The 72,089-nt window shown below is 41.4% G+C and overlaps 1 long non-coding RNA gene and 1 other non-coding gene across 3 annotated transcripts; one reads left to right on the top strand and one right to left on the bottom strand.

The window, feature by feature from the left end:
- Positions 1–33,690: 33,690 nt before the first annotated feature.
- Positions 33,691–37,437, bottom strand: LOC148183067 (uncharacterized). 2 transcript variants are annotated; one of them, XR_015773877.1, is made up of 4 exons: positions 37,232–37,437; positions 37,040–37,120; positions 36,691–36,826; positions 33,691–34,958 (listed from the first exon to the last, which is right to left on the bottom strand). It is a non-coding gene; the product is annotated as an uncharacterized LOC148183067 (long non-coding RNA). The 2 variants fall into 2 exon arrangements; XR_015773878.1 differs by lacking the exon at positions 33,691–34,958 and adding an exon at positions 35,150–35,289.
- A 10,341-nt stretch (positions 37,438–47,778) lies between these two features.
- Positions 47,779–47,851, top strand: TRNAF-GAA (transfer RNA phenylalanine (anticodon GAA)). The gene has a single exon. It is a non-coding gene; the product is annotated as a tRNA-Phe (tRNA).
- The last annotated feature ends 24,238 nt before the right edge of the window (positions 47,852–72,089 follow it).

The raw sequence follows: 72,089 nt of genomic DNA, 5'->3' as shown, positions 1-72,089 counted from the left end.
ACGTCCTAAAAATAAGTTTATTATGCTACGTTCCCTAAAAATAGAAATCATAAGTGCTCTGTTTCTGAAGCTGGTGATTACCTTCTAAACTTTTGCATTTACACAGATTAGAAAATAAAATCTCCTTGCCCAGAAGAGACAGGCTTGAGAGAAACAATGCCTTAGCCTACCATAAATTATCAATATCCAGTTAACAAATAGTATTCAAAAGAATTGTAAAATACATCACACTGTTTAAAATTCAGATATGCTTGAAATTCACATTCTGAAATGAGTTGTGCAAGCATAAACATCACCAGGGAGTTCATGGAGAGTGCACACATTAATGATGCAAATGCGGTCAGAGGGAGCTCTGTGTAGGTTTCACTGTACCTTAAGAAAAGGCAACCATGGGTTGCATGGGTCTAGGGGTGAAGTGGGACTGTCCACCAGAAACCTGCACAACACCAGCTTTAATTTGATAGTTCTCCTGGAACACACTTTTTTCTCCATGGAGAGAACTGAACACGTGTTTCAAATAGAGTTTCAGTGATTTAAACTTTGGAAAGAAAAGACTCAGCTTTCAACTCAAAACAGGTGTACACTCATAAAGACTCATATATTCAAAGTCCCACAGAATGCTGGTCTCCATTTTCCTCAAAAAAAAACCAACATTTTCTTTTGGCAGAAAATACTGATTCACTGGAACTCCATTTATTTTCTGTATCTTTTTCTTTTTCCCCTGAAAAACACATTTGGTGATAATGTTGGCAAAGTTTTTTCCCAGATCCATGAAGGATTTTTACTCAGAATTATTCAAAAGGAAGGAGACTCAAATTCCTTACAGCCGGCACAGATGATGGCTGAAAGTTACAGTGGACACGGGAGGGGAAAGACCCAGCATTAAATCCCTGCTCTACCAATTCAACAACAGCATTTGTCTTCCAGTGGAGAGAGCTGTTATATTTTAACTCTGCAGCAAAAATGTTCTCCAGGCATATTGACAGCAAATGCAAGGTGAAGGCTGGGAATTCAGACAATCTGATCTCTAGTCTTCTATATCCCTGGGCAGAGAAGAGGCCTGGAGCAAGAGAGGGGACTCCTTCTCTATCGAGGAACTGGGGCTGCTATAGATAAGCTACCTTCCACAGGCAGTTCAAGATAAATGTACCAACACTGGCTGTGTTCAGCAGCATTTAAGTATTAAAAATGGTCTAAAGTCCCTTCAAGTTGATTAAAAACTGTGGAACATTTCTGATCAATTGAGTGCTTACACAAGCTTATTGTATGGCAAATCTGACACCCACCCAAATTGTCCTTAAATGAACCAGGACACTTTATCAAGAACATTTCTTAACCACTTTCTGATCTTATTCCCACAGAAAGTAATATCATTTGTAGGGAAAGCCATCATGTATCATTTTGTGCAATTGCAGCTTATAAAAGTTAATGATAAGAGTTCCTTCTACCCCTGGCACAATGAATGCCTTTTAATAAGCAACACTGTAACTGAGTGCAATTGTCCACCACAAACCCATTCCATGCACCCAGAGACAATTATATTACTACTTGAAATACAGAAGGAAACCCAACTATCACATAAACTAAGCTTTAGGACAAAAAGGCTTTTTACAGACTAGTAGTGCTACAAAATAGCAGTAAACATGAAGGTGCTCCCTTCAGAAGCTCACTGTAAGTGCAGATGAGCTACTCACATTTAGAATTTCTTTACTGCTCACTGCTGTAGCATTTAAATATTCACACATTAAATAAAAACACCATATGCATCAAGGATGAGTTGGAGGCTATTTTACGAACATTAAATTGTTTCCTGCCATTTCTTTCCCTCCATTCTAAATGGCAAACATCTCATCTGCTATTATAAGACCAGAGCAGCACTAGGAAATACAAGTTCTTTGAGAACCAGTATAAAGGGCACATCCAGATACCACCCACTGTCCTCAAAGTGAAATTGCTTCATATTTGAGATATAACTATTGATCAAATATAATTTGCATATGTGAGAATATCTACCTCAGCATTTCTCTACAGTTCTGAACGAAACCAGGCAATCTCTACTGATGGGTAGAATGGCACCAAGCCAGCTTTAGAGTTTCCACTCCAGACAACATTCCTTCATCTCCTACCTCAGCAAGCATACAGAAAACTTTTATCTGGAGCTGGATGTTTAAAGAACATATACCATATGTGTCCTCCTTATATGATACAACATAAATAGTGTACAGCCCTGATGAAAACAAATGATGTGAGATTTACTTGTTTTGCCTTGTGAGGAGACCTCCATTTTCTTGATGTTTGATTTTGAAGAAACCTCATATAAACAGCACAACTGTTCAATAACCCAGTTACAAAAGTGTCTTGGTTTAGAAGACAGGTGTCTGCTAAGGAGGGCAGGAACCCCCCTCAGAATGAAAATGTGGACCCCCCTCCCTCCAAATTACTGTAATTTTGAAATCAAGGGGCTCTCAGGCAGAGATCTGGGGATAGGAATAACAGTTCTTTGTTAGTATGTGTAACAGGGCAAACAACCAACAATAACTACAGAGTTAATGAGAGGAATGGTGGGTTTGTCTTTACAAACAAGCTGTGGGTCTGCTGTTAAGATGAAACTATCACTGAGAAGTAACAGAAATTATGGGATGGATTCCACTGAAAGATGAAAGGGACACTGGGGAAACACCATAAAATTCCACAAGGGTTAAGAAGAGGGGGGTTATACATTAGGGGGGAATCTTAGGTATCAGGCATTCTGGGAAGTCTGTACCTCTCAAGTACCCCAGCCAATGGGGAAAGAGAGAAGGGACATGCGGCCGGGAAATTAGGATAAAAGGGAGGCTGCACCCTCCAAAAATTTGTGACCCCAGGGGAATGCCCAACGGCCTCTCCCTTTATTTGAATAAAGTAAAAGGACGCCTCTGTCTTCTTTTTGATGTAAACCTCCAGTGTTTGTGGATTAATTTTTCTGACATTAACAACAAAACAGAACCAGGGACCCCGTGACAGCTTTCTTGGCCGAGACGGGAAGGGATGGAGGAGAGGTTTTGTTTCACAAACCCCCTCGGGCAGTCAGTCCCAGTGCTCCTGCAGGGCTCTGAGGAACACCCAGCTGGAACAGCAGGGATGAGCTGAGATCCTGGGCTGGTGGATGAGGTGTATCAGCAGCTCCGCGGCGGTGGCTGACACTGCCACACGTCCCGGCAGGACAGGGGGTGCGAGGCCACCAACGAAGAGGGAAGAAGGAGAGGAAGAAGCAGCAGCAGCTCTGTCTGGGTGATGGCGAATTCCCTTCTCCGATAGGCAACAGCTCCGAGAGAGTGTCTTGCCCTCAAGCCCAAGAAGCCACCCAGCCCCCAGCTGCCCCTGCCCTTCCCCTCCCCTGCCCCTCTTCCCCCCTGGGCCCAGACAAACTTTGTGTTTCTCAAGCACCCAACAAGTACCAGCCATGAGGTTTTCTCCTCAACTAATGGACAAAAAATTCCATAGGTGAGAAAGAACAAAAGGAAGGACACACAACCCCCAACAAAACGGCAGAGGAAAACATGGTTGCATGATCTTCTGGTTTCAGGTAAAATGACTTGGAACAATATTTACAGTTCTCCACCAGAACAGAAGTGATGTATCATACACAACTAAACAAATGTGGCACATATCAAGAGCTTATCTCCACCATAATTAAACAGAGGTTAGCTTAAGGGCATACATTTAGAAACTGAGATGGTCCGTAGAGTTTTGTTACTACTTACAAGAGAAAAATGGGGAAAAACCCCCAACGCTCCCCTGTCCCCACAAACCCTTTCTCATATTATAAGGCTCTGGGTTTGTTAGGACAACCATTGTGATTTCCCATATTTTAATACCTCAGACTTAGTCAAGCAATTCTATAAATAAAAGTTTACAAAAATTACCCACACTGGTTTTTCAATTCATTACATCATAGGCCCCTAAGTTCAAAGACTGCAATCATTTGCAAGAATGTCCATGTCAAGAGGATTTTAAAGCACCCAAAGTTGCTGAAGAATCTTCTAATTGAAGCCCAAAGAATGCAATAGATTGCAATGCCAAGTTATGGCATAGCTAAGGTAAGAAATTTAATGCAATTAGAAGGATGTGCTTTGCAGAAAATCCAGGAAACCTGCATGACAATACCTAATCTGCAGAACTACAAATGAAATGCTTCATGTTCCCCCAGCATCCCTTCAGAACATTGATACAGTCAGTGAAATGCAGCTTTAGCTTTGACCTTTGCAGTGTTTTATATTTTGAGCAAATGGGCATTCCTTTCCTTTCCAGAGGCTAGTGAGAGTGTACACAGGACAAAACAAGCAATTGCAGCCAGCCTAATTACAGAATATTGAAAAGGTCAAAGAAATGCACCAAGATAGTTTAATTTTCAAAATGAAAGCTATTAAGAGCCCTTTGATGTGAAAAGGAAAAAAAGGTAATAGAAATAAAGCATGCAAACAGTATTGACCCAGTTGTCCAGACAGACAGGGCAGACAGAGGGAAAAACACAGAACATATGTATCAGGAACTGGAAAATGCATACCTGTTTCAATGTTGCATGCTTCAAAGTGCCAAGCAACCATCTGTTTTTGCAAAATTTCCTTCAAGTTGGTTGAAAACTGTTTTCAGTGAAGGTCAATAAAAGTGTGAGGCAAGAGGGTATTATGATTCCCAAAGGCTTCCTCAGACCTTACTTTACTTCATGAATATGAATTTGAGATGCTGCTTTGCTGTTCAACAGCCTCTCTTGGCCTTGCTTTTGCCTATTGTTATAAATATATATTATAATATTGGCTTTTTGCAAGTATTAAGATGAATGTTATATGTATAATGTTACAATAGCTTTGCTGTGTGAATGGAGTTTTTTCTTCTCCTGCTATTAGCAAAACATTAGGAGTAAGTGGTAATAGTTGATATAGTATGCTTGAACTGCCTGCCCAGTTAGGATAACATCCAGTGAACAGATGATGGGGACCTGGCTGCTATCAATAGCCTGTGGAAAGAAGGACCCAAAGTCCAAATTAAAAGATGATAAGAAAAGGATTAAAACCACAAGCCAAGAAATGTGCATGCTCTAAAAAGACAGATCCAAGGAGTGGCCATGCAAAATAGTTCCTGGAAAATGTGAAGTAGTTAATAGAAAAGTTTGAATATGCATAAAGTCTATGAATATGCATCAAGTTGATGCAATAGAAATGGTATATAAAGGGTGTTTCCAAAACACCAGGTGTGTTCTTGGTAGAGTGTCAAGCACACAGCTGCTTTAACCCTTTGCTTTATTGTCTTTGTCTCCTATTGTCTTTTTTATTAAACATTTTAAAATTTACCAGAACACTGAACATCATTTTTCACACTATGAAACACATCTGTCAAACCAAGTAACATCAATGACTTTTTTTGGTTCCACACTGAGCCTCCTGCATTTATGGCATGAACAGAGCTAAGAGCTCTGTGCAGAGCAACTCTACTAACCCACAAAGTGCTCCAGTGCATAACTGGAGCTGTGGTTGATGTGTTATGAGCAATAGTCTTAAGAAATTTACATTTACATCTTGGGACTAGTCCAATTGCTGCTTGTTTTCTGGTTTTGTTTTGCTTTTGTTTGTTTGTTTTTGTTGTTTAATGTATATGAATTTAAAGACAATCAAATAGGACCAAAATTATGAAAAGGGTCTGAAAAAAGGCTGAAGCAGGAACCATCTCAAATTGTAAAGCATGAACAGGAGGAAAAAGAAAAATCTTCAGTCACTCCTAAAAATCCAAATTTTTGGAGTCAAAGGTCATTTCATATCATGATTGTAATACGCAACACCAGGAACAAAAAGCTGTTTTCTTCAGTACTGGTGTTCCCTCCTTATGCAAATCCAGTGTCCCAACTTATTTCTTAAGGTAATGCTTTGGCATGGGGACAATTTTTTCTTGCTCTCCCTGGCCAGGATAGCCCCACCCTAAAGATATTAAGTGATCTGTCAGAAGCACAGCAGCAATCATCAATGCCCCCAAAGATCAACCAGACTAACTTAATGAAGAGGAAGAAATATATTTGCATGTCCTCTCTCAAGTTTTTATTAACATTTTCTTGTTTATCACATCACAGAGCTCATTACCGATGTAATTTAATAGCTCTCTGTCATTAAGGAACCACAGGGAAACTTATTTACTGGTCATATAGGTAAATTATGTAAGGAAAGAGTAAGATAATTGTGCCAGTGAAACCACTTCCAAATAAATTCCTTTGAAAGGAAAACTGGACCAAAATCAAGCAAATGCATGAGGAAGAATGAAGCTCTACAAACCAATACTAATCTCTAAAATAATGGGACACAAATATGTTGCATGTATGTTTGTTTAACGTATTTAAACTGAAATACAAATATTAAAATGAAAACATTAAAATGAAAATAAAGATATAAAACCTATGAAAGGATGAGATGGGATGAGAAAGAGAGAAGAAAAGAACAAAGCCTATATTTCCTTTTGAAGAGAACTGTTCTAGAAAGGCTCTGGAAAGCACAGATCAACCCAAAATGGCTCGCTGCAGACAGGCATGATCTTGAAACATGGAAAGAGATGACTTTACTGGCCAAACTATTGTCCAAGAAGAAGGGGAAGAAGAGACACATGCCTGGCATGATGCACTCTGCTGCTATTCCAGCCCTGTCTCTCATCACAGTTTTGGGGAAGACAGTAGGAATGGGCCCTGCCAGAGCAGGCATGTGAGCAGTTCAAAGCTTTGGGTTACAAGAACCCAACTAGTGTTCTGCACAACCCCACAGAAGGTGGTACATTTTAAGAAATATTCAGCTGATGCTAGAACATGACCTGGACAATTTCTATTAAATAAAGAGATGTCAACTTCAAGGCTGCATTTTACTCCCTTTTGTTCCTAGAAGCATGACAGGTATTTGACAATGCATGTGCTATTTACAGCTGAGCTTCACAAATATGCAAAGAGAACCCCCAAGATTCTGGCAATGACAAGGGAAAGACATGACAAAAGCCCTCTAGTCTCCAGACCAAAATGGTGTTGGCTCCTGTGCCTGACCTCATTTGTTCACTGTCATTGTACAGTATAAGCATGAGAGTTTCAATTCACTGAAAATTACAAAAATGGCAGATCTTACTCTTAGTTTATCCAAACCATTGGGGAATGTGTCCAAGTTATTCCTACTATAGTCATTGCTGTTTTGCTGTTAGTTGCAAACAGGAGGAATTCTTTAGTAAATGTTGCCTAAGATCAGGATCAACCCCTGCCACACACACTGAAAATTTCAGTGAAAAACATGTATTTTACGAGTTACCAATAACTTCAGTCCTGTCCTCTGCTATTTGTCAGTTCTCAAAATATTTGAGATTCAGATCTCAGGAGCTGTAAGAAGAAAACTCATCCATCTTTATTACTTCAAAAGGAATACATTACCATCTAAAGTGTCACCTAATTTTCAACACCAACCATGTATTTTCTGGTGACCATTTTACATGGAAGGTACATCCACATCACACAGACATGACAATTAATGTCCAATCAAACATAAGAGAGTTCCATCCTAATAAATATTTTGTTATCACCAGTCACTATGATTTATTGTGATCTATTAACATTGTGCTCTCTCCCTCTTCCAAAAGAGGGAAGTACTGAAGTTCCCTCCTACACAAATTCAAAGTCACAACTTATTGCTTTGGGGATGAGGATAAATTGCTTTTGCTCTCTTTTTTTAAAATAAATAAATAAGAAAACAACTCAAAACCAAAGATATTATCTTTATAAAATGAATCTGTATTTCCCACAGGAAAATTCAATTTTTTATCATTTTTAAAATAGATGAAAATAGTATTATGAAATGTCACAAATTACTCTTTCTTAATAGAAAGCCTGGTCTGCAGCAGGCTCTTATATGGCCCATGTGAAATGATTCACAGTTATGGTTCCCATTTTTCTCTGCTTCATTTTCAGTGCAGTTGCAATGGAAAATTCTGCTGCAATTAAAAATCCAGGGCCAAACCCTCAGGAAGTGCAAAGCAGCACAGCTCCATTAGCTGGCCCTTTCTCCCCCACAGCATTTCCCTGGGCAGCATTCAGGACATGGAATAGTGGGAGAGCTCCCACACAACAGCAGTGGGCTCAGAGCGGTTTGGTCTCCCCCATTGACAACAGCCCCCAGAAACCAGCAGCGGAATGAATCCTTGGGGCCAAGGATCACGGGGGGGAAAGGGCAACAACAATAACAGTCCCTGCCATGTAAATAAGGTTACACACTTGAAAATCCTGCTGCTCACCCCTTTCCCCAGCTCCTATTCCCCAGGCAATGTTAGGAATGGTCTGTGTCTGAAGTTAAATCACAGACACAGTTCAAGTGCAGCTCCGTCTTTTGGTGGGTGTGAGAGCTCAGTTAAATAGACATGGCCATTGCACACCAGATGCTACAGGGCTGAGAATGGTCCTGGGCATGTCCAAATAGATGTAACAGGTTCTCTATGCTGGCAGTTCACCCCTTGCAAGGAGAGAGGGTTAATTTTTTTCTACTTTATTAAAATGGTTTCAGACCTTGAAGTGAAAATTTCTGTACAGCTGTAAAGCCCTATTAACGAAAACTGTAACATTTTTGCAGTACGTCACCAACAAATTTTGATTTCTAAAGGGACAGCTGACTACTGAATTATTGATTCAGACTTACCAGCTGATAAACCAGCATGAATTGCTCTAGACTCAATGAGAATGCATGGACCACTGGTTCTTCTCAAAGTAAATGAAGCCTAATTTTACTGTCTTTCATTTATTTTAAAACGCAGCAAAAATAAGGGGTATAACTACTAAGCAGTGTTTCAAAACTAAACACAGACAAAAACACAAATTTCAGGTCATTCTGTCTCTGCACAATAGAAGCATATTTTTTTTCTTTATAGAAAAACAAATAAAAATCACATGTAATGATCATGGTTTTAAGTAAGAATTCTAACATAGAGTGCCTATGAATTTTTCAAGGTAATGCAGCACACGCAATATTATAAGAAAAAGCAGCTATCCTGAAAACTTCCTTTCTTGGCCTTAAAAATGTACTCTCTGCAAGAATAACAAAAACTTCCATAAAGAAAAGTAATTTACATTATCTGGCAAAAAATGGCAGGAGGTTGAAGAGCCAAGGCTATATATAAAAGAATAATTAGGTGAAGAGGAGACTAAACACTTTCCATATGGCAAAACAAAACCTACTCCTAACAAAAGGGAAGCCAGCAATACCAGGTACACCATATTTCTTCATTGTGGAGTTTTTTTAAAGGTAATACCAAACTCTTAGAGCAAACTGTGACACATTCACCTGCTGAACAGCTGTGGTGGCCCAAAGCACTGCCAGCCTCCCACTGCCACCTGTCACCTCCACCAGCCCTTCCCAGCCCACAGCTCGCTCCAGCTTGGACACACCAAGGGCAAAGCTGGGCTCAGCTGCCACTGACACATTAAGGCACCACAGCAAGACTGATGAAGGTGAGTCTAAACTCTCACTTTTGAGCAAGGCCATCTTACCTATAGTAATATACACGTTCTCCCCCAAAAAGTGGATCTAATTTGAAAAGACCAATATCTGCTGTTTCGCTGGAGAATTTTTACCAAAACTGCCCAAGACACTGATAATTTGGAGGCACAGATTTGCAGAACTGGCATGAAAGGAAAAGAAGTTACTTTATTCCTATTTTTTGAAGCTTTTAGACTTTCCTGCACACATCCTGAAATCTACAGTTAATGCTTCACTTACCAAGTAGTACTAAGAATGGAGTTAAAATAAACATTTACTTAATTACATGGTTCCCAGGAAAAGACCTTCTGAAGTAAGTTATCTCCAGGATTTAATACCAAAAAATGAAAGCTTTCCTCAGGAATAACTAGGACCTGACAGAAAAACCATTTCCTCCCAGGTCCTGAGGCGGCTACTCGAAGGACAAGCACCAGTATAGCTGTGCACAATGCAGTTGATATTCCAGTTAATGTATGCAATGGCAGAACACTTTCACTTTTCTAGGTTATTATATTTCCTGCATTTTGAATAAAAACTTTCTCACAGTACCATTTTTTAATACAAGAACTCATAGAATTCGCACATTGATCACTGGTAGGGTCTTTGTTCTACCTTTCCTCTTCCCTCCCCAGCTCAGTGGCTGACTCATCCAGACACTTCCCTACCTGGTGCTGGCAGAGACCCAAAAAGTCAGTGGAGGATGCTAAGTTGGTCCAGGAACCGATCATCTGTTCCTGCTAAAATTTGTCAGGAAATCAAAAAGTGTTTAAAATAAAAATTAGACAAAATCAACACAGCTGGAATACCTCCACTAAAAATCTATTTATATACAAGCAGAAAGCTTATTTAACTTGAGATACAGAAAGAAAAAGGAATCTGTCTTACAAGCAAGGGCCAGGATGGGGAGCTGTGGAAGCTGCTGAGCTGATACTCTACAGATACAGGTCTGATGTCAGCACTGCAGCTCCACAGGCAAACCAGGCACCACCTTCCTTTCTCTGAGATTCGTAATCTGTCATGCAAGGCAGATGCTATCAAGTCATTCATTAACTCAGAACTTGTCTTCAAAAAAAGTATCTCAAAAGCCAAGGCTAAAGTTCACAGCCCTGAAGGCACAAACAGCAACAATGAGCAATACTATGAAGAATGCTGTGGTGCAAAAGGGTCTTTTCAAAATTGCTGGACTTTATTTTCACCTCATCATTGGCAGCTTCAACCTCCCACCCACTTTTTCTCTGTGAAACATACAATAATGAATATCCAAAGATTAATGTAACCATGACTACAGGTCTTCAATCAGAGTCTGTTTCTAATGAAATTAAAATTCTATCACCCCTGTAGTTTCTGTTTTCTGACCTAGCCTTTCAGGCAGCAGAGGTCCCATGGATGTTATCTGAGTTATTTTTATTTGCACAGGATAGATCTTGAATTCTAAATGCATTACACAATTTATTCTAAAGTGATTCACCTTCAATGTAGTCTTCCTGGCTCTCTTCATTTTCAAAAACAGTTATTTTGCTGACATGTTAGAATTTCCCTTACCTTACAAGAAACCATCTTGTCTACTGTAGTGTCTAATTCCAACAATACAAGTACAAAATGACCGAGGTGAGATGATCTGTAAAGCTAGTTGTGATTTCTATTTAATTTAATCTAATGAAAGTGGGTTAGATCAGAGTGCCTCGAATGCTTAGTTAATGATCCATGTATGAGCAGTACCCTCTCCAAGAACATTTCTGGACAGAGTGTACTACAGAGCAAGAAACAAGTAATTTCTGTTACAGGATTGTATTTTTCATTTCAGACTATCTAGTTATGATAAATTACAGAGACATCTTAAAAATCCTCTTCTGATAAAGATAAAAGGTAGTGTTTCAAAGTTTTTTCTTCAGAAAGTATTTCTCTCTCCAGAGGAACTATAGTTATTCTGAAAGTGCCAAATTAAAAATCCAGTTTAGGTGCAATCAGTGACTGGCCAACTTGCCACAGCTTCCCCACTTGTAATACAGTTTTCCATAGTTCCTTTTCATCATGTTTCTCTTGGCTTTTTAAATTTTTATTGAGTCTGCACTGCAGCTACACCAGAAAAGCTCTGATCTCTGCTGCACCTCCAAACACTATGTTATCATGTACAAGATGATTCTGAAACAACTCTCCTGTTATTAAAGCACCTCTCTGAAGCACCTGCAAGCTTTACAACCAAGCAGGGATTTTAGTTCCATGATGCTCCAGTTGTGTTTACAGCTATTACCTGCATTCTGCGTTATTTAAGGTCACAAGCCTGATACAAACTTTGAAAGGCAAAGATCTGTCTCACTCCACATTACACTACAGTAGATACACAGATCTTGAAAGATCACTTTTTACACTAGGAAATTACATTCCAGCACAGCAAGAAAGGCTTAAGTAACACCTAACATCAGGTCACAAAGGTCAGTTAGAAGAAAGATATAATAAAGTGATACAGATGGTAAATTACTGTATCTCTGGAGATTTTCTCCTGAAAATAATTAGAGTCATGCTACAAGTGGTAACTCCATACTAAAAACATTTTTTCCATACTTAAAGTTGATTAAAAGACACTTTTTTTCTAAGTACACTAAATTGGCATGCATTGCAGACCAAGTCGCTCTAAAGGAACTGAACTCTGCAAGTAAATTAGTTATATTTCCGCTAAGACTATATAAAATAAGGCCAAAATCCTTTGTGACCAGCAATGTATCTTTCATAAGGCTCCATTCCACTGAAATACACTGCTTTCTAGGCAATGAGCTGAGGAAGGCCAGAGGCTGTAAGAGGGTCTGCTCCAGAATAATGCAGTCCCAGTCATTTACCCAGCAGCCCCCTGCCACCACATATTGGAGTCACCTGATAAGTGAAGAGCTCGTACAAATAATCTTTGCTTTTCTGTTAAGTAACATGCATTTCCAGTTTTTATTTCAGTATCCGCAGCTGTGCAGCCTTAATGCAGGGCACTTAATATATCTGAAGATAACAGTGCTGAGAAAGGTAGTATCACCAGGCAGCCTCTTCCATCTGTTAAATATATGACTCTCTTCTCCCAGCTTTCTTCTTCCTTCTGCAGGGAGGAGGAGCACAAGTAGTTCTATGCTAAATATTTTGGCCATGTATACAATTTTTGCCTTATTCATTTTTAACTGACAATTCAAATTCCCCATATTAGACCAGCACAGTCATTTATACCACTCATTGTTTGCTCACAAAACTATCTATTGAGAATATCATACAATATTGTCAGATCAGAATGACAACTGATGATAATGCAAGTTCCTCTGTAAATTTTATAGTTTAAGTCTTACTGAGGCTTAACACTCAAGGAAAAAGAGATCAGAGCTCTTATTTGAGACTTCATTTAGTTTCAGTTTAGGAAGAACATATCTCAATGACAGTAAGTTAAATAAATTCAAAAGAACAAAGTTTGGAAGAAATTATGAAACAAAAAGATTTATAATACATTCTGAAGATCAATGACTGAAAGTCTCAATATGCACAAGCATCTTTCAAACAACCTGTTATTTTACTGGTACTGATACAGGAAGAAAAACAAATTAGCTCTCTGTGCCATTTCAGAACCCTCAATCAGTCCACAAATGTAGCTCAAATTTGTGGCCATAAGGTAAAAAGGAACAAGATTTATCATTCAACATACAATAGATTCAGACCAATATTATCTCTTCTCAGAAGTAAGTATAGGAGGTCTAGAACCTTCTCAGCTCTTGAATTTACTGCCAGTTGCTTTGTAGGGAAAAAAAGGAGAATCCCAGTAAGTAACACCAGAACAGGACAGTTGGCCCCTGCAGTAGCCCAGCTGTCCCAAAGACTTTGCTCAAAGCTTTCTCTCCCCTTCTCTTCACAGCCTGCACTTTCTCCTCTGGCAACTACAACATGGATAAACAACAAACACTTCTAAAAGCAGGAAGTGTCAACAGTTTCTCCTCCTATCTTCCTTTCCACCCTCTGGTTACAGCCTTTTGACTATGAATGCCCAATCCATCGAAACTTTGGAAGGACGAGCCTCAGAATACCAACTCCCTAAGGACTTCTTCCTGGATACTAAAATTGTTTGATTCTTTAATAGCAGATAGAAGCAGTGTGTTTGGGAGATATTACCACCTGCAGATTGAGGGATTTACAGTAAACTGGAGGAAGAAATATTTGGATTGGAAAAACACTCATAAAATGTGATATTAAGAATTAAGAATAATTCATAGAATCACATAATTACTTGATTGGAAGGGATTTTTAAGATCATCTGATCCCAACACCCCTGCCACGGGGAGGTGCACCTTTCAGCCCATCATCAGGCTGCTCAGGGCCACATCCAATTTGGTCTTGAACGTTTCCAGGGATGGGGCAACCAGAGCTTCTCTGGACAACCTGTTCCAGTGCCTCACCACCTCAGAGTAAAAAAACCTTATCTTTCAGTTTAAAGAAATTACCCCTTGTCCTGTTACTACATATCCCTGTAAGAAATTCCTCCAGATATCTAGTAACTCCTTTACGTACTGGAAGGTGCTCTAAAGTTTCCCTGGAGCCTTCTCTTCTCCAGGCTGAATAACCTCAACTCTCCCAGCCTATCTTCATTGGGTAGGTGCTCCAGCCCTTTCAAAATTACAACATTAAGAACATTATCACCACATTTCAGTGTGTTCTGAGATATTCCAGGAGAATTTAGATGGGGATCCATCTATTGGCAAGAAAAGAATAAAAATAAAATTATATATGTAATATCAATTTCAATTTCATGGGCCATATTCAGTAGTGTGTTTATTTATTCCATTTTTCCATAGGAAATTTCTGTCTTTATCTCCTTACTAACATGACAAAGAGCAAAAATTCTAGGACATAACTCAAAGGTAAATTTTAAAGCATGCAAAATTTTCTTTCTCTCTCTCTGTCTTCTGAGGAAGGCTACTCAGACAAATCAGTCTCTGATACAAAGCGATTAGCTTGGGTGAAGTGCATGGTTATAATGGAAATTTTCTAGTTGTTTTCCACAGTAGGGGGAAAACAGCTTACTCCAAGGAAAATTTTTAGAGGCCGTCCCACTTTGCTGCAATTTTATGCTAACATTTCTTGCTATCAGAAGAGATTCAACACCCACGGGATTAGTTCCCCCTTCTCCATTAGCCCATCTTAAAGATTTGTACAATAAATAAGCAATGAAGTGTGGCATACTATAGCCAAGCCTCTCCATCCCCTTGGTTCGTCCTGGTTTTTCTCTGTTGCAACTCCTGGCAGCACAGTGACTTTCTGGCTGCAGGACCTCTCTGCTGGGAAAGAAGCTCCAAAAGCTCACAACAACATCTGGGTAGCAGCCAAAATGGACCCTGTGGTTTCCCAGCTCCTGTTCCATGCATTCTGTACCACAGGGGTGACTGAAAATGGGAAATATCAAAACCCAGTTCAGTCAGTTTAGAGAGCCCTGTGACAAAAATGCCAACTTTTGTATGCAGCTGTAAATCAGGAACTACTCTCTGAATACAAATTTATGAACTTTGTCTGTGTCTGACAGATGGAATGGGGTTAATTTTTCTCCCTTGGTCGTGTGGGGAGAAGAAAGCATGAAAGACAAATCTCAGAACTAACCCAGAACAATCATTTATGTCCATCAACACATTTTAACTACCAGGAATACCACAAGATTGCAGTCATCCCTCCCTCGAGTTAGAGTTTATAATATGCAATACTCTTAAACATGCAGACACAATTTCTTCTTTGAAAATGAAACAATCCTATTTACATGTATGGTTTCACAGGTTACCTCAGAAGCTTGGGACCAGACAGCCTGGCACAGGCTTTATGCAGTACTTTCCCCTTGCCTCACTATGTCACAGACCATCACCAGGACACAATGCTCCCAGTTACATTCTTTTGCTCTAGAAATGACAGTGCTAATAAATGTTCTCTAATACTACCATGAACGAATCTAACATCAGGCTTTTGATAAGCTACGAAGCGCACACATTGCAAAATTGCTGTCTACAGAAACTCAAGCCAAGTATGATTTTCTGATTAATGAAAAGCTGATGTATCTCAGGGAATCTTTAGCAAGAATCTAAATATGAGGAATGCAACAATATGGTGTGAAGAGTTTAATCAATACTTTTTTTGTTAGCACAAACATTAGCTTGTCTTATTACATGATATTACTAACTTCCAATTGTGGGTAATTTTTATGCCCTAAGCATTCAGCTGTAAGCAGTTTTTCATGTGAATTGTTCAGCTTGACCAGTTATAAAATAGGGGAAAATGTGTATATGAAGGCCAAATTTAGCATGGAATTAATTTCTTTTGCACTAATATGTCTTAATTTTCCTCTGAACATATACATACAGTGAGGTCTGAAAGAAAAGACAGATTTCAGAAACTTGATTTCTTTTTAAGATAATTAGAGCCCATGGGACACAGCTAGTCATACTCCCATCCATGGGTCCCTTTTCATTTACAGTCTTGCCAAATTAATGAGAGCTTTTATGTACCCAAATATCATCAGGAGATAAAACTTTGGGTAGTTTTCTTCATTACTGGATATAGTCACAGTTTCCCACCCCTCATCATCTCTCAACATTTGTGTCTTGATTCACATTTTATGTCCCTTTGTGGCACGCAAAGCAACAGTCACCCGGCTACTGGTGGCTGCATGGGCACCCTTCCACAGCCTTTCCAGAAGCACAGGGAGAAAAGGAGCACAGGACGGATAGTCTCTCATCCCTCAGCAGCAGCCAGGCAGAACCTCTGCTGGGCTGTGTGCTGACCGTCATGGCCCATTGCACTCATACATCATCTACCAGCACATAAACTGCTTCCAGTTAATGGTGCTTCTGACATTTTTCATCTACAATCTTACTGTCTGAGAAGTTCAACATTATAAAAATTTCCCCAATCAGTTTTTCAGAAAATGGAAATATTTCAATACAGCTTTTAGTACTCGTTTTCTTCAGTCTATGGTAATCACTTGATTCTTCTCTGTTATACCCAGAAAGATCTCCTAAAGCATAAGATTTCCAGTGTGCTCTGAACCTCATACAAAATTGATTTCAGCACATACAGTACTACTGGTGTCTCATGCTGATGAATTACCCTGCTAGTGAAGCTCAATTTCTACTAAATCAACAAACAGTTTGGTATAGAGGCCATAAGATTCACTCAGTTTCTACAACAAAAGCTCCCATTTCCTCTTCATTAATCCTTGTAAGGGAGATTCAATAGACAAGAGAAAACTCCTGCTATCTAGCCTTATGGTGTTCTTAAACATTTTGAAGATTAAAGAAAACCCAACTATCAAACCAACAGAAGTTAATTTAAGATTTGAGTGACCCAAGGGAGTCTGAGGCCACTATTCAAAACTCTTGTCTCTTATGATTATGGAAAATTATGTGTTCACTGACTAATCTCCCAACATAGATTACTGAAAAGCAATCTTTTAAGCACTGAGAAGACTGCAGAGTTCCTAAAAATGTCCTTTGGAACAAAAGAGAATTACCAAGTTTGAAGGTAACATTTTAACTGAGTTTTGAATTATATACTATTTTCTCATATTTTAAAACACACAATATTCCAATTTGTAAACTTTTCTCTGCTTTCATAAAAAGCCAAAGCAAATAAATATTTCTAATATATTTATATATATATATTATTTTATATATATTTTTAATATAGATTCAGGATGGGGAAATTATTTTTGATGCATCCATTTTGCTTTGGAGTGAAATGCAGAAGGGAAATGCATTCCTGTGGTATTTCAGCCAATATGGAAAAGCAGTTCTCTATTCTCTCACTGTTTCTGCTAAAAAAACTTTCATTCCTCTGAAAGACCAGGTAAATGTTATTGCAAATCTTAATTTATGGCTGTTATACGAAGCAGAGATAGGAACAGGATCTATCAAAATAAGACAGAAAAAATGCAGACAGTCAGTTTGGGACATTCTTTCAAATTACTCCTCCATTAATAAGTTTAAATTCTTTATCAAATGCTGAATTATATAAGGCCAAATTTGGTGTAGTAGAAAGATGTCTAACTAGCATATTCTGTCTGAATTTTATTCCGCTGCTCTGCACCTCTACACTCATCTCCAACCACCAGGAGTTACTTGCCCAGAATGGATCAAGCCAGGTGAAGTGTGAGCACAACACACACACACATGTACATTGTGCCAGGATGAGGAAGTCCACCAGAGCTCCATACCTCAGTGCACAAAGGTGCTAGAAATCCCACTTCCACAGACTGGAGCCCACCTCAATTTATCCTATAAACCCTATCTCACTGCAGTTGTAGATGGTTGTATGTACTGACAGTGGAAGCCAAAAATCAGCCACTGCTTTTTACCATCTTATATACCCTGTCACAACCAAAACAACCTCCAATCCCTACTAAGAGTATTCTCCCATTTCTGGTATTTTTCCCTCATAGTAGATGGTTTCATGTTCAACAGAACATCAGTCCAGACAGACTTTATTTAGGCTATGTAATCCAGAACCTTGCATCCATTTGCTTAGGTGCTCTCTCATACTTTTAGTGACATACGCTGCAGGATCAAGTCATCTGGAAAACTACTTTCTCCTCTCAGGTTTTGATAATCTGCTCAATGAAACATTTCTTCCTCTATCTCCACATACTGTTGTACTTGAATTGGTAACAAGCAACATTTAAGTCAATATGAAACAGCAGTACAAATGGTATTAGAAACACATTCTATTATCTTCAAAAAAAGGCTGAAGTCTAGATGCACACAGAATGCTGATTAGTAGAAGCCTGTGAATTTCAAGTTCACATTTGTAACATCTGGATCAATAAAGTAGCCTTCCAAATATTAACAAAGACCCATCTATGTCATGTGAAACATCAGATTCTTGCATACCATAAAATAAGGATCCAAACAAAAAGAACAAAAAAAATCCCAACACTACACTGACTTCTGTATTTGACCAGTGGCTTTACAGTACAGGAAAAAAGAAAGCACACCATTGACCATATCTTCTTACACATCAGAAACAGGAAATTCAGTTCATCTACCATGTGCTACAGAGATATTGCACTTCCGACCCAATGCTATGCTGTGCTTTCTACATCACTTGGGTTTTTCCTGTGAAGAATGAGTTATATAACTTTACTGAGTGCCAGTTTTATAAAATAAAGCAAGCAATTACTCATTATGTAGCTGGAGTTGATTTTAATTGGAGCCAAATTCATGAGCCATTCCAACAGCAAGTCCACAGAAAGTCCGATTCCATGAAAAGCCATCAGCAGCCTCCAGCACTGTTCATTCCCCCTCTCAACTCATAGTTATGTAGATAAGGTCAACAAGCAGACGCACATGCTGTAAGCAATATTGTTAGACATAAGCCAACACACGCCAGAAAGCAATTCTAGTTTCTTAATTAAAAAAGGGGTCTTGAACAAAGGTCATACAGTCCCACCGAGTCCCTAAATATGGTTAAATCGCTGGTTCCATGGAGCAGATCACAGGGCCTCTGAAGAGACATGTAAACTCTTTTGCCACTCTGTATTAGGCTGAAATAATTTCTTCACACAAGATTTTATTGTGGCTAATTACAATTTCTATTAGAGTCAGAGATTTGTTATCACCATGGAAAAAGGATAGATATTAAACAAAATAGTGCAGATATCGCCTGCTCCAGAGAAACCATAATCCACATTCTTCAGATGTAAGGTCAATTGTACTTACCCCAGCTACTGCCCCCATTTGCTATCAGCCTTTATGTAATTTCTTTTTGATCCTCTCTGTTGCTCTTTTTTCAGCTGCTGTTAAATACTAGTGAATATTTTCCTCTTAGAGGAATAATTACAACATCATGACGAATGCTGCTCCCAAATGAGTATATTCAAGGGCCACATTCCATTTTGCACTTATAGTCCTTGGCCCTCCTCACATTTGAACATCTTCTGCTTCTCATCTCTTACAGGAGCAAAGTTTCACACTAACCTTAAGAGGGAACAGCTTTCATACTGTTTGATGCAAGTCGTTCTCAACAAGGTACTACAGGGCAAGTCTCATTTCACACTGCAAACAGTATGAACACAGCTCCCCTGCTAACAGGTATCCTTTTGTTTCTTTCTCTCAGGGAATTTGCTCTCATTTTTTGTTGCTAAGAAACAATAACGACCAGTACTTAAGAGATACAAAAGTAGCAACCATAGAGAAAGGGCAGGAGTGCAGCTGGCTTTACTGTCCTAGCTGAGGGGCATTCTCCTGAAAAGAGCAGAGGTATCCTGAGATTTGGGCTGGGGGAAGGGGCTGTGCACAGTTCCTGGCTCTCTTGGTGGAATTGCTGCTTACTGGGGCGGGGAGAATTTGCTGCCACTGCTGGAGCCCAGTCCGGTCCTGCTTCTTCTGCCATAGGTGAGCCTTTGCTCGTGAGAGCAGCCACTGAACTGGAACCTTATTGACACCCTACATCACTAAGAAAGGGACTTTCACCATCTCTTCCGATGCCTCAGGGCACCTGGGATCCTGAGCCCTTTCCCCCTCCCCGGGAGCTTCTCCATGCTGTATTCAGGAGTCCAGCTGCCACTAGCCAGGCCCCTGCAGTTTCTTTACCCCTGCTCTGGGTTTTTTGCTACACTGTAGCTCTGCACCCCTTGCCTGCCCAGATGCCCTGTGGTTCCAACTACAGCTGTGGTATTTCTGATACATCTCCTCTACCACTCCAGGACTTTGCTCATCCCTCTGTTATAAATGCAAAGGCAGATTTGGGTTAAATAAAAACAATTTATTATAAAACAATTTTTATAAAAAAATAAACAATGAGGGAAAACCACAATAAAACAAACAGCGCAGCGCTGGGTGGACAGGGGTCTATACCCAAAGGTATAGGTGTTCCCAAATCCACGAAGGAGGGTAAACTGTCCGGGGTTTTTATAGGGATTTTTAGCCTTGAGGCCAAATTCCAGGCAGGCACCATTCATCAACAGTCCTTGATTGTCGTATGAAATTGATTTCCTGGCATTGGAGAATAGAGTCGAATGGACGTCCGGACCGAGTCTCCTCATAATGTAAAGAAAATTCTGAGTGGCTTTTGTGGTTCAGGCCATCCGGATGGGATGGCTGGATCCGGGTTGGAGCCGATGAATATTTCGGTTGGATTTTTCCTTTTGTTTACTTGATGGGTTTCCCCCAACGGTAGCCCGCAAGGCGAGGTGTTCGGGTCCGGTGATGAATATCTCGTCGGTGCTTCTCCGTTTTGGCTTGATGATGTTTCGTGTCCTGCCTATTCTTCCCCGTTGATGGTCACCGAGCCTGTCCTTGTCAGTTTGAGGAGTTTTTTTTTTCCTGTCAGCTTGATGGGCCGCGTCCTGTCTATTCTTTTGTTGATGGTCGCCGGCTAGGATCGTTATCCTTTGAGTGGGAAATTCGTGGCTAGATCTGGGAAGGGCTTGTGTGTCATACTGTACTTTATATTTTATAGTATTGTTATATACATTTATTTAGATTTTTTACGAATTTTTACAAGTTCATTTCTCACAGTCCCCCGCTTAATAATTCATTACATTAAAAATTCGTGTTATTTCATCCAATTCTGCAGGGGAGGACTATAATTTTTTTTACTCACATTCATCTTCTTCCCAGTCTGTTAACGAATTCTCACTATATGCTTGTGCCAGGTTATATTTATTTTCAAACTTCTTTAAGGCTTTAATCACATTTTCGTTTTCTTTTTCTTCCTCTAATTTCATTAGTTTAGAGAGAGGAGTAGGTCTCCCTTGCGCTTTCTCAGGATCAATTGGAAGTGTGGCAATCTGCATTCCTTGCACAACAGAGTGAATTAGTCTGATGAAGCAAGGAATTAAGCAGGGAAGGAAAATGATTCCGGCAACTGAACAAGTGATGAAAAATACTAGCTTCTTCCACCAAGCCCCTTGCCCGAATATCTGGTCCCACCAGGAGGCTTGTAGGATTGAATTCCATTTTTGGCCCGGCACAGGAGCTACCTTTGTTGATTCAGCAGCTAATCCTACTATTCTTGCTACGTAAGCGTCCATTCCCATACAACACACGGATTCGTTGTATCTGCCACACACTCCCTCCCTCCTCGGCTAGCAAATAATCGAGAGCTAGTCTGTTTTGGTATACAAAAGCTCTCATTTGTGAATGTTGTTTGGCTAGGAGTTCTAGGGCTTCTGAAGTGTGGTTAGAAACTATCTCTACCACCGCTTGTAATCTGATAAGTCTGTTGAGGAGATAAATGGGGGTTCTGTAACCCCAGCTGCCATCGTTTGCCCAAGTAGCGGGCCCCGTAATATTGAATGATCCTTTCGGCAGGCCATTCTTCCTCTTTCCACTTTTGGTTGCCTCCCGCTATTGGTAGTTCCCGTTTTAATTCCCTCCTTTGTCTGTTTAATGTCTCAAAGAGAGGGGCTCCCAATGATTTACTCTCTGTTTTAGGTAGAGTAAAGAAAAAGGGCCGAATTATTCCAAGTGTGCAGGATCCTTTCCATTTTCTGGGTAGCTCGCTATAAGCTTTTTTCCCACATATCCAATATATACCATCAGGAGCTTCCCAACCCTTGTTCAACTTTGCCGGATCATCCCAATATTCCTTTAATCCTATTAGCTCATGGAAGGGATTGGCCCCAGAGTTTTTGTACCAGCAAAGTCCAATTATTTCCATCCATTCACAGTTATTACCACCCGGAGCGACGCCAATAGCCCGCGGGTGGTTTCAGGTTGCCAGGTTTTAGTCTTGCTTTCTGAATTTACCGTGAGTGTGCTTACACACGGGTATAGCCCTACTAAATCAGTGTATTCTTTTCCCTCTCTGCTAATGCAGACAGTACCGATTATTCTTTGGTCTATAACCCATCCTTCTGGTCTTTGTTTTGTTTTTGATATTTTAGAGCCTTCCCATTTTAAGAGTTTGCTCTGGGGTAAGTCCTCTCCCTTCCAAGGCCATCTTTCAGCTGATTTTAAACCCACCACAGATCCAACAGTTAGATAGACCTAATTCTGTGGCTATTTCTTGCATGAGATCTATGAAAAGATTCTGGTTGGGTTTGGCAACCCCCAATTGCTGTATTGTTTCTCTAATTGCTCATAATGTTCACTAAGAGAATTAAGCCTTTCCTGTTCTAGCCTCTTTTTTCCGAGCCTCCGCTTCTCGCCTCCTTAACTCTAGGGTTAATTGTTTCATTTTGTTTTCAGGGTCCACCCCTTCCTCATCCCGGGAGAAGCAGAATACTGGGTCGAATTGCAAACATACCCGGTCATCATTATTTTTTAACAAATCAAGGATTATCGGTTCATTATTAAAAAAAGCTTTTTCCTTCATGTTTTAAATTTCTTCCTTCCCAATATACCTTCCCTCCCATGGTACACATTTTCAAATTCGCTTTATTGTAACATAAAGGATTAACCGTATAATATGCCAAAAAGGTGGATTGTCTTTTCCCCCTATCCAGACCGTTTTGTTACATTGACTGCAAATTGGAATTGGGGAAATCACTCCCACTTCTCTCCTATACCTGAAATGGGAAGTTTCAGTCTTTCTTTTTATAGGAGTTTTTAGACTGCCCGTCCTTAAGACTTGCCGCTGGGTGATAACACCAGACCTCCCCTTTTAGTTCACATAGATTATACTGAGTGCCATTGGAAATACAAAACCCCCTTTGTTGTTCTGGAGGACAATCGATTATTCGTCCGGCATCTGTGTTGGTCTGGCACCGTTTACACTTCTCTAGGGGAGGATCCCCCAGAGGCACCTCGGGGCTCATTCCTTGGTCAAGCACATGGCTAGATTCAGGAACATCAGGATTCCCCACCGTGTATCCCTCTGCCTTGCCCTTCGCCCGTATAAAAAATATACGGCGGGGATTACCATCTTCTTCCCGGCAGCAGGGATATTCTTCAGGGGCCCTTGTAGTTCTTATGGCGTATCTCCTTTTAAAGGTAGCCACCGAGACGACTTAATCGTGTCTGTCCTGCACGGTACTTTTACTGTCTTTCGGCACTCCAATTTCCCAAAGCCTCTGCCTTGGAGTCTAATTTCCCCTCTTATCCCCTTTTGAAAAAGTAGAACCACTCAGGAGAGTCGAGTTCCAACAATCCCGCCCTGGTGGCAAGTATTAAGAGACGGCTAGTCAAATCCTGTTTCTTTTTCTAGACACTTTGTGCACAATCCTTTAGGTTTGTACCCTCCCAAAACAGTGGGTTACCCAAATCTGATCACAATAGGCGCACTTGAAATGGATAAACGGAAAACAATTACATTCAGGGTGTATACAACTTATCTGATCGTTACTGTTCATTTGTGGTTACGCTGTATTCTGATCTTTAGTTCTCCCGGAGGGGTGGTGACTTTCCACTTGGAGGTGTCGTATTCCTTCACTTTCTTTACCCGAGACGAGTGGGTCCAACCTTTTTCTGCGGTCCGGACAGCTGTGTCGGTGGTCAGGAGAACCAGGAAAGGTCCTTCCCAATGGGGGCTGAGGGGAAGCTCCTTCCACGCTTTGACGAGGACTTTATCCCCGGGCTGTATCTGGTGTATTGCAAATCCCAGTGAGGTGCTTTGGGGAATCAGTCCTTTTTTTCGTAGTTCCTGTAAATTTTTGTTGATAGCAATGAGATATGGTTGTATTTGTACACATCCTCCACTTGGGGGTGTCCCACTGGCATTCCATGTTTGTATGGCATTCCGTATAACATTTCAAAAGGGACAGACCCCGTTTCAGAATGAGGCATTGTTCTTATATTTAGTAAAGCAAGAGGGAGGCACTTAATCCATGACATTTTTGTCTCTATCATGAGTTTAGACAGTTGGGATTTAAGTGTCTGATTCATTCTTTCCACCTGTCCTGAACTCTGAGGATGCCAGGGAGTGTGGTATTGCCATCTGATACCCAGAGCTTCTGAAGTTTGTTTTATAATTTTTGAAGTGAAAAATGAGTTCCTTGATCCGAATCAATACAGTCCACTATCCCATACCTAGGGATGATTTCTTCCAATAAAATTTTTGATACTGTTTGGGCCGTAGCCCTTGCCCTAGGGAAGGCTTCTACCCAGTGCGTAAGTTTATCAACTATTACTAATAAGAATTTATATCTCCCGATTTTTGGCAATTCGGTGAAGTCCACCTGGATTCTCTCAAATGGTCGGTATGAGAGTGGCTGACCTCCCCAAAACGGTTTTGTTTGGAGTTGGATTTATTTACTTTTTGGCAAACCACACACCCCTGTACCTCTTGTTTGGCAATTTCAAAAATCCCCTTGCATCCAAAAAATTTCAGGAACTGATCTGCCAGCGCCCGAGTTCCCCAATGGGTCTGTTTGTGTAGCCTTTGTAACACTCTCCTTGCCACTCCCCTCGGGATCAGTTCCCTCCCATCAGGTAACCACCATTTTCCCTGTTTCATGACTCCTCCTATTTTTTTGAATTCTTCAATCTCTTTCTCTGAAGGGAGCACGGGGATTTCAGGGTGATTCCTCCGGAGTCACCTCGGGAATACTTACGGTAAGCAGGGCTGCTCGTTTTGCCTCTTTATCGGCTAAGTTGTTACCTCGGGTTTGAAACTGCAACCCCGTCTGGTGTCCTTTACATGGACAATTGATATTTCTCTTGGCCCCCGGACCGCCTCTAGAATCTGTCTGATTATTTCCCCATGAATTAGATCTTTTCCTTTGGTATTTATTAGACCCCTCTCTTCCCAAATTTTTCCAAAAGTATGTACCACACCGAAAGCATACCGTGAGTCTGTGTATATGGTCCCTCTCCTTCCTTTCAACCTCCGGAGGGCTCTTAGGAGAGCATAGAGCTCGCAAGCTTGTGCAGACCAACTTGCTTTCAAAGGTCCAGATTCCACAACTTCCCCGGATGCACCATTTATTATCGCATATCCTGATTTTCTTTTTCCCTCAATAATTCTCGAGGATCCATCTACAAACCACCTTTCTCCCCCTTCTAACTCCTGATCTTCTAAGTCCGGTCTTATTCTGGTCTGCAGCTCCACGATTTCTGAACAGTTATGAACTAATTTCTCTAAAGGTTCACCGAATAAAAACTGAGCAGGATTTTGTGCAGAGGTAGTTTTTAATTCTAAACCGGGTGAACTGATTAAGATGGCTTCATATTTCAGGAGCCTGGAATCAGTCAGCCACTTTTCTGCTTTTTGCTGCAATATGTTTCTCACATCATGGGGAGTGTAGACTACCAGAGGAGCCCCAAAAGTTATTTTCTTTGCTTCTCCTACTAACAGAGCTACTGCTACAATTGCTTGTAAACACGTAGGCCAACCTCGACTAACCGGATCTAAGATCTTTGAAAGAAAGCCTATAGGCTTCTTTTTATCTGCCCATTCCTGAGTCAGGACTCCCTGCGCTGTTTGTCCACTCACATCCACAAACAACTGGAATTCTTTATTTGTATCTGGTAGGGTTAGTACCGGGGCAGTCATAAGGACAATTTTTAATTTCTGAAAATTGGAATCGTCCTGTTCAGTCCACTTTAGTCTATCAGTGTTTAATCTTTCATATAAAAACTTCACCTTTTCACTGTAACCCTCAATCCACTGCTGCAGTATCCCAGGAGCCCCAGGATTTGTCTAATTTGCCTTTTTGTTTTTGGTGCAGGCAATGCGAGGATGCCTGCTACCCTCTCCGGGTCTAATTTTTTCTTCCCTTGGGATATCCAATGTCCGAGATATTTTATTTCAGGCTCTGTGAATTGCAGCTTGGATTTTGATACTTTCAAACCTTTCTTTCCTAGGAAGTTTAACAAGGCAATTGTGTTTTTTCTAACGCTTTCTTCAGTTGGTCCAGCTATTAGCAAATCATCTACATATTGCAAAAGCTTTGTATCGCCCTCTAAAGTAAATTGGGTTAATATTTGTTCTAAAGCTTGTCCAAACAGGTTCGGGGACTCCACAAACCCCTGGGGGAGGACCGTCCACCTTAACTGTTGTTTGCGGTTTGTTTCTGGGTCCTCCCACTGAAATGCAAAATAATCTCTGCTCCTCTCATCCAGAGGGCAAGTCCAGAAGGCATCTTTTAAATCAATCACACTATACCACACATCTTCTGGTGAGAGTCTATTTAGTAAAGTATAGGGGTTGGCCACCACCGGGAATCTAGTCCGGGTCCTAGCGTTTACCGCTCGTAGGTCCTGGACCAATCGGAAGCTGCCATCCGTTTTCCTTACAGCCAGTATGGGGGTGTTGTGTTGGGACATGCAAGGCTCCAAAGTTCCTCCTTTTATGAGGTCATCAATTATTTGTTTTAACCCCCTTCTCCCTTCCATCGGGAATGGGATATTGTTTGATTCTTATAGGGTCCTCGGAGTTCTCGATTTTTATTTTTGATAGGTTTTATATCTAGCTTTACCTACCTCTCCTTTTGAATGCCATACTTTTAGGGTTAATTCTCTCTTCATCTTTAGGAGTCAACCTAAATATTTTCACCACCAATTCAGAGTTTTTTAATCAAGATATTTATTCTTAAAGCAACAATCATGTCCCTACCCAGTAAAATTGTAATCTGCTTCTTCTACTAATAGCAATTCCCTAAGCAAATTTTATTTTCAGATTCTATTTCCACATCTTTTATTATAGGTACTTCAAAGGGGTCTCCTTTTTGCACCGATTACAAAAACTTTTTTCTCTGCTTGCCACACATCCGTATGGTAATTTTTGCAGAGTACTTCTTTCTGCCCCAGTATCTACAAGAAAACTTACCACCTGTCGTTGGGGTCCCACTTTTAACTTTATCAAGGCTCCTTGGATGTTCTGGTCCCCAAATTAAAGAGCCCCTGACACCCCTAGTCTTCCTGAAAAATTTTCTCATCTTTTAATTTTTGTTTACATTTTCGCTGAATGTGTCCTACCTTTTTACAGTAGTAGCATTCAGGGGGTTCTTTCCATGGGGGCCGGGGCTGCCCGGTGAGAATCTCGACCTTTCCCGGGTATTGATTTAAACTTACCCTGCATCTGTTCTTGTTTCTGGACTTCTTTTACCGCTGTTACTAAAATTCTAGCTTGCGATTTCTGCTTCTCATCTTCTCTTCTCATGTACACTTTTTGAGCTTCCCTTAGGAGCTCTTGAAGACTTTTATCTTGCCACCCCTCAATCTTTTCTAATTTCCTCCTAATATCTTCCCAAGATTTAGCAACAAATTGTGTTTTTAACAGAACCTCCCCCATAGGAGAGTTCGGGTCAGTCCCAGAATAAATCTGTAAACTTCGCCGTAACCTCTCAATCCACTCAGTGGGTGGTTCCTCCTTTCCTTGACATTCTTTGAAAACTTTGCTAATGTTCTGGCCCCTAGGGACCGCTTCTCTTATACCTTGTATAATCATGCTCCTTAGATCCATCATGTTCCTTCTGCCTTCCTCCGTCTGTGCATTCCAGCTCGGGCTTGCGCTAGGCCATTTTCTGGTTTACCTGGCGTCCCCTGTGGGTTGCGTCTGTCCCAGTCTCTTATAACGGCTTGTTTTATCATTTCTCTTTTCCTCCGGATTAAACAGTGATCTCAGGATTGCCATAAGATCGTCAAAGGTATAAATGCTACTTCCTAAAAATTCATCTAACCTCTCAGCCACTCCGAGAGGGTCATCTAACAACCGCCCCATCTCTTTTTTAAATGCTCTTACATCTCCAGAGTTAAGGGGGACATTCACAAAACCGATCACTCCCGGGGCCGTCGGTACTTCCCTAAGAGGGAGCAACCGGTGCCCCTCTTCACTCTCTCCCCATTCATTATCTATCATTCTCGCTCTTAAACGGGTTCTACTTGCGGGAGGGGAATTGGTGATTGTGTATTGCCTCCCTGTTATTAATTGTGGAATTTCTGCCGCCACCCGGTTGAAGGGAGGAGCCCCCTCCGTTGTATGGGAGGGTCCCGGTTGTGGCGGCTGGATCGGCAGGGGCGGATAGGGTGATCCCCAGCCTTGCGCAGAAAAAACCTCCGAGGAGGTTGCTGTGGTTACGGTGTTTACAGGCGGGGAAAGGGGAAGGGCTGCCGGCATTGCTGCTGGCCCTGAGTCTCCCGCTTGAGACACACGTATCTCAGTGGGTTGGTCTCGGGGGCCCAGGGGTGCTGAAGGTACCACCTGATCGGCAGAGGAAGGTCCCGCTGGTCCTCGATACGGGGGTGGTAAGTGATCGAGGGGTTCCCAGGACTCAGTTTTCGACTCACGTTTTTCTTTTTGCTTTATTGGAAATAGCCCTACTCTGGCATTTACCCAGAGCTTAGCGTATTCCTTCTCCTCAGGATCTGAGGGGACTTTGTCCTCCACATAGGAGAACAACTTGTTACACGTCCATTTTTCAAATGTGCCTAACACTGGCCAAGTGAGGTGACTTCTCAACTCCTGTCCTCCCCAAACCTCCATACAGTAATGTATTAATTTCTCCTTTGATTTCCCCTTCCTTTGGGGACAATCTTCCCAGTGTTTTAGCATCCACCCCAAGGGACTTTCCAGTGGGATGTCTGGTGATTCCTCTCCCCTGATTGGAGGAATCTTTTCCTGTGCTTCTTCCTTGAAGCCTACTCTTTTTCTGCCCCATACTTCGCAAATATATTCTTACCTTTCTTCGACTTCTCCGTGAGTCGATATCAGTTTCTGCGTTGTGTACTTAGGAATCAAAATTTGCCGATACTCACCTTTCAGCGAGCTGAGCTGAGGTCTCTTGTAATCGGAACTTTTGATTCTTCCCTGGACCTCTCTCTGGGTCCGTTACTAAGAGGGTTTACCAGCCTCGAGCTCGACAAAGACGTCCCTTCCCCTCTTAGTACCTTGCGATCAGTTCCCGAGACACCCTTTGGTCTCAGGTTTTTACCAGTGTGTGTCGAGGGAAAAAAAAACTTTCACTCTGTATCGCTTCCTTCGCGGCCAGGCCAATTCCCTCGCGGGAGGATGGAAACGCGACCCTTGAAGTCCGCACTCGCTTCGTGATCAGATCACGTCTCACACACACTCGCCCGATCGCCCGCTCAACCAGCAGTACTTACAGCTATTTTCCTGCGTGGGTGTCCCTTGTGCGCACTAAGACGTTTTACGAGCAAAGTAAGCCGCGGCTCCCGAAGGCTCCGTGCCTTCCGAGCTCTCCGATCCGGATTTATCCTTTTTATTGTGGTTTTTACCTCCGCCTAAAATTTGGTTCGGATATCGGAACGAACTACGGGGGTTCTTCACTCACCAGGCCGCCAAATTCAGCGGGGGTACCCGTCCCGGGCAGCGAGATTCCCCGCAGTTTCTTCTCCGATCCGAGTCACGGCACCAATCTGTTATAAATGCAAAGGCAGATTTGGGTTAAATAAAAACAATTTATTATAAAACAATTTTTATAAAAAAATAAACAATGAGGGAAAACCACAATAAAAACAAACAGCGCAGCGCTGGGTGGACAGGGGTCTATACCCAAAGGTATAGGTGTTCCCAAATCCACGAAGGAGGGTAAACTGTCCGGGGTTTTTATAGGGATTTTTAGCCTTGAGGCCAAATTCCAGGCAGGCACCATTCATCAACAGTCCTTGATTGTCGTATGAATTGATTTCCTGGCATTGGAGAATAGAGTCGAATGGACGTCCGGACCGAGTCTCCTCATATGTAAAGAAATTCTGAGTGGCTTTTGTGGTTCAGGCCATCCGGATGGGATGGCTGGATCCGGGTTGGAGCCGATGAATATTTCGGTTGGATTTTTCCTTTTGTTTACTTGATGGCTTTCCCCATCGGGAGCCCGCAAGTCGAGGTGTTCGGCTCCGGTGCTGAATATCTCGTCGGTGCGTCTCCGTTTCGGCTTGATGTTTCGTGTCCTGCCTATTCTTCCCCGTTGATGGTCACCGAGCCTGTCCTTGTCAGTTTGAGGAGTTTTTTTTTTCCTGTCAGCTTGATGGGCCGCGTCCTGTCTATTCTTTTGTTGATGGGCGCCGGCTAGGATCGTTATCCTTTGAGTGGGAATTCGTGGCTAGATCTGGGAAGGGCTTGTGTGTCATACTGTACTTTATATTTTATAGTATTGTTATATACATTTATTTAGATTTTTACGAATTTTTACAAGTTCATTTCTCACACCTGCTCAGAAGCGTGCTGCTTCTGAGATCCCTGTTACAGCTCCTTCCACCATCCAGATGGGCACTGAGACCAACTGCACGCTGTGAGTTTGTAGAGGAAGCAGCTTTCCCATCCCTTCTGCTGGCCCGGCCGCCATCACCGCCTGAGGGAGCCGCGGCCGCGCCACAGCGCCCCCTGCAGGCGTGGGGGAATCCTGGCAGCGCCTGCCCGGCCGGGAGCCAGCAGCGCCCCTGCCGGCCGGGAGCGGAACTGCAGCCAAGGGGAAGGTGCCGCAGCCCAGAGCGGCTGGGGCTGGCTTTGGCTTCTGCTCCTCGGGGCTGCCGCGCCCGCTGCTGCCTTGCCTTGCTTTACATATACACACTGGGAAAGAACTGCTGCTCCTGTCCAGTAACTGTGCCTGAAAGCCCCGTAATTTCAAAGTTTTAATAATTCAGAGGGAAATGGGTCACAGAATCACAGAATGAACTAGCTTGGAAAAGACCTTTGAAATCAAGTCCAACCTATGACCTAACCTAACACATACGCATCAATTAAACCATGGCACTGAGTGCCACATACAGTCTTTTTTTAAACACATCCAGGGATGGTGACTCCACCACCTTCCTGGGAAGATGATTCCATTGCCCAATGACTCTTTCAGTGAAGATTTTTTTTTCTGACATCTAACCTCGACTTCTCCTGGTGCAGCTTAACACTGTGTCTTCTCATTCTGTCAGTTGCTGCCTGGTGAAAGAGATGGACCCCCACCTGGCTACAACCACCTTTCAGGAAGTTGTAAAGAGCGATAAAGTCACCTCCGAGTCGCCTTTTCTCCACGCTAAACAGCCCCAGCTCCCTCAGCTATTCCTCACAGGGTTTGTGTCCCAAGCCCCTCACCAGCGTCATTGCCTCCTCTGGACGCACTCAAATGTCTCAACATCCTTCACAAACTGAGGGGCCAGGACTGGACACAGCACTCAAGGTGTGGCCTCACCAGTGCCAAGTACAGGGGAAGAATGTTCTCCCTGCTCCTGCTGGGCACACTATTCCTGATCCAGGCCAGGATGCCGTTGGCCTTCTTGGCACCAGGGCACAGGACTGGCTCACGTTCAGATGGATGTCACCAGTGCCCCCAGGTCCCTTTCTGCCTGGGGACTGTCCAGCCACTCTGTCCCCAGCCTGTAGCCTGCACTGCAGGGGGTTGTTGTAGCCAAAGTGCAGGACTTGGCACTTGGATGTGTTGAACTTTGTGTTATTTGACTTGACTCATCTATCCAGCCTGTCCAGGTCCCTTTGCAGAGTCCTCCTACCCTCCAGCAGATTGACACATGCTCCCAGCTTAGTGTCATCAGCAAATTTAGTGATGGTGGACTCAATCTCCTTTTCCATATCATCAGTGAAGATATTGAACAGCATAGACCCCTGAGGGACACCACTGGTCACTGGCCACCAGCTGGATGCAGCACCATTCACCACCACTCTCTGGCCATCCAGCCAGTTCCTAACCCAGCACAGAGGGCTCCTGTCCAAGCCATGGGCTGCCAGATTTCCAAGAGTGTGCTGTGGGAGACAGTGTCAAAGGCCTGTCCAGGCTGATGTCCAGGTAGACAACATCCACAGCCTTTCCTGCATCTACCAGGTGGGTCATCTGGTCATAAAAGACCTTTTATGGTCAAACATGACCTACCCCTCCTAAACCCATGCTGGCTGGGTCTGATACTCTGGCCATCCTGTAGGTGCTGTGTGATAGCACAGTCTCCATTCCAAGGAAAGCTCCTGCCTTCCTTGGCAGACACCTGTCTTTCAAACCAAGACAACATGGTGGCCCAAGCTGTGGTGGTACTACGCACAGTTCTGCACTGCTGTTAGATATGCTTACAGCCATACAGGAGCTTTACACTAAAGACATCCTGCTTATGTCTTAAAGACAGCCACACATGCATTAGGCAGGAAAAAAGACCAAGTGTCCCTCTAAGACTTGTGTCTAAGGACTAGAAATTGCCAGAGAAATTAATTACTTCTACTAATCAACTTCAAAAGCCTATTTGAATCTATTAGTTTTAACTTTCTAATCCAAAATATGTTTATTGCTTCCAGTTAATTGGAGGTTAGAGTGTGCTTTCTTCTGAAATATCGATGGGCTAAAAGACTATTTATTACACCCAATTAAATGAATATTGTAGAGAAATGCCTCCCTCTTATCACTGAATCATTTCAGGAAAGCTGTATATTTTGGTATATAGAAGGACAGGCAAGATGATCACAAGGATTATCTAGCCTTGGAGTAATTCATTAGAAGAAAGAGGTGCATATCAGAGAGACTGACATGCACATTTGGGCTGGTGACAGAAACTGGTAATGCTAATGAAGAAGGAATTAGTGGAGTAAATGCAAGTCAAGCAAGGAGAGGAAGGCAGCAGGAGTAGGCCTGTGGTAAAGGACACTGTGCCCCTAAGATCCTTTCCCACTTCACCATGGCGAAGCATCGTCTTAGACCAAAGGTCCTTCTACAGTCACCTCCTCTACACAGATGGACCCTTCCCTCCTTAGGGTTCCACAGAAACTTATAACGTAGGATACATTCAACTATTGGAGCACCCTGAACTACAGAAATCATCATCCATAACCGCTGATCAACACCTTTGACAACCAGGCTCTCCAAGGTGAAATTCCTTCTATCCCCCCCACTAAGAGGGGACTTGTGTCTGTCTTTGCCACGGTTGCTGCACCAACAATTTTGGCCAGTTTTCTTAAGGTAATGAGCTTTAGAATTCATAAAAATAATTTTTCCAGAACTTGTAAGGATGTAATTCACTGGAGTGAAGAGTGGTCCATGCTAATGACATACCACTGACCAAACCAGAGGCTGAACTGTCTCCCTGCTCTCAGCCTGGCTCTGTACTTCCCAGGCAGCAGCAGCACTGAGCATTTTCAGAGAGCTGCAATTAAATCTGGAAACAGAGATGGGACAGAATAGAAAGCTAAAGAAACGCACAGCTCAATTTCTTTCCTAATGGAACGTGCACTGCTAAAGCAGCATCTATTTCAGTGTATTCACACAGGAAAGTTGTTAATGTAGCAATTTTTGTGGATACAGAATTTTACAATCGGGACACTTGAGTCCTTTTTAAAAATTAGGAGTATGTTAATCTGTTAGAGAAGATAATACAGAGACCAGATTTCATTTACAGGATATATTGTAATTTAGTTCTGTGGTGATTTAGATGAGTCAAAAGTATCTTAAAATACGTCTGAAACTCCATTTACAAACCTCACAGAGTTCAAACCAATTTCATTTAATAAACTGGTCATTGTTCTTCTTTAAATGTCATTATATTTAACATTTCTGCTTTGTTTCCTGTAGCATTAATCTCAGTTATTAACAGTCAGCAGCCAAACTCAAGATGAAAGGAATTTTTTTACCATGAGTTAATGCATTTCACATCCTGATAATTCTTTCTTCATTCCTGCTGTTTTAAACAAAACTAGATAGAAGCACCAATTTTGCCTTTTACTTATAACTGCTGGCTGATAAAACAGAAACACATCCTAGGAGTACTTCATTATGTTATCTGCCCCCGGTTGTTTTCAAGACGATTAATGATTTGTTCACCAAAGCTATATAATGACTACAATAGTTCTTTGATATTCCTAAACAACACCCATCTCTCTAATTTCCAGAAGTCAACTGTATAGACATGACTATGCTGACTGCCGTAAAGTTGCTTACAGACAAACAAGCTTTGCAGCTTAATAAAGGGCTACTGAAGAACCACTGATTTGTATTTTATCTCACTTGCATTTGTCTCTAGTACTTCTTGTTTGTTTAAAATAAGCATTTTTAATTGATGGCTGCAACCCCTAAAGCTTTGTTTCATGAATCTTTAACATATTCAAAGTCATATAAGTACAGCATTTCCTGGTGTTGGCTGTTTGAGCCTCTGGTTTCCTTCCTTTGTTCCTTTTATCATATCAGATCATGGTAAATCAGTACATAGCAGCATTTTAGGAAGTATCTTGGAATTTTTTAAAATACAACTATATTTTCATATTTACTGTGCACAAGCTTCCCATCACTCCCCACTTCATGATTTGGCAGCAGTGTAGATTATACTGAAGAGGTGGGACCAGACCTCATTTTTCCCAACAAGATCCACAGGTTCTGATCTTCCATACCTTCTTTCACCTTCTCAATACTCCCTCTGCTTCAGCCTCAGACTTCAAGCCAGTTGCCAGAGCCATTGCTATGAGTAGATGGTCTGAGAGGCAGGTTGCAGACAGGTAAGCATGGCCATCACTTGCATGGCTGTGTGGTGCAGCAGGCAGCCTGCAGCTCAAGGAACTGGCTTGGCTGAGGAGATGGTGCAGCAGCAACCAGCAGAGGCTAAATCATACTGCAGAGAAGTTGTGCACCAGAAAGCACTGCACCAAGCAAAAAGAGAAAAAACAGTTCTCACCCCAAATGGTTTATTTCTGTAACACAAGAGGTGGATACAAACAGATGGGGAAGGAGGAGGGAATGAGAAGACACTCTGATCAGATCATCAGCACCCAAAGTGCTGTCAAGACTCTGGGAGGCAACCTGCCAAAAACAAATTTTAATGAGATTTTTAAGGGGGTGGATGCTCATTAATTTTAGACAAAAATTTTAACATTAAGGGCTTACAAATCCAGTTCAGTTCAGAGAAGAAAACGTCATGCTACTGACTAAGAGGAACAGGACTGCCTCTCTGAAGTGGGCACCAAGCAGCACCTGTTGGCATAATGGTGCAGAGAGTTACCAGACAGTGCAACCTGCAAACCCAGTACCCACATGCCTGTGCTGGCCTTCTTCAAAGGACTCTGGACAGCCCTGATACCACCTCACCCTCACATCCACATCTCTGGGAGCAAAACAACTAACCAGGCCAGGGGGACATTGCAGAGCTACCTGATTTCCAAAGTATATCACAGACAGCTCCCTGATAACTTTCCTTTATTCCTGTTGCTGTTCTATAGGCCAGTTCAAACAGCTCCAGGGCAGAGACTGGGGTTTGTCACATGATTTTGGGAGTCAAATTTTCCAGATATATCACTGCCTTGGGTGCCAACTTTCCGTTTGAAAAGTGATGCTTAAAAATTTGGTTCCCTTCAAAGACTGGAGGCATAATAGACACCTAGATCTCTTTCGGAAAATGAGATCTGGAGTTTATTTTATTTTAAATAAAGGTTTCCACTAGACTTTCAGAAGATCAGTACTTTATAGAACCTCAGGTCCTTCAAATATAGAATCTGTTGATTTAGAATATGAATAAATGTTAAGATTATTTTTCAACTGCAGTTTTCAAATATAATTAAGAAAATTTTTTATTATAAATCTAGAGAGATAGCTATTTTTTTTTTCTTTTTCTGTTCAACACAAGGTCATTGCTACACATAAAGAAGCAAGATAGATTTGGGGCACTGTTTGCTTAAGGGCTAATTCTCATTCCAAATAACAATTAACAGGAGATCAAAAAAAGGGTGAGGGTGAACAGAGTAAAGCAATTAAATGATAAAATACAAATGGAAAATGAGAAGCATTTGTAGCCAAATGAACATACACCAAGTGACCAATAGTTTCAGGGGATTAGACTTTCATGATAATAATTACATATTCATAATCAGTATACATAATCATAATCAATATTCAGCTGAAATGAAATAAGAGAACACACAACCCTCCCAGAATGGACATTCAGTTTAGATAAATTGCACTATGCAGAAACTTGGTACTAATGAATGCCCGTTTGCAAGGTGGTTTTGCTACCTCTACTAGCCTGAACATCATTTTTGAGCACAGTTAGGATCAAGCATGGTTTGACCTGAGAATTTTGCAGCTCTGAAAATTCTTGGGAAAAGAGGTCTTTATTAGACATGGATACAGATATCCTTTTTTTCACGGAAATTAATTCCTTTTCAAGCCTAGCACACAGGCTCAGGTTTACACAGTACAGCTCAGAGCAAGCAGATCCATCTTAGGTTCAAAAGGCTCTCATTTTAACAGAAGTGCCCTGGAATTTGCTTTAGAAGCCTGTTCCCCACCATGACTCTGTGACTGACACTTTTAATTCTAGATTGCTCACAAACAGAGGGCTGTTTTCTTCCTTAAACTAAATATAAACTGCATCCTTACCATAGTATTCATTCATTCTCTTGACAGCTCTGCTCTAGAAAGAAGTGCTGCAGTCAGCTCAGCTGTATCTATTTCACTGGAAACTCCTTCAGGGAAACACCCACACACAGCTCCAAGATTCACTGGACCTCACAGACTAAATAAATAAATAAATAAATAAGTAAATTTGGATGTTAGCTGTTTAAGGAAAATAAAAGTGCTACAGAAAGTGGTATAAGTGGTTCATTAGACAAACTCACTCCTCTTATGTCACAAAAGAATTGGAGGCATCTTTGCACTTGTGTTTGGGAGGGGGTTAAACTACCTGCCAAGACTTTGTCACTGAACACCAGAAATACTCCAATTCTACCTGAACAGAAGATGTCCATGGCATTATTTCATCCTGCTTAGAGCAGGAACTAGAAGCATTGGTCCATATTTGGGATGAGACCTGCAATACATCAACATGAGAGATAAAATTGTAAATTTCAAAAATGCCTCTCAGAGCCTCTCACTTGCTACTGACAGATGTTTCTTGATACAGCTCCAGCTCACTGGGTACCTTGTGCTGCACAGCAAAGAACCAAGCACCACAGAGAACCCAAGCTAGGGGAGAATGAAGGCACTAGGCAGGTACAAACTACAGCTCTTCTGAGCAGAGTTTCTGAACCCAGAACTGTCTTTTTTCCTAATAGATTATTCCTTTATGAAAAAAAATGTATCAACCTAAAAGTCCAAGCTTTTTATCAAAATGCTACTTTCCTAGACATTTTTCAGTCACTTTCAAGGGTGGGAGAAGACAGTAAGAGCCTATTCACACCATGATTTTAAATGTAGTGCCCTTCAGCCATTGGCTTAAGCACTCTCAGCTGAGGTAAGGCTATAATTAGTCTATACTGCAGCTAAGAAGGAGAGTCCGCATAGCTACTAAGTACTTTTCATCTGGGGGAAAGTAACATCTAAATGCCTACAAAATGACAGACTGCATTTTGTGAGCATACACTGAGAACCTACAGATGGTTTATGGTACAACAGAGTAAGCAACTCAAACCCAAACTGGATCAAACCCGCTGTTCATTCATTCTAGTAGAAAACAGAAAACTTATTTAGTGGTTGAAGGTGGAAACAGAAGCAGGAACCTACTGCTACTATCTGCTGTCAGCAGCAGGCAGAGGCTGGAGCAGGAGCTTGGCAAAGGATGCTCCAGGCAGGGACAAGGTGGCAGACACAGGTATGAGAAACACTGTCTTAATGAAACCCAAAATAACTCCCGTACTTTTCATGTAAGAACACTATCAAATATAAAATTTAAAAAATGTATAATATTCATTCTTGTGATGTTCTGTGACATCCTGCCCTGTTCCTGGCACTTGTTTGCATATGTCTCATCAGAGCAGACTGGGGCATGACACTCTGATGCATCATTAGAAAGGACAAAGTCCACTGAGTACAAAAATATCACCAGCACAAGATATGTCCTCTCTCTCTTCTTGATCAAATGACAGAAAAAGTGGGGCTTTGTTTTTTCATCATTTTGGACCAAGAGAAGGAAAACTAGAGACAATCCATTACATCATTAAAAGTAATTTTATAGGAACATAATATAACGCAGAAAGTGTTACAAAAGAGTGCAGATTTTGGGAAAGACTGAGGAGTGTGGTGGAGGAGTACAAGAGATGTATACATGTCAGCCGTTCAGGTAAGTTACCTGTGGTGCCATTTCTTCACAAAGAATCTCCTATCTTTCCCTCAATGTCAAACCATATACATGCCATCTTACCTCTGAGCTTGCCCCTTCTCTTCTCCTCAGTCAGTCTTCCAGGACCTCTTCAGAGAGGTGCTCATGGTGCTTACTAAACTCATAGCAACTTCTATTTTCTATCCCTTGTTTGCTCTTTCCTTGAAGTTCCTTTCAGCTGTTTTTGGCATTTTCTAGTCTCTCCTCTTAGAACACTAGCATGATTCAGTCATTCCCATTTTAAAGCACCTAACCTTCAACTATAATTGGGTCTCCCACTTCATTTCCTAGTAGACTTCTTGCCTATTTCTATCCCTCACTGGCATTTTTCTGAACTTGTTCTAATCAAGATGAATGACAGTCTTAATCAGGTCACAGAAACACCACTCTGCTCTCACTGCTATGTCCAATACTTGCATCATACATGATCATGCTGATACTCTTGAAGTTTCATCTTTTAGCAGTCCTTCTTCTCCTCTCACTTTTTGAGGTAAAGCTTTGACATTGCCTTAGGTAGACAATCCTCATAAATTCTGGCTAGGCTCCATAGACATGATTACTTTGGCCTAAATTTTTCTCTCTCATAGCACTTTCCCAGCTGCAAGCTCACAGTTTGTCAGCAGAGAGGGGATCTGAGTCAGAGATCCATCCCTCCACCCTTTGGGTCAATAAAATAAATTTATCTGCATTCAGAAGTGTTTGGCCAGCTTTGGCTCTTGTCTGAACACTGGCATAATTTATTCAAGCACAGGGTGATTATATTCAGAAATAAAAAACAAGGCTCTTAACTACGGATAAATAGTGTGGTAGTAATTTTACAAGAATTACAAAAATACCAAGAAAAAATTGCTGATGGAATAAGCAGTAGTGTGAATCAGCACCTGAGTGATAGCAAATTTCCAGAAAATCTTGAGGTCTGCTAGTGGGAGGGAATAAGAGCTAGTAGGAGGGAATAAGAGTAGGAGGTTGCAAGGCAGGACTATTCTCAACATTTCGGTTCCAGCCTTAGCAGGAGACAAAATTATCCAGTGTCTCAATGTACAATTTCCTGTGCCTCATAATATAAAATCATTGAACAAAATCTTTCCTACTTGACAGTCACTTTAATAAAAAGTACAACTTCAGAAAAACCCATCATCTTAATTTGTGCAGAAAACAAGTCTTAAGACGTGTTTCAGTGGCTTAACTGAAAGATCAAAAGCAAAACAAAAAGCATCATGACAGAGTTAAAAACTGCTCAGGCTATGAAGCCTCCTACAATGTCTCATCCTCACCTGGAGCAGAAGCTGTCCACTCTGGGGGAGTGGACAAAAATCAAAGGAGCCAAAAAATCAATGCCAACACATCCCTAACCATGGAATGATAGAAAAATAATTTAAGACACGGCTTCTCTGACTCTGCAAAGTAAAGGAAGTTCTCTTTATTAGACTTAGGAAAATACACAGATACCTGTACTTTTGTTAAGCACTCCTATATCAAAACCCAGATGAAATGGGTCTTGTGAAGATCTACAGTGATGGAAAACCCTTTTAATCCATTTCCTGATGTTATCAGAGAAAATGGATAACTGAAACTGGATCTCTATATGTTCTAGAAAGCAGCAAGAACAATTAAAAAGTCTGGAACTGCAAGGTAATAATCTCAAAAAATCAGGTTGTAACTCCAAATTAATTCATGGCAAGGTACTGGCTAGCTATTACTGGGAAGTTGTTCTTCAAAGGGCCTTCCGGAATCCAGTGTATAGAATAAAAATAACATCTATCTGTGTCTTTTGTACAACAAAATGAAGTGGCCATCACAATTTCTCCAAGAGACAGAATGTGACATGGGTACAGGACTGCAAAATAGGCACCTTCAAACTCTGATCCATGGGCAGTTTTTTGCAATTTTACCTGGGAATGTACTGTGTACTTTGAGGATGACACACTGTCAGTACCAGCCTTTGCCACACTGGCACCTCCTGTAGCTAAATATGAGCTCAGAGAGGCTTCACTTTAGCTACTTGAAAGCTCACAACAAAGCAATGCCAATGATAAATAAATTATTCGTTGAATTTTCTTTTCATTTGCTAGTGCTACGACTGCCAATCACTCCAAGCTTGGAAACATTCCTCACTTGCAATTTTAGACCAGCTTCACCACTGACATAACAGAGCACTGATTGCATTTTGGTCTTTTTGGTTAACAGCACATCTTAATTTTCCTCCAAGATATCCCCAAAATACTTCATGCTTTCTGACCAATAGGATTATTGTGAAAAATAAAAGTAATTTTGACTTGGGTTCAACAATACTCCAGATGTGAAATAAGCCAGGAACTTATATGAGACAAATACAAACCTACTAATTTAATTCAGCCACACAACAGAATACCTAGGTATCATTTATGACACATTTAATTGTTACTCACATTATATGAAGCACTAAAGATATTTATAACAGTCACTGATTCATTCCATTTCTTTTAGATTCAATGCCTAAGAACATGAGAGGTTTCAAAGTGATGCAACCATCAAGATTTTAGACTTCTTTAGGAATTTGTTTTGCTAGAGGGTAGGCTATGTAAGCCTACACATTCAGTAGAAACTCCCACAAGTCAGGCTTGCGTGCAGACTCTGAAAGTCACGGTTTAAGAGTCTGAATAAAGATTGGAGCAATCACACAGACTCCCATGCTCCATTCATTACTTCCTTAGTATCGTAGCCACAGTCTAAGAATTCATATAAAGAAGCTGTCAGAGGAATTTGTGTCAATTTTCCCTTTCTTTGTTTTTCTAGCACTAGGACTCCAAGAGAAAGGACCTGAACTATATCTGAGACTACCTATAACTATATTGAGAGCTCATTCCTGTTCCCATGTAAGGAGTAAGGTATTTTTAGTTGTCTTCATGGAAGCTGAGCTAGATTCTGTCCACTCTTATTTTCCTCTTCCCCTTGGTCATTTGGCAGCTCACTTAACCTCTCAGAAGCTGCCATCAGATGCTACAGGTGAAGGGGAAATGTCACCTTTCTGAGTAAAGTCTCTCAACACAACACTCTGGTGGACCTGTGAAAACCTGTCTCATCACTAATGGCTCATTCTGTCATGTACCAGGGTAGCATCTCACATTTTAGATTAGAACAGACTGTTGCAGATGGAAGAGACCTATGGTGATCATCTGGGCTGACCAAAAGTTAAAGTATGGTCCAGATGCCTCTTAAACACTGAAAGGCTTGGAGAATCAACCACCTCTCTAGGAAGCCTGTTTCAGTTTTTGATTACCCTCTCACCAAAGAAATGCTTCCTAATCTTGACTGAACTGTATAAACTTTGTGCTGTCCAGAGATTTAAATGTTCTGATATGCTTACACATCTGCTAGCTTTAAAATATATTTTCAAAGACACCTCAAAACACCCCTTCAAAATGCAAGAGATTTAAAGAGATCATAGCAAATTCAAAAAAATATGAACACAAAAATGCCACAGGGCAGAACACAGCCATGTTCTCAGAAGCTTGTCTAGGACTTCCTAATAGCAAATGAAAGGCAATTCAGAAGTGTAGCAACGCTTCAGCACGTGAAGAACTGAAATGCCTCTCCCTCTGTACCCGAGTTACACTGAGAGGAAGGACTGTTTAAATACCAAAGCTGGCTCAGATGCACAACATTCTGAAAGTGATCTGAGCCCTCTAGTGATGGAGAAAAATAGTGAACTGGCCACTCCTTCAAGTAAGAAAAAGTTTCTCATTAGACTTAAAGATGAAACAAAGACAGCACTTCTCCAAATCCTTATGCAAGTTACATCCTGGTATTTTCCTTATACTAAAATGTAAGGCTTATGTTTACATCTGAGCCATATGTGAATAATACAGGATTTTATTTTGGCCTTGGACATTTTTTCCTTTTTGGGAAGTGCTATGACCCTAGTACTACACTAACTGTGAAATCCACTAACAGATTCTGAATTGTTAGCTCTTTTCCAGTGATATTCTATGTCATCTCCCACAACTGAACTGAAGTTTTATAAAAGGAACTAACTGAAGATGAGAGCTGACCACGAAGACTTAAAAACACTGTAACACACAGATTAACAACCTGGTATTTTTCTTCTCACCTCATTTTCCAGCTCATGTAAGTAACCTTACACTCACAGTATTGATCTCGGCCAAAATGAAGAAGGTTTGGTTGCATTTTGAATGTTTTGAGCAAAAAAACCTCCGTCCACAAGCTTCTATCAATCTTCAGCATTATACATCACCTCAGACGAAAACATATGGTAAATTTTTCTCTGTAGGAAAGACTGCAGGTTTAGGGTGGCCCAGTCAGCATTCATAGGCCCAAATCAAGCTTGGGAACCCAGCAACCCAGAGGGCACAGCTGGACACCCAGGCTGGCCACCACTGAGCCACAGCAAGCTGTGCCTGCCACAGGGACACCTCAGCAGCATCCCACATTTCAGTTACATTTGCAGGTTGGTGGGAGGGGTCCCCAAGAAGATGTTCTAATGCTTGTTAAGTGGCCTCATTTCTCATGGCAGCCACCACACCAGGCCTCCCTTATTTTAGAACCTTATTTTAACTCTGATGTACAACTTGAGGCCATGATTTTTCCAAAGGTAGGAGAATCCATTTTCTTTTACTGCAGAGAGCCCAGGTCATGAATACTCCCTTTAGAAAACCTGCTTCTTGAAAACAAGTGTTGAGATACAGCTCCTTGGTGAAAACCCCGGCTCCACGCATGGGAAAATGGTGCTTTGTCTCACACCCAGGCCCCCCCGAGTGCCTCCAAGATTAGCATTAGCTGAAGGCTTTTTAGTAACTCAGTTTTGGAGTCAAGTACCTACTGCTGAGGTCTCACTTAAGCATTCCTTTTAATCCATCCCAAAGTGATTAGCAGCACACATTTGAAGAGAAGTCAGCAGACTCCCACTCCAAAGAATTCTGAAAATCCCTATGTGAGACCTCAAAAAGAGACAAGATAAAAATATTTGAGATAAGGTGGGGGAAAGAATTGGACCAAAAAACATTGCTAGCAACAACTTAATTAATACAGGAGTAACAATTAAGATTAAATTTTGATACACAGATGTAGAGCTTGTGGTGATATTCTTAGTTAATTCACAGAATACAAATAAACTAGGTGTACACCAGAAATACTGACCCTTTGAATTACTTTGCATTATTTGAAGACTAACCTATATAAAACAGGCTTTGGTTAGACACTCTAAATTGTCATTCTACATTCTTTTTAGAGCACCCCAGAGGACAACTTCATGTGTGTAAACAAACACTCCTCGATAGTCCATGCTGATACTAATAGGAGCCCCCATTAGCCACCTGGAAAAAGATAATGATTACCTATTTATACTAGACCTCATTTATTAGCAGCACTGCTAATATAAACAGTTAAGTGCTAAGCACTAAAACAAAAACAAAAAAAGAAGGAAGAAGATGGCCAGCATGTGAGAGGGACTGTAAGCTGTGCCTGTTACCACAAAGAAGGGCTGCAACAAAATAGGACATTAAATTAGTTTCAAGAGACTGCACTGGTGCATGAAATTATTTCTTATGGTGCGCTGCATAGATCCATCCCCTGTGGGAATGCAAGCCTCAAACAGAGATACAGCCACAGAAAAAGGCCTGCTCACGGGGGTTGCTTGAATAAAGATGCCTGAAGACACAGGGCATTTGAATTTCACTAACTGCTTTATTCCTGAAACACCAGTTTAAAATACTAATAGTGGTCAAGTTTAGATCACACCCCATGAATAATTGTCGGGATTTCTTTTTTGCAGAACTGAGTTCATGGCTAGATTTCCAATATTATTAGAACTTGAAACCACTTTCCATAGTGCTATTGCACTCATGAGTCAGGCAAAACAATATTTTCTCCACAGCCATAAAGCTGAAACAAAATGAAAGCATATCAAGAGGGAAAGAACATATTAAACCCACCTCCTAGAAAGCATTATGAATTAAGATTTTACATAGTCTTATTAGAAGAAAACCTGCGTCCATGCCTTCTTCTGGATGCCAGCTGCTCTCGCTGCATAGGAAATATCCTCTGGGGAGAAGTAGGCAGCTGCTTACAGAAACAGTCTCTGCTGAGGTTGGGACAGTGACCACCACCAATATCTTTCTGCAACAGCCAAACCACAGCTTACAGGACCAAGTAAAGCTGCAAGCCCAAGGGATGACTGCAGTGACAGGCGAAGCAATTCAGGCCAGGGAACACAGGAGGCTCCACTCCCCATCCTTCCACAACACACAGCCTCAGCCACACCAGCCTGAGATTTATTCTTATTCTCTACTGTTAGTTAGGACAGTAACAAGTCCCAAACACAAAACTGGCAGGAGAGATGGTGTTTGCAGGGGGGTAGCACCTTGAAAATAAGTGAGTGCAGCCAGATATGGAGCAGACCTGTGCAGGTACCTTTGATGGCACAGGACTACGCTTGATCTTACACACACCTGGACACCTGCATGCCTGGTACAAACGTGCCCTTGCCTTTACTGCTGGCCTGAACCCTTGGTGTGCCAACATATAATTCTCTACCATTTCCAGTACTGTGATCTCCAGGCAACAGTTGATATCATTCTCCTCATTAGAGCCATTTTCAGCAGTGCCATGTACTGTCCTTTTTCTCTGCCATTTACAGATATGAACAACACCTTTTTGACACATATAAACATAACATCCTAAATAACCAGATATTAATAACTGTTATTTCTAGGATTGGTTGTCAATATTTAACAAGAAATGTTACTCATCAAATAAAGCAGGAAGAGAGGGTTTAAGCTTTTCTCCAAACAAAGTGGAATATGCTGGCAGATAACCCAAGATACCTTCCTTTTTTCCTGATTTTCCAATTCAATAGAAGGTTAAAAGTGCCTGCAGGACAGTTGTTGATCAAATTTAAATCAAAGTGTCAAACAAGACATATAGAGAACAACATCACACAGTCCACCATACCAGGAGCTAAAACTTCACATTGTCCTGATGTGGTTAGATAGGGAAAGTCGATAGGAAGATCTCGCGATGTACGAGAAGATAGGGCCCCTCTTTCTCCAAAGTTCTATAACCCATAATATCACGGTGATGATGTAATCGTTACTCGGTCATATAAAACATTGCACACCGGAAATAAACGCTCTTCACCGTCCACCACATTGGTGTTTGCGTGTGATTAGCCTGACAGGCCTGTAAGTTTAGCTGTCATGTCGCCCACGAACCGGGTCGCTACACCTCATCTGAGGCAACATAGTGGTGCCGAAACCCGGGGCCGCTCCCTGATACACGGGTTCGAGCGGCTGGATTTTGGGAGTCTCGCCAGATGCTGAGGGACAGCTGGAGCGGCAGGACCAACTTCAGCGGGGAGGACGCTCCCGTACCACCGTGATGCAGTCGCTCAGCAAGGTAGTTTCGCAGCTGCATAAGCAGTGGAGTATAGACTGCAAATCAATGGACTTTGAATGCACAGTTGCCAGATTACTAGAATTATGTGTTATTGATGATCCCATAGGTATATTACACCCAGATTGCTGGGTTAGGTGTACTAAGGCACTCATGGATGACGTGTTGTGCTTTAAGTCCAGCAAGTGCCTTAAAAGCTGGGCAAGAGTTATGCAAGCGCTGCGAAAAGCACTTCAAGAGCAGGAAACTTGGAAGGCAGCTCAAAGCTGTTTAAAGGTTACACCGCGGGTGGGGGTAGGAGCTGCCACTCAGACCACGTTCATTGACTGCCCCGCCGATTCTAACTGGCCATCCAATGATGACGGGCGACCCGAGTCGCCGTCTCGCCTGCCCGGTCCTAACGCGGGTTTAGCCGCGGAACATAATTTGCCGCCGGAGGGTGCTGATGCCACGGAGCCGCGGGGCGCGCCCGACACCGCGGGCCCTGGAGATGTCAGGGAAAGGCCTCCACCATACGCACCGCGAAATGGCGCTGGGGAGAGGAGCAAGGGGAGGAGCGAAGGGCGCCTAATGCGCGCGGACATACGCGATCGGAAGCCTAAGGGGAGGTGGGAGGATAGCGCCGATTGTAAAGGGGAGGAGAGCTCACAGTCCAATCAGGGATCGTGCCCTAGAGTATCTCCTTGTAAGGAGAAGAACCCGCTGGAAGGAAGGCGGAGAAAGGGAGGGGAAAAACCCGTCCCTGGGAAAGGGAGAGGGCGGAGTCCCACCAAAAAGCATCGCAGCCCAGAAGCCCACTACCACTTGGCTTCCTCCACCGATTCAGAAGGGGACTGGGGCCACCGACGGCACGCGCGGGAGACAGAGCGGCACACATTTAAACATGCATCCAGCTCAAGCTCTGACTCAGACTCAAACTTTGAAAACATGCAAATAAATTTCATTAAGCCTAAAAGATCTATGACATCATTCCCACAAGAATCTATGCCACTCACAGACTGGAAGGAGATCCAAATGGCATGTGCTGAGTGGGCTTCTCCCACAGTGCTAGCATTTCCTGTGAGAGAAGTGAATGGTCAAAAGACCTATTCCCCAGTTAGCCCCAAGGATGTGCAAGCAATTGTTAAAGCCATTTCTGAGAGAGGAATAAATTCTGCTATGGTTTCTACTTTAATTGATGGTGTCTTTGGTAACGACGACATGTTGCCTTTTGATATCAAACAAACATGCAGGATTATTTTTGATGGCGCTGGAATGATAGTATTTAGGCAAGAGTGGGAAGACAATTGCGCAAAAGAGCTAGCAAAAATAGCAGGGGACAACCATCCGCTACAGGGGTCCAGCTTACAACGACTGACAGGCAGGGATCCAACAATGGTCACACCTCAAGCTCAAGCCCAAAACTTGAGAGCCCCAGAGGTCGCAGTCACAACTTGTGCGCCCCAAGAAGCCATTCGTACGGTCTGCAGGGTAGTTGCCAAACCTGCCCCATGGCCTGCAATGAGGCAGAAAGAGAGCAAAAGTTTTACTAAATTTGTAGACTGGCTCCAAGCTGCCGTAGATGCTTCCAACCTGCCGGCAGACGCCAAAGGCCCAGTCGTCGCCGACTGCCTGCACCAGCAATGCAATCTAGCCACCAAAGAAATTTTGCACTCACTGCCACCCAACTCGAGTACTGTGGCGATGATTAAACATGTGGCAAGAGAGGAACACCTAGGTTCAGTCCACACCGCTGTAGCAGAGGTCATGGCTGTTCAGAGCCAAAAATCAATAAAGCCTGTGTTGTATAACTTAACTAATGAAACCTCAGTTTCTTTTGACAGGTCTACCACTGTAATCCTCCACGTCGACCTCGCTTCTCGTCCTTGACATGGACATCAGCAGTTTCACAACAGCGTCTGTGCTTTTGTGCTTTCCTGTTTCTAAGCCTGCCTCATGTTGGACAGGGAGAACTGGATGCGTTATCCCAGTGTCATTAGGCAGCCGAAATAGCTCAGTTGGGAGAGCGTTAGACTGAAGATCTAAAGGTCCCTGGCTCGATCCCAAGTTTCGGCAGAGCTACAGCAAAGACTTGAACAGCGTAGCCAACAACGCTCTCAACAGAACTGGTTTAGTTCAATGTTCAGCCAATCCCCATGGATTATTACCCTCATTTCCACGTTAGCAGGACCAGTTATTGTTGTTGTGTTCGTGCTTATTTTTGGTCCTTGCCTCCTTAATAAGTTAGCCCAGTTTATAAAAACCCGTTTAGATAAGATTGACATTTTATATTTAGAACAGAGACAGTTAACCTGAGTTTGCATGATAGTTCGTACTAATACACCGCGGTTACGTTTAATGTTCATTACTAACAAGTTCACGGTTTGTTGTTAATTGCATAAGTCATTCAGTTATAAAGTTCTGTTCATGGAGAGAGGGGGAGATGATGTGGTTAGATAGGGAAAGCTGATCGGAAGATCTCGTGATGTACGAGAAGATAGGGCCCCTCTTTCTCCAAAGTTCTATAACCCATAATGTCACGGTGATGACGTAATCGTAACTCGGTCATATAAAACCTTGCACACCGGAAATAAACGCTCTTCACCGTCCATCACATTGGTGTTCACATGTGATTAGCCCAACAGGCCTGTAAGTTAGCCACCGTGTCACTCATGAACCGGGTCACTACGCCTCATCTGAGGCAACATTGTCCCTTGAGTCCTCACATAAATTCTGGCCAGTTCATAACTACTGGTGCAGTAATGGTCTTAGCTATCTTGATGTCACTTCTCTGTGTAATGTATTATCTCAGTGAAGCTCAGGCCACTCCAAGGAGGAAAATACCCAAGTGGGATCTATGCTGGTAGAGTAAAAGTTAGATTGAGGGCAGCCCTAAGGCCAAGCTTGAATAGTAGATGTTCTGATGCCCTTGCCCTTACATTTTTTTCATGGCTGAGTAGGGCACAGCAGTAGCCTAAGGGCTGGGTAGCTGAGGGGGTTCGGTCTAGATAATCCTTTGGGTGAGAAACTTGTTTGAATGGATTAAGGAACAAGCCAGCAGAGCATTACTATCCTCTCACAGTCAGTCAGAAATTGTCCAACAGCAAATAGAGTCCAGCGAAAAAGACTTCACAAATGTGAAACCAACTACTGGAAGAGTGGAAGGCTCTTTGTAGCACCAGAGATATATATGGGGTGGTCTGAAATGTTATGTAGAGTTTGGAACACATGTTCAATCTGATGAAGACTCAGGATTTGGGCCATATAGGACTGCCTTCCCAAATCTACAAAAACTGAGTGAGAAAAGGTAAAATTCAGGATTAAATCCACCTGTTAATGCAGATAAAGTTGATGACTCAAATCGCAGGATTGTAAAGTGATGAAATAGAGAGGCACCAGTTGCACTAATCATTCTGAACCCTCTTATCTCTTCAGATTGATGTATGAAAACACAACCATCTCCAGCAAGGCTAGGCCTTGGGAGGCCTTTCACCATTACATTTCATTTAAAAGCTTTATAATGCTAATTAATAAACTCATCCAGTTAATTACATTATATTACTTTTACTGAGATAAACCTCTTGTTTGCAAAGGAAGGTCTAGGAAGATAGCAGTATTAAGTGACAAGTATGAGAGATTAATTTGCAAAATATTCCTTAATGTCTGATAAACTTTTAGACACCAAGGCTTGCTAGACAGTGACTCAAATTAAGTTCAGCTTGGATATTTGCCAGGTAAAGGCTCCATATTATCTAAAAGTCCTTTTTCCAAACTGGAACTAGATGCGATTCAATTCTTCTTCCAGTGAAGCACAGAAAACTTTTGCTGAGCATGGTTGATTAAATAAGGTTTTTATTTATTTATTTATTTTAAAACAGTTTTGTATTTTGACTTCTTTCTTCATATGCATGTGGCCAATGACTTACAGAAGAGTAAGCATGTGTTACCTTGCCAGGAAAGTGGGAAGGAGACAACTTGTGATAGGGCCTGAACCTGCCTGCATTTAAATCTATTGCAAAACTCAAAAACTCAATGGAAGGGTTTATACTAACCAACCTCCTATTCACCACAAATGAATGAATGAATTCACACAGATGAACACAAAGGATACTGGCACAAAATTATTTGAATGTTACTACTGCCCCCAGGAACTCAATGCTGTTAATGCTGGATGTCCTATAGCGCATACACAAAAAGCTCATAAAATGCATAACAGAACACATTAAATGACTCCACTAATGGGTCTGTCCCTGAACAGTGTCACAATTTATTTTTAAATTCAAGCCAAATTGAAGTTGTCCATATAGATGGAATTCAGAGGACCTGGAAGAGATTTCATTTTTTCTATTGCTAAAGACAAAACTTCCGAGCCTCTCAGTGACATTGGAGAGGAAAGTAGAATCATTCTAGTGGTACTACAGTATTTCACAAAAAGTTGAAACCTGATGGTATTCTGCAAGAGAAAAGTAGAAAAGTATTTACTAACATATTTTTAATTGGGAATTTGACCAAAGTTATAAACAGCATATAATATTAATCAACATTAATTATTTTTTCATTATAGCAGGTTATTCTCTAAGATGTTTAATTTACAGCATTTTGACAGCACCAAGAGCAGGTGTAGAACCAAAAATGGTACTGCTTATGTTGGAAGAAAATATCAGTTTATCTTACATTGCTCCTTGCAAGAATGGATGTCAATACTTCTTCCATAAGTGAGTCTGCATATAAGAACTTAATCCTGGAAGGACTGACCTCACCTCTCTGGTTTTCACCCTGGAAAGAGACTCTTTATTTATTTCTTTAAAACAAACAACCAAAACCTCAGAAACAAAAGTAAGAAAGCAGACAAAATGTGATGTGATGAAAACCAATGAAAAATACCTGCTTATACAATTGTTTAAACAGAATTTTTTATACAATTCTATGAAAAATAACTATTACTGTTATTTACAAATATGTGTTGATACAGAGGGATGCTGAGCAATTTCATACAACAGGCAAGCATTAGGCTTTGGATAATCAATAAACATCAGGCTCCATTCAAAATTTAGGTTAGCATTAACAAAGACCAAGCAAACCTTTTGATAATACTGTTATGCAAAATGTGATGTATCCCTCAAGAAATCATGGAATTTTTTTTCTTCATGACAAGCTCTACTCTTTTGAGGTGAAGGTGATAAACTAGTTAAAAGCATAAAGCAGCCAGAGAACTGAAAGATATAAGCTTCTTCAAGAAGCTGTGAATCTTCAAGACGCTGTGTTAGAGCCTGTGCCAGCAGCTCTTGCCAAACACAAGCACAATTAACCAAAGTGAGTCTGCAAAAGTCTGCAGGGAAAATAAAAAGGGGCAGGAAGAAAAGGAAATGGGGAATGTTCATCAGATCTCATGTCTGAACTATGAGACAGCACAATATAGGGTGAGTCATGTAGCAGAGAGGAAAAAGCAAGACTGTTGAGCAAAATAGAACATGAGATGGTAAATGGATACAGAATCCAAGTACAGCTTTTTCATAAGAAAAACAGGTCAGTGAAGGCAAAGATCTTTTCAAAACCCTGAGGATGTATCACACAGAACATCAGGAAACAAGGCAGCTATGGGATTGCATGCCCAAGAGGAAAGCAAAGCTATAAAGAGGAGTTAACTGGTGAAAGGACAACAGCAGATGTTCTCCCTTAAGGATAGGAGTTTGCACGTCACTGACAACACTGTTGGGAGGGCTAAGGTTTGCTTGCAGGGGCAGGTGTTTGTTTGTGGGTGTGTGGGTGTGGGGAGGGCTGGGTGTGCTGACAGGCTTACTTGGTGGTCATACCATGTATCAAGAAAGAATGGTAGGAGGAACAGCCACAACAGCTATCTGTATATCCTTGAGTTATTAGTGCAAAGACAGAACTTTGCAGAGCTCAGTAGTAGTTACTTGGCATAAAGGGGGACAGAATCATGCAGCTGTAGACAAACCCCAAACCAACAAAACAAAACCCAAATCCACAGCACTGAACAGCTTTCCAACTAGCAAGACTAAAACCTCTTGGTACTGCTGATCTTAGGAGTGGCAACATCCAAACACAGGCTGAGGGAAATACATTATTAGGAAGAACTTTATCGGAACGGTGCAGCACAAAGTAGGAACAAAATAAATAGGAAAGCACCAAAAGCATGCAATTTCACAGGCATCTATCAGTGCTGATTCCCTCATGCCCTCTCCTTTCTGGTGGGTATCTTTTAGGCCAACACCTTCCCCACAAAAGCACAAGAAACAAGACCATGCAAGAAACACTCCTGACTGCAGTTTGCTTTACAAAAGCCAGGATATTTGTGCACAGCTTTATTCTGGGCATCTTCTCCTCTCAGGCAGAGGATACTCCAGCTGCCATTGATGTCCCATGTCACCACAGCACTGCATGACCTGCAGGAGCCCTAGGAGGGAGCAACAGCCTCGGGTTAGCTGGACCTGGTGTCTCCAGTTGCTCTGGGACTCTGGTGTGTGCACACTATATTGGCTGCACCCCATGTGGCAATGCAGCAGACCAGAGTGGGTTACATGGCTGGTGGCTGGTCACATTTCACCATTTCCCTTAAACAAATCTTGTTTGATGAAATCCTGCTTCCACAAAGAGTAGCAGGTTCAGCTTTTGTGTTTAACAGCTGCCTGTGCTTAAAACTCTGCCTGTTTATGGTAATGATGAAATGGTGAACCAAGGTGAAAGGGTTAAATTACAGAAGCCAACTAAACACCAACCCTTTTCTCCTTCATTGCTAACTTCTCCTCCTGCTGCTGCCCCTGCTCCTGAGCCAGGGGACCCACCACAGGTCCATGCTCCAAAGGTGCAACATGCCAGTTCTATACAGAATACAAAATGATGGCTAAAACGTGCAAGGTTCATGTAGACAGATTAGGGTTTAATAATCCAAAGAAGGCCAGGAAACTCCCCCAGAAGGTGGAGTAAGACTAAATCACAACATAAAAACAAAAAAACACTGAAAGACCCCACGCCCATTTGTTCTGAATTTGATATAAAGCAACATATTCTTGAAACTTTCCTGAGAAAGATCAGGAGTCACTTTTTGCCTGCAAGCATACAGCCCTCAACCCTTGTACATCTTGGAAAGCTGAGTAGAGGCTACTAGGGTGTCCAGCCCGAACCCAGCAATAAAAGTAGCAACAAATAAATAATCCTAAATGGAGGGACAGGTAGCGGAGCGAAAAAAAGAGATGCATCTATGTAGGCCTTCTCTGTTGCCCTTTAGTCTCCTTCATTTTCAAAGGACAGGATTTTCAAAGCAGTGTAATTTTAAAAAGCAACAGTTACTAGAGAGTCTGCACTAATTGGATGATGTCTCTCCAGAGGTTTTCCAGCACTGACATGGTGTTAGTATTCCTCTTAACCTTTCAATATCTTAAAGCAAGCTTAAGCTCCTAAGTGAGATAAAGTAAAATACCCATGAAACTACTAGTAGTTTCACTTAGTGCACTGCAATGCACTACCAATACTGGAGTATGTTTTTCTCTGACAAAGAAATCACAATCAAAGATCAAGAGATTTACTGAGAAACAGAACAAAAGTGAAACAAATAAGGATGAGAGGAAATAGGATGGTAGGGAAAATTTTTAGAGTACTGCTGACCCTCCTTTATGTAGGATATCGTGGTCCCCCCGGCATCCCTCTGTCAGTTCTGAGTGTGCTCTGCAGACAGGCCACAGCATGAGTCCATCATCATGGCATGCATGCAGCTTTGTGATCTTCTGCTATCCAGAAGCAAAATTTTAGATCTAATCAGCATTGCCTATCTTACAGAAATAATGAGAAAGAGTATGCCCATTCCATAACTGAATGTCATTCTGCAGTAGCTGCATTGGTCAATCTTATCTTCAGAATTATGAATCAGAGAGACAGATGCCTAGCCTGGGAAGTTTTCCACTTTCCTCAAAGAAAAAATGGCAAAACAGAGACTACTCAGCAGCGCTGGCTCTCAGAAGCCAGAACTATAAAAGTGCTACCAGCTGCACTGAAGATGATTTGAGTTTACTTTGTATAGGGATCAACTGCAGCAGAGAACATTTTGCTGGAGTTCTAGGGCCAGCCAGCTTCTTGATAACCAATAAATTAAAACGTCCTTTCTGACAGCCACTGCACAGACTTCTCAGCAGGGAAATCTTTGTTTTAACTGAATTTATTTCCTAGGCTCACAGGGGAAGGAGAAAGAGGACCTCTAACTTTAAATGTACCGTATAGCATGATGGTAAATTTATATTGACTGGTAGAAATGCATTATGGTCAGTGTTCCTCCACAGTTAGTTGCAGGTGTCTTCAGACCTACAAACATTCTGTCACGTCTTTCCCAGGGGCTCATAAAAGGAGAATGTTATCCCAAACCACACTGCCCCATCAAATACAAGGAAGCATTTCTAGCACTCAAGTTAACTAGAGAAATCCAATATTATCTGTGCCTGTATGTTTCATAAGTTTGTTATGAGTTTTTTTAAAAAACTAAAGCACCGAAACAACAACCAGAGAAAAAACCCCCACCAATTTGTAATAAAGCTATTCCTCATCAATTATGTGCTAGAGCACTACTCCACAGCAAATCTTCTAAACAAGAGTACAAATAGGTCTCAGATTTTTCTCGAGTTTATAGTTACAGAATTACCAGAATGTCTGAAGCAAACAAAAAATAATACACCATCTAAGAAAGCTTTTTTTGTTTTAGAAAGAAATGATGGGTCATGTAGTCTACACAGCTTTTTTGCAGGGCTCATCAAAGGTGCATGATGAATGAATAGACCCAAGAGCCACAAAAGTGTCTTCACCAGGTATGCCCTTCAGATCCCCCAGTGAAAAGGACCTCCACAGGCAAAAATACGTATTTCTGCTCACTGAAATAGAACTACAGCATTTTCAGTAAAATATATTTTAAACAGGCATAAGTTCTTAATTTCTTTTTCAATCCTGCATGTCAAGGGATCAAACATTGGATTATTTTGTGGAAACTCTTCCCCCAGTCTACATTCCAGCCAAACCATCAGTCTCTTCACATGCACTCCTTATGATTTGCCTAATCTAATACAGGCATGTGGAAATTTGTTGTCTATGTATAAGCTTGTCAACTTAGGCTATCTTTATCATCAAGAGGGAGAAACACGCATTTTCAGAAAAAAATTCATCTTACATGTACCTAAGTTAAAATTTATATACGAGCCTAACCTTCAGGTATAAAACATTTCGCAAGTATGGTTTTTTCCCAGGTTCAGAGTATACCAGTCAGAAACTAGTTATGGTCAGAGGTGAAAGCAAAGGCACATAACATTAGAAGAAAACAATTTTAAGAAGGTGGTGATTTTGAATTTAATAGCTCCTTTAAACTCATACAATGCTTGGGTCAAAATGATTTAACAACACTGCAAGGTCCTTAACCTTCTCAAGCAAAGAGAAGATAGGGAGTGACTCATCATTTAGCACCAGTTGGAATTAGATTATTCTAGCCTGAGATATTAATTCCTTACCCTATGAAAACAAACATATTCATGTTTGGAGTTCACCGTCATATTCTGCCTCCCTGTGAAACTTCACTAATAGCAATTCTAAAACAGTATTTCCCTACATGACTGCAAATTGGTTTCACTGCACATTTAAATGATGTGAATTTTCCCTTCATGATGGTTCCTTCAGTTCTCATTCAGAATAAGTAGCATCTGGTGTGGTACTTACTGGGGAACTGATGTCCTTTTTTAGTGAGTACCAGAAGAGACAGATACACAAAGCATGAGGAAATAGTGATTAACTTTCTGCTGCCCATGGTATCCCGGAGCTTAGCTGTATTTCATTTAATGATTATACACTCAAGCAAAGAGAACTGTGTATTGTTTATATAAGGACTTTGCTTCCTCTTAAACATGAGATGAGACACTTGATGTTACATCCCAACATAAGATGAAAGTAGAGAACTGATTAATCACTGTAAAGGAAATATCATTCTGGGAAAAAAAAATATTGTTCAGTGGCTCACTGTCACTTGTCATGCCTAGCCAGGAAGAGCTGGCAGGAATAAAACAGCTATCAAATAAGCCACATCAGCCTGAGCAAGCACTGAAGAGACGCAACAACCATCACAGCTTTTCAGACTGGGCAGAGGCAACAGAGATGCTGCTGACCCTTGTGAAACTCTGGTCTGGTGAGAAGAGCAGAAATTTCTCAGGAGAAATTCCTGAGCTTCAGACACTGTTCACATTTCATGCTTTAGTAGCAGGGGCTGCTTTCCCACCACAGCAGCTCCACACACAGCTCACACTCACAGTTCACTGCACCAATGAGGCCAGACCACTCACTGAATATTATCAGGGGTGTCTAAGGAGAGTACCCACCAGAACAGACATATTCATAGATTTAGTGTCATTCAACAAAGCTTGAGATCTCAGCCCCCAGGATTTTTCTCTTAATGATTTCCAAAACATCAATCTATAAAGTCTTTGTCTTTTTCTTGTAGAGAGCAAAGAATATTTTTATGTCCTCACCAAGAGCAGAAAAGGTTTACAGGAATGAACAAATGAGCCCCGACACCTCACCATTTCAAAGTACACATGGGACCACACCTTACTGCACAACAGCAGCAGAGGATTAGCATCAACATTAATAGCCAGCACTGTGACTAGAAGTGACTGTACTAACATAACAGTATTGAAATTAAACCATTTACCAGCAGCTAAGCTAACTCAGGTATCTTTATGTCACGTTCCTGTTGCTGCAAAGGAAAACATCTAGCAATGTGAGAGCTAATGAGACAAAAGTTGTTCCTGCTCACACCGTATTATCTCAGCCTTCTGCAATTTCATCCAGCTGTAAAGAAAGAACTCAAAAATCATGGCTCATTGAATCAGCTACAGAGGAAGGAGAATGAATGGACCCTTCCCCACTCAATCATGACTATTTGCAGAGGAAATTGTGCTAAAATAGGCATTTATCAGATACCTCCAGCTGGGCAAGATCCTGCTGCACCAATCCACGAAAACAGGCACCCACTGGCATGGAGCTGATCCAGAAAATCCTTTCCCTAACTCTGCCAACAGAATCTACTTTCTTTCCCCTTTGGTTTTAAACTCACTCTAATCTCTCCTGTCTCAGGCTGGTTTGGCCTACCCACTGGGCAGCCTCCCAGGAAGCAGGATCTCCTCCTCATGTCCACCGTCTTCAGACTGGAGGCTCCAGATTGTGATGCAGTCTCCCAGCGTGGCTCTGGGATCTTTTTTACAATCTTCTGTGATTAGCACAAAATATGCTCTTCTGAGTGACTGTTGTTCCATCCACCTCCTCTATAGTTAACACTGTTGTTGTTGGTGAAGATGAATAGATCACATGGACACAGCTCGAGGTGGTGAAAGGAAGAGTAAGTTTATTTTTTTTCTCAGGATTTATAGGTTTCTGACCACGGCCAGGGGTTGGATGGTCAGGATAACACTTTCCCACTGCACTGGCCATGAGAGATGTCCATCACAAGACGTGTAACAGAAGGAATGTATCTCTATGTTTATAGTTACTGTCTTGGGAAAGTCTTAGAAAACTATGTCAGTAAGCTCAGAAGCTGAGTTTTCAGGGCGACACACCATCTCGAGAGTGTTTGCTATAATATGTACAGCTCAGGCTTTTGTGTAGCTACTTCCTTTCTCTCACATCAATTCATTTTTTGATTGTTGTAATTTTGTTAATTTTTCCTATAAACTTCCATCCTCACCTACAATTTAATTTAGGCTTTAAATTAGTGAGTTTAGTCAATTTATGGTAAGACTTTTTCTGTTTCATATAACATCTGTTTACCAGAAAAAATTAAACTACTTGCTGGTTGCATTCTTCTGTGCCAAGACTGTGCTCAATAAAGCATTTCACCCCTGCCTATCCCACTGGTTTAATATTTTACATCAGACCAAGTGTCAGCTCTCCAGTCTGTGTCAATGCAGTTCACCTACTTGGCTAACATGCTTTTTTACCTGGTTGTATGACCTGTGTTAAGAAGCATAATGGCTAAGAAGCAGCAAGCAGCAAAGCACAGGTGGCTTGAATGTCACAATCCCTAAAAAAGTTGTTTCATAAAAGTTTTAAACTGTCAGTTAGTCAAACACAAAATTTAAAAAATAAGAGCTTTGAGTAATTTATTGCTTTACGAAAGGATCTCTGCCTTTAAAGAGGGCTTCACTCACACACATCCTCACTTAGGTACCTGAGCTCTTCTGGGCAAGAACATTACACTTTGTTCAGAAAATTTAATTTTGTTTTCATTAATAAATACATGTGAATAAGAAAAATGTAGATGTAGAAGTGCATTCTCCTTAAATGTGTCATTTGTTCCATATAACACTTTGACATCATTGCTAAAACATTGCTTTTTCTTCATTAAAATAATTATTCAAAAAAAGCCTATCCTTACAACTAACAAAGTACATCTTCACTCTAACTTGAACTGGAAAGAGTAAAATTGTATGGACTGAAGTAAAGCAAGTGACACTCATTTACTGTTGTGGCTTTCAGCACAAGCCTCAAGTCCACATCTTTCATCAGGAACAAAAGAGGGATAGCTTCTTTCACCTGAACACCACTTGTTTCACTGCAACATGCCGCAGAAAAGCTACTAAGTTTTATGACACATGTGAAAAACAGAGAGATAATTGATGAAAATAGTCTGTTTAATAAGTATTCTGCTGCCAAATGATGTGACTAATGCAGTGCTAGGAGAAAAACAACCTGGCACACTGAGAACATTCAGTTCACACAAGGCCTAGAAAATCTCTTGAAGTGATCCAGTTCTATGCTTCAAAATTTGCTTTAGTTTTTGAGGTACCCTGCTAGAAAGAAAGATTAATCATTCGTACCATCATATTACTGCAGCACAAAGAAGACAGCACAATAGTGGACCTGCTGAGGAGATCATGACAATTTACCCAATGCCAGTTCCTTGGCCACAGTTGGCCTGATTCCACATTCAAAATCGAGCCTATCCAAAGTAAAGCAAGCACAAGCAGAAAGGGGAGCTCTTCTCCAAGTCATTAAAAGCATGATTTCTTCAAACTTAGAAATCTACCCTTATAGCATTCTAAAAAAATATTTTTGTCATTAGGGTTGGGTAGGGAAGTTAAGTCTATCTCCAGCCTGAAGCAGAGAGCCTATCTCTAAAACAGAAATGTCCTATTTTGCACTGGGAAAAAAGTTGTTTACTTTCAGAAAACCCTAGAGGAATGTGTGATTCATTGGTTGTTTACTTTAACAAATTTTTAAACCGCTAGAGATGCATCTATTGCTAATTCAAAAGTTGGCACAATTAATGCAAACATTTGTTCCACAGTAGTATAGATTAATGGGAAGGGGGGAGGGGGGAAGTCAAAGCATTATGAAGAAGCAAATATTTTCTGATAATCTGACACTTAACTGTCCTTATTTTTGAAGTGTGTTTTGCATAACATTTGAAAGGTAACAGAAATCACCACTTTTGTGTAGGCAGCAAGTTTAGGCAGAGAGATGTGATTTGGGAAATTTGTAAGGCAAGAGCAAAATTTTGTTTTACTTAGAAGTAATTTTGAATTGCCTGAAATATACCATTTCTATTAATATGGAAATAACTACACATTTTTCAGTCTCTGAAAAGGGTAAGTTTCACCACTGAGTTCAAAGGACCAGGCTTTTCTGTTCATAGGAGTTTTAGAATCTTATTTTAGAACATTATTTTGTCTCATCCACTTGTAAAGATTTAGAGTCACCACAACAACTCGTCCACAGCTCTGCTGCTGTAAGTTACTGCCTGTTCTGCCTACCAGCAAGAATACTTCTGTTTCTGGATGGGGTACTGCATGGCTACTGAAAAGAGCACATCAAACACACCATCATTGGGAAAGGCCCCCATGGCCCAGATCCCACCTTTGGCACAGGGATGGGATGTGGTGGGTCAGTGTGACATGGCCAGGACACGGCACTGACTGACCCCCTAGCAGTCCAGGCTCTTCAGTCCAACGCCTGACACCTTCCCAGTCAGCTGCAGTGGATTAACTGGATCTTCTCCTTCACTGCACAGAAATAAATGCCATCTTCCAAGGAAATGCTCATTCGGTTGGTGGCTATGTTGTCATTCAGGGGAGAACTGGGGAGGAAGCTGAGATTTTTTTAGCTCAGAAATCCTCCCTAGGCCAGGGAACAACCAACCTAAACAGCCATTTGTAATTTTTCAAGAAATCTTTTTAAGCTTTTATTAGGAACTGCACATCTTTAAAAAGACTTTATAAAGACCAACCAAGTTAAAAATAAACATGTCATACAAAAAATAATAATGAAGACAACAGAGAGCAAGAAAAAAAACTTTACTATAAAGATACAGGAGTCAGGGAAGAATCTGAAACAAATTTGGAACTGTAGCTGGCAGTGTTAGATCTCAAGAAGCTTTTTCTCAAAGTATAGAAGGGGACTCAGCCAAGGATGAAGAAAGATCATTTCAGAAAGGAATGAGAAATACAGCCACAAAGGATGGAAAAGCAACTCAAGCATTAAATGAATACTTACATGTTTACAACAAAGATGCCTAAAAATCTGTCATATGACACTGGCTATATATCTGCTATCATGAAAGAATTCAGAAGAGTTAAGGAAAAGCATTAAGCTAACTGGAGCAGTGGAAATGAAGGACATGATCACTGCAGAGCCTCAGCTGCATGACAGCTCAAGCAGGCTCAGATTGAACTCGCCAGTCTCATCAGCGCACACAGCAAAGACAGACTCAGCCTGTTGACTGCAAAGCATCACTTGGAGATAGTGCTGGTACCATTCTGCCTACTGGAGTCTGAGAAGGGAGAAGCCCGACCCTCACAGAAACTGACGACAAAGTTATTTCAATGATGCTCCTTAAAAAAAATTAAAAAAAAAAAAAATAAAATAAAATAAAATAAGCCCCCCACAGCTTCAGTTGGTTTGATCATGCATACAAAGAGCCAGATTGGCAAGACTCACGTTGATCTGAAGAGTACAATTTTAAAAGGGAAAATTCTACACAATTCAGCCTCTTAGCAGTTGCAGGGTGTTTCATGTGTGTTCATGCAGACAGTGATGTTCCTTAAGAGGTTTAACTTTACAGTAAGTCAGTTATTGCCTTCACACTAATGACTCAAACAACGTGATTACAGTGCGGAAAACAAGCAAAAATGTTTAATAAAAACCAACAAAACTGACTTGCAGCTCCAACAGGCCTCAAAGCTCAGAAGGAAGACTGAGCTAACATGTAGTGAATCATTTACTTAATGAGTTTAGCTTCCTCCTGTTTGCGAATTGTCCAACAATACTTGGCAGTTTTCACATGCACTCCTTATTCAGAGTTATTTGCAAAACATCTCTTTCAAATAATTCTGATATTCCAGATTGCTCACAAGTACTTAATTGTGATTATGCAATATTTAAATAAATAAATAGGCTTTTCTGGTTTGCCTAATGTTGCATACACTTTTCATTTCCCAGACTGGATAGCAGTCTCAGTACTGGGCAGGTCGGTGTTCACTGGCTGAAAGTTCAGTTTTCATGCATTTCTCTAAATCCAGAATTAAAATCTGTATTTTCCTCCATACATCCTATATAAAATGACCCTGAAATTAGTTCAGCTGGTTAGAGGACGGGGCTAATAACTCCAAGGCTGCAGGTTTGGTTCCTATACAAGCTATTCACTTCAGAGCTGGACTCAATGATCCTTCTGGGTCCCTTCCAACTCTGACTATTCTGTGGTTCTAGTCTGAAAATCATTTAACAACTGACTAAATAGCAAAGGGTTGTTTTTTTTAAAACATTGAGACTATGATTTCAACTGCTTTTGCATTTTAAATTACTATCTTGGATTCTACAGTTTCTCATGGCATAGCATCCTGAAGGCTGACTACTGAAGGTACAGGTGCTTAATTTTTTTCCCCTGCCCAGAGCATCACCACTGAAGCTGCAGGATTGTCACTGGGAATGCAGCCACCTTGCCTATGTCTATTGCTATGTTAAAAGTTACTATGCTGATAACTTTATAGACTGCTTTCATATACAATAATACAATAAATGATATTTATACAAGCAGTGATTATCAGAGCAAAGGTAAGAATCCCTGTAATACACCTTCAGATGAAAGCCTCCACCCCAGAAAGCCTGCAAATATTTCAATGTACTATATAAAGTAGAACTATGTGGAGGCTAAAAGCCCACCAGAAACCACAATCTAATGATGTGAACCCTTGATCCCCTTTGAGATGAGGGCTTCATCAGTCATACTGAAAGCTGACCCCATCAACTGAACTTTGGAAAGCAAACCTGTTAAACAAGTATCTCTCCTTTCCCTTTACACAGGTTAAAATAATGAGATGGAGAAAAAAGATTTGTTAAACCATGCAGGATTCACCCTGAATCATTCCCATGTTTTTCACAAACTTATTCCTGAAAATACCTTAGTCTTTGTAGAGAAGAATAAAGGTGTTTCATATAATCCTCATATTCACAGGGCAACTAAATATTTGGTTTTCCACTGTAAGCTATTTATGTATAAGATTCTTTATGTTGTGGATCTAATCACTTCTACAGTAGTCTGTGGGAGAAACTAACTTGGAATTCCAGGCATGTCTCTACAAATATCTCTGGCACCTCACTCCAACTCATACATTATTTTTATTCTTATGGTGCCCTCTCCTTAGTGCCAAGTTAGACTTCTTATAAAAAAAAAAAAATAAGAGAAGTATTCCTCTTTACAATTTCAGACTTCTTATTTCTGACAGAAAGGAGGCAGAAGGGTTCTGCATTTGCTGGGAATATAAGCATCAAGCTAGGCACAATTTCTCTAAATTACAATCTGCTTTGTCAAATATCTAGGCACCCTCAGCTGATCATGTTTTAAATAGGGCTGGCTCCTTTTAAACAACTCACTCGAAAAGCCTGGTTCAGAGTTATTTAAAGTGGCTGGTATTTTATGACACCATGAATGCTACACAATGCAACTGCTGAGCTTTAAAAACACAGAAACTAGAAAGTGGATACAAGAAACTACCATCTGTCTCTCAAAACAATTATCATCCTGCCATCTGTCTATATGCTAGATAATGTTTTTGCTGTCAATAATATTTGATTGTAAAAGCTCTCTATGGATACTAAGAAGAGGGAACCATTTTGAGAAAAACAAAAATATATTGCTGATCACTCAAGTTTCTCTTTTCCACAAGAAACCTGACATTGCACTGTCTCTACTGTGAGACAAAACATGAAGGGTACATTGCAATGATATTGGACCCCTTTGTAAATGAGAGGGTGCTTCTTTACCATTATTCCATTCTTTATGAATTCCTTACTATAAAAGATGCATGAAAAGTCCAAAACTTAATTCAAACTGGGAATAGAATGAGGGAAAGTATCCTAGAAATTTACTTCGAACTTTCTTCCCCACATTTGTTTTTCTCCATCCCAGAGTAGTCCACAGCAAATGACCAGTTTGAGGCCTTCAATGAACCTGGTGGCTGCAGTCCTTCATTGTCCAATCTGAAAAGGGATTTCGATCCTAACACAGGAGGGACAAAAAGCAGGAGCTATTCTTCAGATCCATAAACTATGGATGCTACTGCTCCCTAGCATGTTTTAGCTAGTCTGGAAGCACAATTACATGGGCATTACTGTCAAAAGAACTTCCATGAAAGATACCCATGAAAGAACACTGTTGCCAGGTCATTAGCTCCTCCCAACAGTCCGGGTTTTGCTCTGTACTTTGCAAACTTTGGGATAAAGGGCTGTGTAGAAACACACTGCCAAGTATTACACTGTCATGGTTTGACACTGGCCCAGTGCCAGGCACCCACAAGAGTCACTCACTCACCCTCCCCTGCCACAGCTGGGCAGAAGAGAAGGGAAAAAAAAGTTAACAAAGCCTTCATGAGTTGAGGTAAGAACTAGGACAAAACACTTCAAGGGCAAAACAGGCTCAACTTAAGGTTGCAAAGCAAAATTTATTACTAACAGAATCAGAAGAGGATAATGAGAAGTAAAATAAACCTTTAAAACACCTTTTTCCCCCCAACCCCTCCCTCCCTCTCTCCCAGCACAGGGAGACAGGGTGTGGGCGTTTGGTCAGTTTGTCACCCAAGATTTTCTTCCACTGCTCCAGGAGAGGAGTCCTTTCCCTGTGAGACTTTGGGATCCCTCCCATGGGAGACTGTTCTCCTTGAACTTCTCCAGCCTGGCTCCGAATCTCATGAGCAGCAGCCCTACTGCACTTGCTGCAACCTGAGTCCCTCCTCGGGCACACAGCCCTCCCAAAATTACTGCAACATGGTCCCTCTTTCCACAGGATGCTGTCCTCCAAGGACAGGCTGCTCCAGCCTGGAAGCAGGGCCCTCTCTCCACTGGGTCTCCCACTGGATCACAGCCTGTCCAGGCATCCACCTGCTCCAGCATGGGCACCTCTCCCCTGGGCTGTGGGTGGATCTCTGCATTCCCTGTGGATCCCCACGGGCTGTGGGTGGATCTCTGCATTCCCTGTGGATCCCCACGGGCTGTGGGTGGATCTCTGCATTCCCTGTGGATCCCCACGGGCTGTGGGTGGATCTCTGCATTCCCTGGGGATCCCCACGGGCTGTGGGTGGATCTCTCCATTCCCTGGGGATCCCCACGGGCTGCAGGGGCACAGCTGCCTCACCACATCCTGCAGAGGAATCTCAGCTCTGGGGCCTGCAGCACCTCCTGCCCCTCCTTCTCCACTGACCTTGGTGTCTCCATGTTGTTTCCCTCACATGTTCTATGATGAACAGGCCAGGAAACCAGCTCCTTTTTAGAAAGACCTTTATTGAACAGGACAGCTCTAGAGTGGGGCCTAAGGGGTCACACACACCACCGCTGCTCCCACTTGGACAACGCAGAAGAGAAGGCTCCGTACAGCTTTGCCACTTGGGCAGAGCTGGGCCGTCCTTCTTCACGGGACTCCCCAGGAACACTCGCTCTCTGGGCCTCGTAGTCTAGGGTGTCATCCCAGTCGAGTCCCCTCGAGGTTATGTCGGCCTCTGGAGGGAAGTCAGGGGAATCCTCTGGGTCTTCCTTGTTCGATGGTCCTGCTTTTATTCCTTTCCTTTTGTGTGGCTCATTGTTTCGGGGTTTTTTCCAGTCTGGGTGTGTCCCATGAGTCTCTGGTCTCTCTCGTTTGCATAAAAGTCTTATGTCATCCTCCTCCTCAGGGCCCAAATGAACAAGGTACAGCAACTTGGGGCAGGGGTACAAGGTTGCCATGTGGGAGTCTAGGAGCAGTGGGGGCAGGGCCTGGCTGAACACGAACGAGAAACACAGGGTACAGCAACTCAGGAGAGGGGGCAGGGCCTGGCTGAACACGAACAAGAAGCACAGGGTACAGCAACTCAGGAGAGGGGGCAGGGCCTGGCTGAACAAGGAACAAGAAACACGGGGTACAGTAATTTGGGACAGGGGTACAAGGTAAGTAAACCTGGGACAGGGGTACAAGGTAAGGGGTTTACAAACAGTAACAGTAACATGTTATTCTTAACATGTTCTCACCTCCTCCTTTTCTCTGACTAGGAGCAAAGCCTCTGACTTTGTTTTGATTTTCTTCTTAAATATATCATCACAGAGGCATTACCAATCTCTCTCATTGACCCAGTTTTGGTTAGCAGCATGTCCATCTTCAAAGCCATCAGAGATTGGCTCTGCTGGACATGGTAAAAGTTTCCAGCAGCTTCTCACAGGAGCCATCTTTGTGGCCCTCCAGCTACCAAAAGCCAGGCTGTGCAAAACCAATATATACACACACAACAAAGCCTTTAATAGAATCCTGAATTTGGGCACATCAGAGTTACCCTTTGATTATGTCATTAGTATCTTTATTGTAATTATGAGTATTAGTGCTACCATACTCTTATAAGGCCCACCCCCCTAAGGCTTGGATCACCCAAGACCTTTCACAGTTACAACTCCTCCATATCTGGCTCCTGTGGAGTCAAATGAATGCAGTACCAGACTACACCCATACGCTGAGCCAGCATCTCTTTAGAGTCTAGTGTTAATGACATTTGTAAAATTCAATGAATGATTTATCAAATGAATCAGCCATATTTCTTGTTGGGGAGGAAAAATAATAAACAGCTTTCGTTAAGTTAATGCACTTGTTTTCCCCACCTATAAAAATTAAATCCTTTAAATGGGGAAAAAATAAGTTTTGTGATCTAATTCTAATCCTTTATGACAAACAAGTAACCAAAAATATTTCAGTCAATCAGTAAAGGTCCAGTGACAGATGAGACACGTTTAAATCAAGGACAGATGAAAGGCAGGGACAGCTGCAGGTATGGGATTATACCTTTTATTATAATTTCATTTTGGGAGGTTATGGGTTTGGGTGATAGCAGTACTGGGTTTTTTCAGTGAACATCATGTTTTGTGCAACATTTTAAGAGAATTAATAATATTTTAAGAGATTACCAAAAAACTTCCAAAATACACTGTGTACTGAGAATGGAAGGTAACAACACATTAAAAGACAAAAAAGAAAAAAATTCACTTGAATTGCAGCAGCAGCAGCACCCACCATTATGGTGAAGGGGCACAGGCAGCTTATGTCAAGTGTACTCTGTAACATGCAGAAAACAAGTGCAGAAAATCCTTACTTAGAAAATCATAGTTATTAGTGAAAAGCTGAATAAGCATGGCTGTATTTCCAAATGGGCTTCAGTATAGCAGATGTTCACTGGAATCTTATGACTAAATCACAAAACTTGTCCTAGCCTGGAAATGCAGAAAACATCAATGCAGACTAAATGTTGGGGGAAAAGAGGAGAAGAAAGCATAACAGCACATAGCAGCTGGATTTCCCAAGGCATGTATTTTATTCATAAGTGTAAGCTGGTGAATAATTCACATGCAGCAGCATGTAGCAGAAGCCAGTTAAAGAACCCTACAAGGCTCATTCCTGGACTTGGTTTTGTCAGTTATTTTGCTGAGTTACTCCAGCTCTTTTTGCAAACGTTCCTCCAGTGGAACTGAAAGCAGAGAGCTCAGCTGTTTTTATTCCAGATCCATAAAGTGGTGATGCTCTTTGGGAGAGTTACTGGGAAATAATAAATCAGAGTAGCAAAGAAAGGTCTTTGGATAGTTTTCAACAAAATGTCTTGGGAAAGCACAAGCACATTTTACCAGAAAAGCTTTCACCAGCAGGCTCCAACTGTTTTGCATCCATGGAGCTGAAAACTGACCAAATAGGACAGCAAAGCTGTTGAAGACAACCAGTGTGGTTAAACATATGGATCTGATTGACTGGTTTAATTTGCACGCTCATTTTGAACTGAACTGGAGAAAACCACGTAGTGATCCAGAGCTGGATGAATAGGGTCAGTTGCTAGAGCTGTCTGTGAATCAATGCAAGAGAACATCAGTACCTAATCCAGGCCATTCCACTCACCAAAGGCATGAAGGTGAAAGATTAAAATTTTAAAATTAAGAAGAATATCACTTGTAGACAGTTTAGTTTAAGCTTTTTTCATCACTAAATGCAAATTAATCACACTGGATATTTTTTGATAAGAACAGCAAACGTATCTAAGTATGGATGCTAACTGTGAAACGGAGAGCACAGTGCCTGTGGAAATTGCAGGCCACATAGCTTTCTCAGTCTTGCCTGAGAAAGCGGCCTGGGAAATCATGGGGAGGAATTAAAACAATCCTCAGAGACAGAAAGCAGCCTTGCAGGTGCTGTTTGTCTGTTCCTTGTTTTCTTGCAAGAGAAGGTCGAGGGGTGGTGTACCCCACTGACCAGTGATGGTGATGTGTTAGTTTACTAGCCAATAAGAGTTTCTTTTCTGTACTTTTCACATATCGGTCTATAAAAAAGATCTAAAGCAATAAACCGAGAGAAAATTCTCCTGATCGACTCCCTAGAGAGTCTGTGTCGTTCTTCTCGCCATTCCTAATAGAGCGACATCTAAGTATGATATTTCCCCACATTTTGAGTATTAAATTACTGGCTAGTTTCTGATATTTACCCTCTAGGCGTACCAATTTCTTACTTCTTTACTCAAACTCCAAGGCAATAAAAGAAAGAAGGGTTTATGCAAATAAACTGTTCAACCTCATATCACAGCACTGTTCTTCAGGTTCCAAATTCAAAATCTACACACCTTCCTCATAAATGGCACTTATCTTACCACACCATGAGTAAGCATGCTGTGTGGTAGATAAACTTTTATAGGATTATAAAATCTTAACATTTTGTCTTAGTGAAAATAACAGTGAAGCTTGCTGCAAAGGTCCAGTGAGCAAGGCATTCATCTTCCCCTTCACTCTGGGACTGAGAAGGAGGACACAGGCTTCTCAGTTCCTTAATCCTTCTCACAGACCCCAGTTTTCCTTCATACGCATACCTATAATTCCTCTTGAGTTGAAAACTAATCAAGCCGGTCTGTACAGAAAGAGGCAGCTTGATAACAGAGAGGGATTAGACCCTAATGGCACAACTAAGAGAGTAAGATAAAACCAGCCTCTCTGGTATGGAAACAGGAATGGAAAAGGGATAAAAAATGTTTTTCCACCTGATACTTTTCTTCGGACACATAATTTTGAAAATATCTTGGAAATGAAAGTGGAATAGTGGCAGCAGCTCTAGGAGTGCTGGTCTGTACAGCCTGTGACACCAGACCAAATACCATGGCACTCCACACATGATAGCTAGGCTGGAAAGTCCCCATGCAGCTCTGACAGAAAGAGCCAGAGGCCTTTATTTCAGTTTAGTACCACTGCCCACAGGAGATCCACTCTGCCTAGGCAGCTTCACTATAATTCTTCCGTGCCCAGGAAAATCGGTTGCCTGAATTCACAACTGGAAAAACAAGTTTCCAGTGTACTTTGTGAGGAACCATAAGTTTCATTGCTCAGTTCAGTAGCCAGCATGATTGCCATTAGCACTAGGAGAGTATGGAAGGAAAGTGAAGGTTAACTTTGATGTTTTCTCATAGCCATAAACCTCTAGATACTCCTGAAACAGAGGATAATTTGTTTTTTTCCTCACTGACATTTGTGCTAGAAAACATGAAGTATTCAGGAGTGACATAATGCAGTAGTGAGGCTTCTGACTCCAGTCTGTCCCTGCATAGACTGGACTCAGCCAGCAGCTTACGGGAAGCACTTAGCTTCCCCATAAAGGTCATCTCTGTCTTCTCTCCTGTCCAGCAAGCAGCAGAGACAACACAATAAGGTCTCCTGTGCACTTCTCTAGGTACAGGATTCAGTGATGCATCTGCTACAGAGCACCTTGTATCCACTAGATAACCATCCTGATTCCAAAGGATTCAACCCATGAGTGCAACTGACTCACAAATTAAAGTGGAAGAGGGCTAGGACAAGTAGTAGGAATTTTCTCCTTCCTTTCCTTTATCATGCCATGCTAATTATGAAGTTCAGATAAGCTAAGGATTTTATGATGCTGTAACAGGAGGGATTTAAAGTCTTTTTTTTTTTTCTCATTCCAATCTCTCTCAGAAGTAGAAAATGAGAAATCAAAAAGCCAGTTATTTTAAGAATTCATAAGTTATTGCACTCTACTGCCCAGTACAATGAACTATTCTCAGTTCATGTCAGTTGTTAATAAGACTTTACCATAATATAGCAACTCAGCATGATTAAAAATACACCACAAAGGACATTCACATCTAAAAATAGCTACTAAAAAAACAGACAAAGTCAATCTGAAAATAGATAGGGGGAAAGGAAGAGAAGCAAAATAGATTAACTAGGGCAAATTATACTGGATGCCAGGATTGAGTGCATTATTTCAAGTTCATAAAACATTTTTAAATAAATGTATAAGTAAAGCATGCAATAGCATATGAATCCAGTCAGAGTACCCATACACAGTCAGTTATTTTAAACCAAAAACAGCAGAGGTTCCAGCTCTCTTCTTAGAGACCCTCACAATAGGTTCATTCATTCAAGATAGTGAGAACTCTGACATTAACAAATTAAGGGTCTCTGTGTGCATTAAACATGAGTAGTGTAGCCCACTGATTTTAGTTTTTAAAGTTCACATACACAAAAAACCCCACAAACAAACAAACAAAAAATACCCCCCAAACAAACAAAAAAACAAACACACCCCCAAAACTCCCTAAAAAAAACAGAAACAAACCCCACCACAAACCCTGCATCTTTACTGGGATGATTCAAACCAGCTCTGAACTTGCACCATGGAAGCAGATTTCATTTATAAAATACCCAAGTCCATTTTTCCTGAAGTTAAGCAGACACCCAAATGCTCTGCTGGTTCAGTGCCAGAGCACCTAGCGCTTGCACTGTTCACCCATAACCTAAATGCACTATTCCACCTATTAATTGTGATTGCTATCATACCACATAGAGCTAAATGCACTGCAAGTGTTTAATGGGTTTAGCACTTTTCTAAGGTTTTAGAGGAAATAATGTAACATACACTTCTTCAGAAAACATCTGTACAAATCCCAAAACTGTTTAAAAAATTAATTCTTTTTTTTCTTCTTCTTTGGAATTCATATACCAAAAGATACAGTGTCTAAATCTATCTGGACTCATCCTGTCTTAAAAACAGAGCCTTATACAACATACAGCTGTGAGTATTTCCATGAAATGTACTTTCTCTTATGGCTTCCTTCCTGAAACCAAGTCACTTGAAAATCAAGTTTAGAATAAAGATTTTTTGGTTCACAGTGATTAAAACCAGCAAGAACAGTTAAGTTGTTTGAATGCCAAGTGTGTGCAATTTTCTTGCAAAATCCTTAGGTCTCCAAGTCAGCGGGATTTAACTTTCACAGATGCCACACAGCTGCTTACAGGTTTATTCTGTGCCACAACTTAGCTCCACTGTGGGGAAAGAGAAGCCAAGAGGAGGGAAGTTAAAATTCCTCCAATGCAGATACTCAACAGAGATTCAGTGATTCGCTCCTACAGACAACCTTCTAAGATATATTGTGAAATAAAGAAAAAAACCCACAACATTTTGGACAGCTCCAGTGAATCTAACCCCTGTAACGTTGGCAGTGTGAGACCACATGAACTATGAAGTGACAAGTATTTCAATAACTTGCCTACCTTGAATATTAAAAAAATTAAAAAACACTTTTATGGGATACAGGAATAATTTAACTAGACCTACAGACATCCATTGGCTGTCTTGGACAAAGTAGGCAACACAAACCACCCCAAGCAGCACACCCTATCACCCCAATGTATTTTAGCATCCGAAAGAAAGGTTAAGCTTTGGATAGATCTTATTGAATCTGGTAAATACTACTTTTACCTCAACAGTGCAAAACTCATTTTTGCTTCTCTATTGATATGGATCTATTGAAGAAATTGACTGGATTGAAGTACAGTCATTTAAACTGAGCAAACAGGTTAGTGCAAATGCTGATAGGTCCTGCAAGATCTTGTGGCCTTTGCAGAGTGAAGCAGTCTGGACTTAGGTCAATAAGTATGTTACTGTTTGAGGATCTTAAAAGGGCATATATTAGTAGGAAATTGAACTGTCTCAAGCTTGGTGCATTTCTTGAATTGTAGCAATGGGGAACAAAGACACAGACTTCCTTCTTGCTTGCTCCAAAGAAAACCGTTTACTGCAACAAACCAAGCTTTTTATGTTCTAAACATAACCCAAAGCAGCCCTGGTTGGCTGCGTGCTGCTGCGGGGTCGCTGCTCAGGTGTCCCGTTACCAAGCAGCTCTCCCACCGCGGCAGCCACACAGCCTGTGCTCGGGTTATAGAGCCTGTCTGTCACCTCGCTGGAACCTTCCCCAGAGTGCTTTATGGTGTGCAAGGTGAACTGAATTCAACAGGATTTCTTATCTCCCACACTGAATAAAATGTCTGAGCTACAGTATTTCTAATTTGTGATCCAGGGCTTGATCCAAAGCCCATTCAAGTCACCAGAAAGGTACTCACAGATCTGAGCAGATTGCAGATCAGGTATTAATTGGTATATTAAGTTTGATTTTTCTCCCAGAGCAACAAACAGCAAATATGCACCTCTGGCATTACTCTAATCTTCGCTTAAGATCAGAATTCAACTGGTTCAGCACCAGAGGCTGGAAACAAAACTGTTTATTTCTGTGCAAAACATAGCGAATATTTTCATCTTAACAGTTACAAACCAAGAGAAATTTCACAAAAAATTAGGAGGTTGGTTAAGATATTCTGATGTAAAAATTGTTCTCATTACAGCCTTGAGAAAATGTTTTTTGTTTGTACTACGCATCTCAGGGTTTCAGCATTAATAAAGGGGATAGGTGAGTGATTAAACAATCACCAAGGGTATCAAATGGATTAC

Source organism: Pseudopodoces humilis, chromosome 15, assembly GCF_049639895.1.
Source record: "Pseudopodoces humilis isolate 2021_Gansu_Grassland_sample_001 chromosome 15, ASM4963989v1, whole genome shotgun sequence".
Lineage (NCBI taxonomy): Eukaryota > Metazoa > Chordata > Aves > Passeriformes > Paridae > Pseudopodoces > Pseudopodoces humilis.
Note: the sequence above shows the minus strand (reverse complement) of the source record. Positions and strands in the feature narration are given on the sequence as shown.